This window comes from Hemicordylus capensis, chromosome 11, assembly GCF_027244095.1.
Source record: "Hemicordylus capensis ecotype Gifberg chromosome 11, rHemCap1.1.pri, whole genome shotgun sequence".
In the NCBI taxonomy this organism is placed as follows: domain Eukaryota; kingdom Metazoa; phylum Chordata; class Lepidosauria; order Squamata; family Cordylidae; genus Hemicordylus; species Hemicordylus capensis.
In genome coordinates this window covers 10363335-10434952 of record NC_069667.1, presented here as the reverse complement: position 1 = coordinate 10434952, position 71618 = coordinate 10363335, and the positions used below count along the sequence as shown (strand labels likewise).

The window sequence follows — 71618 nt, the reverse complement described above, 5'->3', positions numbered from 1 at the left end:
TTTTGTGCTGGTAGAGTGCTAGTCCCTGCCAACTAAGTTAAAAGATTTTTTAAAGCAGCGGCTTATTTATATTTAGGAGGAAGAGAGAAATAACAAACCCCTGCTAACCTCACAAAGAGGCACCTTTTAATGTAGTGATTCTCTTTATTTAGCAGGGGGAGAGTAACTGGCCTTCTCCACCCCCAGCACCGGACCTCCAGTGACTCCTTGCTGGTGTCTATCTTATGTTTCTTTTTAGATTGTGAGCCCTTCGAGGGTCCAACTTATTTATTTATTATTTCTCTGTGTAAACCACCCTGAGCCATTTTTGGAAGGGCGGTATAGAAATTGAATAAATAGATAATAAATAAATAACTATCCCTATTCAACTCTGCATCAGTAGGGGAGAGTGTGTGTGTGTGTGTGTGTTTGTGTGTTCCTTGTCCCAAAAGGGCTCACATTTTCTCAATTTTTGCTATGTAAACTGCTTTGAGAACTCAGGCACTTCATTAACAAGCTGTATATTCATTTTTTTTTTTAAACCCAATAGTCTTGATACCATTTATTTTCTTTCAGAATGATGAAATATTTTTAAAGCAGTATTTTAAAATAGTGACAGTCAAATTCACACTCTCATAACCTAAAGTTAATAATTACAGCACTGATAAGCAGGCAAGAGTCTTAGAACCAGACACTGGAGAAGTATTTTTATATCGCAGAATAGAGACCACTGTCAGGTATATGATGTAGGAGTGCAGTTTGGGAGCTTGTCAAGCCTATTGCTCCTGTAATTAAGGTGGCAGAGCCAGCAAAGTCTCCAATGCCTCTTGCTTCTCACTTGCCTTCGATATCTATCTTCTGCATCAAGTGAAGAACTAGTGTGCACCATCTAGACAATTTAGTCATGACTAAGCACCACTGGAATCAATGAGGCATGTTAAGTTAGACTAACTTAGCTCCCATTAATTTCAAAGGGACTTAGTCTGGATGCTGTCTGGTGAGTATCTGAAAAGCCATCAATTGATGTTGCAATTTTCTTTTACTAACATACACTCGTTACTCTTGAATAATACCCATCTTTGAGAGGATAATTACTACAATTTTTTGCCTACTTAAGAAGAAAGGGCAAGACAACAACTTTTAAATGTTTTCTTTAAGATTTGAAGAGAATGTTTCATAGAGAGATTCACATTTCAGAGGAAGCTACTGAAGATATTTGCCTATGAACAGGGTGGTCTTTTAGCATCACTGCAAGGACAGAAGTCTTTCTCCGATTAGGACACCTCTGTCCAAGGATCATGTAAGCCATCTTGCCAGCAACAAGCTTAGTAAGATTATCTCCAAAGCACCCTGCCCAGTCATTAGAGCTAACACAATCTGGCTTGAATGCCAAGCAAGAAAACTCTAAAGAGCAAAGCAAGAGATCAAGATGTCAAGACTCTTGGTTTAACACACAGACACTGCAAAACTCAAAATAGTTCTTGAGGCTGAACACAAGAGACGCTGACTCATGCAACATGCCCTTAACTTTACTAATGCTTTGGAGCACTGCCACCTGTGCCATAGATTTGGTCATTCTTCTCACAGGCTAAATGATAGAGTTCTGGCCCTCCATCTCATGTGCCCTTTGATGAGATACTGCTGCCCTTTCAATCAGCTCACGTACCTTGGTCAAGTCTACTGAGAAGGGTACGGCAGGCTGCCTCCGTCTCAGGACTGGGATGGTCCAACACCTGCCTACACCACTTCAGAGGTGATTCCTTTTCATCTGTAGATGACTTTCTTGGAGAGACATACAGCCTTAAGCAGAAGATGGAAAGTTTAAGATACCAATTCAGCAAATGAATATACAAACTATACCAGCTCACACAGTCTTACACAACAGGACAGATGCTTAACTACACACACACACACCACATATAGAAAACTACACTTTTTACATTGCAAGAAGAGGGCAATACTGTTTACTATGTCAGTTAAATCAAGTGTCTCACACCTTTCACACGCTATTTTTTCACATAGTAGCTTCCCTCCCCAGTTCGAGGGAAGCTACATTCAGGGTTTCCTCCCTCAAGCTGCTTGTGGTTAGAACATACATAATTACAATAATGGATATGCACTTCAGCAAGACAGAAATTCAAGGAGAATGTCCAAAAAGTTTTTTAAAAATAGTTCCAAATCAGGACTACTATAAAATTACTCATCAATAAGTCACAAGTATAGAGGAAAAATGAATCTACAATCAATAAGGAGGATGTGAAACATTAGTTACAGGAATTTGCAAATTTCAGTACGAGTTCTCTGAAAGTACCTTTTTAGTCAAAAAGATCATTTAGCAGAAGGGGAGGCAGGTTTGTTTGTTTGTTTGTTTTTAACTGAGGAAGTGTACAGTTTTGTTTCAGATAGGAAATAATTTCAGTATTACAATATTCTACAAGGTCATATTTTAAAGATGAGTGTTAATCAACATATATCCAAATACTATTTGTTTTTATATTCCAATCAATTGATATTCAACTTATCCTGTCAAATATTTACAGCCCATAAGAAAGCAGCTGTACCTCAATGTTCTAAGTCAGCTCAATGTTCTGGCTTCAAGTTCTGTTTTAATGCCAAAATGATCTCAGGCTTTCATTATTATTATTATTTATTATTTATGCAATTTCTATACCGCCCTTCCAAAATTGGCTCAGAGCGGTTTACACAGAGAAATAATAAATAAATAAGATGGATCCCTGTCCCCAAAGGGCTCACAATCTAAAAAGAAAGATAAGATAGACACCAGCAACAGTCACTGGAAGTACTGTGCTGGGGGTGGATAGGGCCAGTTACTCTCCCCCTGCTAAATAAAGAGAATCACCACGTTAAAAGGTGCCTCTTTGCCAAGTTAGCAAGGGATTTTAATAAAATCTTTTTTTTAAAAGGAACTACCAACACATGCTTCTTCTTGATAGCAAAACACATAATGAACATTAACAATAAAAGCATCCTAGCACTTATGTTCAAAATAAACATTTATTGTAGCAGGCGATGAGACATCCCTTCAACAGAGAATTAGCAGAACCCAAGACTATTTGAAAAACAAAATCCTGTCACAGATAACTATAACGCTGGTACCTGACCAATAACTACAAGCTACACCATGAACCACTTTCGCAAAAGTTTGTCACAGAGCTTTATATACACAAAGTTACCAGTTTCCACAAAATTCAAGGGTGTTTTTTTTAAAAAACAAGACTTATTTCACTATTCTAATTATAAAAGCACCTCTTAGCAGTAAGCATATTCCAAACAGGAAAAATAAAGCTACACACAATCAGGCACCCTCCCACCTCTCCACTGAAGACCTAGCTAGACCCCCATGATTTGTTCACACAAAAACATTAAAAATGCAAATCATGAGGAGCAGTGGCTTAAATATATTTCACAAATTATGTTGTATGTGTAAAATAAGTATAAAGAACACACCTGGCAATAAAAGGCCTGGTAGTACATCACCATCTTTGGCACTACCTACTTAAAAGTGCCAAGCAGTCTGCTCTCCTCCTTTAATACAAGTCATTCCAAGCTACAATACAGAACCTCCAGATACCTACCAGCTGTCCTCTTCATCGCTGCCATTCTCAAGCTCTAAGACTTCCACTTCATCCAGAGTTGTCTCGTTGAAGAGATCTTCTACATCAGTACTCCCTTCACTCATCCTCAGTGCCGGCTCAACACCTGTGGTTGTGAAGTCTTCTACCAGCACTGTGCTACCACAGTCCCAGTTAGAGAAGTCATTGGTATTACCATCGCTGCTCTGCATTTCTGTATTGCTTGCAAACTTTGTGTTTGGAGGCTTTTCCCCAGAAGCACTAGAACAGCTGTGTTGCACTGTGGCCTCCACATCCTTTTTCAAGAATTCACCACTCTCTTCTACTTCTGACCTCATTTTACTCAGTGCAGAGTGCAGGTCTGCCACTATCTGCAACTCCTGCTTATCCATCAGAGCGTTGATGCTATTATTCATTTCCATTCCATTGAGCCTGGTATTGCAATTATCCACTCCAGTGCCAGCTTGGCTCAGCACTTTTGCCTCCGGCACACTTCGAAGGCTTCTAGTTCTCAATTGCTGATTCTGGAGCTCAAGTCTCCTCACAAGTTCCTGCAGTTTCCGCACTTCCTCCAGCTCAGGTCCCACTTGGTCAGTCATTGGTTCTGCATCTGGCCCCATTGCGGAATTCTCTGTGGAGTCCCGGCCCAGTTCAGTTCCAAGACTGTGATCTGGCTGAATTATAGGGGCACTTCCAGGGACAACCATCTTCACAGAACCTCTGGGGAGTCTTCCTAGAAAAAAAGGCATTATAGAAGATTCATGTTAAAGATATAGGTAACATATTAAAGTAGACTATAGCAACACTTATAACAACTAAATTTATTTAGGACAATTGATGTTTACATTGACAATCCATACAGAAAAGAATTCATGAGTCTGAAGATACTTATTCGCAAGAATAGTGTACTTCAATTACACTGGATGCAGACAGAAGCTACATTAAGGAACAATCTTAAATCAGTGCTATGGGGAAAGGCAACTAATCTGTATCCAGTGCATAAGCAGCTGTCCATAATAAGTATTTACTGTATAAGTGGAATGCTCTTCGACCTACTGAGTCCACATCAAAGTGTCCACATGAAAGCGCCCACAAAGTGGTTTCAGGAAGGCAGCTTTAAGTTCTGCAAGGTCAATTTGAAAAGTATAAATCCAACACTGGTTTGCCAAACATTTCTGCATGGCAGCTCCAGTATCAAGATGGCAAACAAATAAAAGACCCCTAAAGCTATGTTTACCTAAGCCTATGCCAAACAAAAGATTCAGACACAACTACAAGTGAAACTGAGCTTTCAAGTATAACTTAAACAATTTCTATGAGCCAGTGACAAATGTGTAGCCACCCAAGCACTTAAAGACTTTTTGCTTTCCAGCTCTAGTGTATAATTAAAAATTCATGTCTCAGAGATGAAAAACCAACATATGTCTTGGAAATGATCTGAAACACAAGCATACTAGAGCAGTTATTAAACGTTATGCAATAGCTGTACATCACCACTACTTTACGTAGAAATTATATGAATTATCTTTCATTAACCAACAGCTTATATATGCACACGTGCACACAACGATTAGTTATGGAAGCCAGGAAATAGCCACCAAATTGTTAATCCGAGACCATAAAAATGCTGGAGGAAGAGTTTGTTTAAACAGCTTTTCCTCCACCAGTTCACACTGCAGTTTACCACAGCAAGCCACACAGCTATTTCCATCGGCTTTGGTAAGAAGCGATTCTAAAGTGAAACAAAACAAAAAACTAGCAGCACCTGCATTACAATGGGATACATGAAGTCAAGCAACAATTCACTATGTTTTTTCCTCCAGCAGCTGGAAAAAAATATTGAGAACCTGCCTGGTCACAAGCCAGTGAACCAATCATTTGGGCTGCAACTTACACAGTACATCATGTTTTTAGAAGACAAGGTATATATTGATTGATTAGGTGCTGTCAAGTCAGTGTCGACTCTTAGCGACCACATAGATAAGATACTCTCCAGGATGATCTGTCTTCAACTTGGCCTTTAAAGTCTCTCAGTGGTGCATTCATTGCTGTCGTCATCGAGTCCATCTACCTTGCTGCTGGTCGTCCTCTTCTTCTCTTTCCTTCAACTTTCCCCAGCATGATGGACTTCTCAAGGGAGCTAGATCTTCGCATCATGTGTCCAAAATATGATCGTTTGAGCCTGGCCATTTGTGCCTCGAGTGAAAATTCTGGATTGATTTGTTCCATGATCCATTTGTTTGTTTTTCTGGTTGTCCATGTTATCCTCAAAAGTCTTCTCTAGCACCAAAGTTCAAAAGTGTGAATGCTTTTTCTATTTTGCTTCCTCAAAGTCCAGCTTTCACATCCATAGAGTGTCATGGGGAAAACCATGGCCTGAACGATTCTAATCTTTGTAGGGGTAGATACGTCACAGCAGCTAAATATCCTTTCCAAGGCCTTCATTGCAACCCTACCAAGAGCTGGTCTGCCGCGTATTTCTTGATTGCTGGCTCCTTGACTTTTGATGGTCGACCCTAAAAGGCAGAAGCTATCCACCACTTCAACGTCTTCATTGTCAATTCTGAGGCTGGTTGCTGTGCCCGTTGTCATTTAGTCTTCTTTACATTCAGTCGTAGTCCCATTTTTTCCACTGTGCTCCTTGACATTCATTACTAGATCTTGCAGATCATCTGCATTCTCAGCTATCAGAATGGTGTCATCAGCACAGCGCAGGTTATTGATGTTTCTTCCTCCAACTCTAAAATCATGCTCATCTTCTTCCAATCCAGCTTCTCTCAGTATATGTTCAGCATATAAGTTGAATAAATGTGGAGAAAGTATACAGCCTTGTCTTACTCCTTTGCTGATCTGGAACCAGTCTAGTTTCACCATGTTCTGTCTGGACTGTGGCTTCCTGTTGTATAGGTTTCTCATGAGAACAATGAGGTGTTCTGGGATGCCCATTTTCCTAAGGATATTCCACAGCTTGACATGGTCAACACAATCAAAGGCTTTTCTGTAGTCAATAAAGCACATATTGACTTCTTTCTGGTATTCTCTGGCTCTCTCAATTACCCAGTGTGTATCAGCAATGATGTCTTGTTCCTCGGCCTTTTCTGAAACCAGCTTGGACATCCAGCATTTCCCTTTCCACATAGGGCTCTAATCTACATTGGATGATCCTGAGCATTATTTTGCTAGCATGTGAAAAGTATATATACACAGGCCTTTATCATCTGGTCTGGAGTTATGTGGTTATGTTGACAGAGGGAAGGGTGTGTATGGAACCACCTCTGTCAATTAGCTTTAAACAAAGTACATTACACATAAAAGCAGAGTGATGCCAAGCAGCAATATGTTCTAAATATTTCATTACTGCCATTCTCAATCATTACAGACTCTGTGCATCAAAAAAAGTCAAGGTGACAATTCAAGCATTTCTGGCTTCCATTATTAATGGAATTAATTGTAATTATCAATTGTAAATGGGTTTTACAAAATACCGCTATTGAATTAAGACTGTTGCTAGATCTTTACATGTTTCTCTACTCAAGTTTATGAATTTAGGGAAACAAAATGGATACTTGCATTCCTAAATCAACTTCATACAAAACCTCTGAATGCAATTCCAAGCTTCTTGTGTGAAAAGGGGAAGAGTATTTTCAACTTGAAATTCAACAATGCTATGCAAAGCTTATCAGAGTATTCCATTAAACACTTTTAAAGCAGCATAGTAAGAAGTGATATTGATGCAAATTCGGTTCAGGGGAGGGGGGAAAGAGCAGCACACTTACAGTTGAACATAAATAGCAACACACCCTTAAGAAAACAATTATTTTTAGAACAGCCTTTACAATCTCATACCCAGCCAGTCACTAAGGGACAGCCATCACAAGAGCCTTGCCTATTGCCAATGAGCTGGGAGATTATAGCAAAACTGCATCCAAACCAGTGTTCCCTCTAACAGGGATTCCAAGATGTTAACGACTACGACTCCCATAATCCAAGCAAAAGCCTGGGAATCCCTGGGAACACTGATCCAAACTAACCAGAAACAAGAAAGCCGAATCCATCCATAACAAAACCAAGAACAGATCCAAAAGGCACTATATAAAATTTACTTTTTAGTTCCCCTGACAGCTCAGATTATGTCCACTTTTGTCATTCCTTCATTCATTGTTAAGAACTGAACAAGGAAAATAATCTTGGAAAAGAGCTGTAAAGAGAGAGACATATTCTAAATATAAGACCAGTCTTCACTACCTTCTCTTGTTTTTGCACATAATGTAACTCAGAAGGGAGTCTTTAAAAAACAACACCTCACTTTCAAACCACCCTTTGCTATCAACTGCTTTTAAAAAAGTCTAGCAAAGTTTTTAAAATCTCAGTCCGAGACACCAGCTGAAGTATAACAGTCAACTTTTTCAAGCCGTTTCTAGCATACTTCAAACAGACTTTGCTACCAAATGAAACAGAAACTGGTAACGAGTTCCCCCCAAGATCAACCAAAATGCCCAACATTCATCTCCCTTTGCTCTTCAGGAAAAAAACCCTCACTGGTACGACAGCTTCCTACAGTCAAGTCTTACCAGCGCATCAGTCAGAGAAGAGTGCAGTAGCAGCAGCCACAGCCTGGTCCAGGCAGATGACCTCATGAGCCAACGGAGGAGTTGCCCAGAGCCCTGTGGATGAAAATGACACACAAGCATATGGGTGAGAGCAAGCGGCTGCCAGAAACAAGATCCAAGACAAACAGCTAATATAGGAGCAGGGCCCCTCCCCTGGGGGGAGAGAGGCAGGTGCTTTGCCCCTCCTCACAGCAGAAGGGGAAACCTCTTTCTAGGAGAAAGGTGGCAGCAGAGGAAAGTGGTCCCTTCCAATTTAAAAAAAAATTGGAATATGGGGCAGGAGGAAGAGAGGCAGATGCTCTGTCCTCTCCCCTCAGAAAAAGGGGCAGGGGTCCCTCCCAGAGGAGGAGGAGAGGGGCACAGTTTCTACCAGCCTCCCTGGGAGCAAAGGGGGTGGCCCTTCTCAACAAAAAAGATATGGGGAATTTTTTTTGGGGGGGACGACAGATGCCTCATCCCCTCCCCTCAGAAAAAGGGGGTGGAGGTTCCTCTCAGGGGGTGGGGAAGAGAGGGGCACAGTTTCTGCCAGCCTCCATGGAAACATGGGGGGGGTTGATGCCTTGCCCCCTCCCCTCACAAAAAGGGTTTCTGCCAGCCTCCATGCTGGAGGCCCAAAGCTGGGACACACACACCCCATAGGCAGCCAGTGGGCCTCACCTGCTCCACCCTGGCTGTGGGGCAGGGCAGGGAGAGGAAGGGGGGGGGACACACACCCCCAAGGCCAGCAGAAAAGAGCGAGGTCGGTGGGGGTGCGTGGGGCAAGCGGGGCCCGCGCAGCCGTTGCCTTCTTGCCGCCCCCTCCTCCTCAACCGCAGGCGCGCGCCTCATCTCGTACCTGCCACGCGCACGCGCGGTGGGGCCTCTCTTTCTTTTTTTTGGCCGCAGGCGAGCTGGCAGCGGCGCTACGGTTGGAGCCTCGTTTGCATATGAGGGGGAGGGAGGAGGCGAGCGTCCCAAGGAGAGCGAATAGCAAAAGAGGAGGAGGGAGGGGAGGTCAACTCTCTTCCGTAAGGCCACGCCCACCCCTGGCTGTGGGAGCCTCTCCTCCCGCTCCTCGCCTGCCTTCGCTCCTTTGTGCGCTTGCGCGGCGACGGCGGCGGCTGCGGTCAAACTTGAGAGCTGGAGAAATAAAGGTGTTAGGCTGCACCTGCTGGTGAGTGAGGAAGTGGGTTGGAGGGGAAGCGCTTGCGCAGGCGCGATGCATGCGACTACCGCAATTACCCGCATAGAATGAATTGAAGACGACCCGCTTTTTAAAAAATGCAGTCTATATAGCTGGATTTACCCCCAAAGGATTTCAAGGCGAAACCCACCCCCCAATTTTTAACATCAACGAACTTGGGTGTGTCTGTGGGGGGCGGATCTAGTCTTGGGTTCAGGCAAATACAGTAGACGATGCAAATAAAATGCAAATAGAGCTCGGCGCCCTTCTGGTGCAAAGAAGTGGACGGAGTCTGTGTTGCTGCTGCTGCCTCCTCGTCCATTTACAACGTGCAGTTAAACTGACCTATAGACACTGATTACATCAGAACAGCCCCGCTGGATCAGGCCCAAGGAGGCCCATCTAGTCCAGCATCCCGTTTTGCACAGTGGCCCACCAGATGCTGCTGGAAACCACAGGCAGGAGTTGAGGGCCTGCCCTCTCGCCTGCTGCTACTCCCCCGCAACTGGTACCCAGAGGCACCCCGCCCCCAAGGCTGGAGGTGGCCTAGAGCCCTCCGACTAGTAGCCATCAATAGACCTCTTCTCCATGAAATTATCCAAACCCCTCTTAAAGCCATCCAGGTTGTTGGCTGTCACCACATCTTGTGGCAGAGAATTCCACAAGTGGATTATGCGTTGTGTGAAAAAGTACTTCCGTTTGCTGGTCCTAGATTTCCTGGTAATCAGTTTCATGGGATGACCCCTGGTTCTAGTGTTATGGGAGAGGGAGAAGAATTTCTCTCTATCCACTTTCTCCACCCCATGCATGATTTTATAGACCTCTATCATGTCTCCCTGCAGTCGTCTTTTTTCTAAACTAAATAGCCCTAGGTGTTGTAGCCCAGCCTCATAATAAAGGTGCGCTAGGCCCTTGATCATCTTGGTTGCCCTCTTCTGCACCTTTTCCAGTTCTACAATGTCCTTTTTTAGATGTGGTGACTAGAATTGTACGCAGTACTCCCAAGTGTGGTCGCACCATAGTTTTGTATAAGGGCATTATAATAGTCGCAGTTTTATTTTCAATCCCCTTCCTAATGATCCCTAGCATGGAATTAGCCTTTTTAACAGCTGCCATACATTGAGTCGACACTTTCAACGAGCTGTCCACCACAACCCCAAGATCCCTCTCCTGGTCAGTCACCGACACCTCAGATCCCATCAGCATATACTTGAAGTTGGGGTTCTTCGTCCCAATGTGCATCACTTTACACTTGCCAACATTGAAGCGCATTTGCCATTTTGTCGCCCACTCCCCCAGTTTCGAGAGATCCTTTTGGAGCTGCTCACAATCCGTTTTGGATTTCACTACCCAGAAGAGTTTGGTATCACCTGCAAATTTGGCCACATCGCTGCTTACCCCTGCTTCTAGATCATTTATGAATAAATTAAAAAGCACCGGTCCCAGTACAGATCCCTGGGGGACCCCATTTCTTACTTCCCTCCATTGCGAAAACTCTCCATTTATACCTACCCTCTGTTTCCTGTCTTTCAACCAGTTAGCAATCCACACATGTACTTGTCCCCTTATCCCATGACTGCTAAGTTTCCTCAGGAGTCGTTGATGAGGAACTTTGTCAAAAGCTAAAATCTTTGTCAAAAGATTCTGGCTGCTTGGATCAGTGGAGGGAACTTGGGGTTTTTATTTTCATAATCCCAGTTAGATGCCAGCAGACGGACGGCTTTGCATTCCTTCTGGGCTGTGGTGTGTGCAGTGCTGACTCTGGGACTGGTCCTTGTGGCGCTGCAGCCAGAAGGAGCTCTGAGAGAATCCTCTTGCTCCTGGGCAAAGGCCTTTTTGCACAACCAGAGGTGTGTCTTCTTGCAGTCGCACATACAAGGCGGCGTAGCGAATGGGCCACTTTTTGCGGGAGGCGTTGGACACAACCCCTTCCATCTCCATCATGCCCCGAAGTGTTGCAGTGGTCAATGGCGAATTACCACAGAGGCAGTATAGGCAGCTGCCGTTGGCAGCAAATCTTGGTGGGGGGGGGGGCAGCATCTCGGAGGGAAACTTTATAATTTGTTTCCTTTTTTAACCTTTATGAATGCCACTGTGTAGCAGTGGAGGCTCTGCCTGCCTCCTAAACCATCACAGGAGGTGAGGTGGGGCATTGGAGGACGGTGGCAAAAGGGGTCCTCCCTCAAGCCCGGCTTCCTCGCAAATGAGACCGAGCACCGCCGCCCCCGGCCCAAGCGGGCAATTTCGGGCCTCTGCGCTCTGTCTCATTTGCGAGGAAGCCGGCCGTGAAGGAGGACCTCTTTTGCCACCATCCTCCAGTGCCCCACCTCACCTCCTGTGATGGTTTAGGAGGCGGGAAGAACCTCCGCCGCTACAGAGCGGCATTTTAAAAGGTAAAAGACAGAAATAAGTTCCCCTCCCCACTCCCAAGCTCCTTTACTCTTGCCCCTGGGGCTGCCCAAAGATTAATCCGCTCCTAGCCGTGGTTGGGGCGGGTCACAAAATGCGGCTTTGCCCATGGCCCCAGTGGGGCCCAGCCCCCCTTCAACTCTCAAAGCCCTCTGCAAGTTTTGAAAAGTGCACGGGAGGCAGGAAGGAGGGATGCTTGCCCACTGTCTCCTCTTCCTCTGGGCCGGCCGGAAGATTGCTGTTGCCCCGGGCAAAGCCTGGCTTTGGCTTTGGTGCCCCCTGCCTCCTTCGCCTGCAAGGTTGGGCGCCTCCCGTCATGGGAGTTGGGTGAGCTCTCCCTGTTGTATGAGCGGGCGGGCACTCCCTGTCGCCCTCCTGCCTGCACACTTGCCAGGAGTGTAGTTATAACTGAGCAGATGGGTTCAAAGAATCTGGGGGCCCTCCAGCGCCACCCTAGCGCAGTATCTCCCTCACTCCGAGGGGCCGCCGGAGAGAGGAGCGAACACGGGGCCCCTTTCCCCTAGCTCGGCCCCTGCCGCTTGCTGTCTTCATCTGCGGTGGCTGACAGCTTCTGGGCAGCCGGCCACGTGACATGGCAAGATCATAGTGTGCCGTGGCAGCTAGCGCAGTGGGCGGAGGCGGTGAGGAGGGCAAGCGGGCAGGATATGGAATGCCCACTTGGCTGCCCACTCGCACGCCTGGGGGGGGGCAGTCCACATGGGGAATGGGGGTGTGGGGTACAACAGCACATTCCACAGGTTCCTGCCCCAGGCGAGAGCCTAGGTCTACCTGGCTGGCCTGCTCTTGGGCACACAACAACACCAAATATATTTATCTATGGTATAATAGATACAATATATATTTTATAGATTTTCCTCTCCTCTCATCTTTATCGATACGGTCGTTTGACCAGCTATATACTTTTCAACAAAAGTTTCCAAAGTGGTTTACACAGAGAAATAATAAATAAATAAGATGGATCCCTGTCCCCAAAGGGCTCACAATCTAAAAAGAAACACAGGATAGACACCAGCAACAGTCAGTGGAGGTACTGTGCTAGGGGTGGATAGGGCCAGTTACTCTCCCCCTGCTAAATAAAGAGAATCACCATGTTAAAAGGTGCCTCTTTGCCCAGTTAGCAGGGGTAACCCACATAGCCCAGGCCGTCGGCGCCCCTCCCTGCTTGGCGCCCTACGTGGCCACCTAGTTTGCCTAGTAGATTGGCTGGCCCTGCTCCCCCTTCCGCCTCCTTCTTGCATGCTTTTGCTGGTCTTGTGGTAGCAAGCATGACTGTCCCCTTTGCTAAGCAGGGTCCACCCTGGTCTGCACTTGAATGGGAGACTACATGGGAGCATTGTGAGATGTTCCTCTTAGGGAAGGGGGCTGCTCTGGGAAGACCACTTGCCTGCTTGCATGCAGAAGGTTCCAAGTTCCTTCTCTGGCATCTCCAGATAGGACTGAGGCTCCTGCTTGCAACCTTGGAGAAGCTGCTGCCAGTCTGGGTAGACAATACTGAGCTAGATGGACCAGTAGTCTGACTCAGTATATGGCAACTTCCTAAGTTAAGACAGATGCTCCTTGCAAAGTTTGTCGGGGTCAGGCCAGGCCAGGCCAGGCCCAAAGAGCTGCTCTGGTGGCAACAGTGGGGGGAATATCTTGTCACAATGCTGGGACCCCAACCATCTGCTGCCTGAGACAATGGCCTCACCCACCCCTGCCATGGCCTACTGCTGGGATTTTGAATCCTGGGTCCCCAGGTGTCAGTGGACTACAACTCCCATCATCTCCTTGGTCATTGTGGCTGGGGACGATGGGAGTTGTCATCCAACACCCGAGGCCTCAAGATTCGGAGGCTGTTCTCATGATGATTAGTAGGGTAGGAGAGGCCCCTAGTCTGGAAGCCATGCATGATGCTGATTGGCCATTGGGGTGGGGGGATTCTTCAAGCAAGGCAGGAGGAGGGGGAAATGCTTGTCTACAAGCTGGGAATGGAGGTGGGCGGCAACAGTGAGCCCCAAACTTTTACCCAGCACCAGAGTGAGGGTGGAGGAAAAACCCTCACTCTGAATTGAATTGTCCCCTCCTGCCTCCGTACCCAGCTTGAAGACAATCATTTCCCCCTCCTTTCTTGACTGTAGAATCCTCATAATGGCAAATTGGGAGCGTGCATGGTTGAAGGCTTTTTTTTTACCCTAGTAATCATTGTGAAAACAGTTGGCTTTGTGGCAGCAAGCATGAATTGTCCCCTTTGCTAAGCAGGGTCATCCCTGGTTTGCATCTGAATGGGAGACTACATGTGTGAGCACTTTAAGATCTTCCCCTTTGGAGATGGAGCCACTCTGGGAAGAGCAGAAGGTTCCAGGTTCCCTCCCTGACATCTCCAAAATAGGGCTGAGAGATACGCCTGCCTGCAACCTTGGAGAAGCCGCTGCCAGTCTGGGCAGACAATACTGAGCTAGATGGACCAATGGTCTGGCTCAATATAAGACAGCTCCCTATTTTCCTATGTCCTAGTGTTATGAGGTGCCACCTAATGGCGCAACGGGGAAATGACTTGACTAGCAAGTCAGAAGTTGCCAGTTCGAATCTCCACTGCTATGTTATTCCCAGACTAGATGCCAGACTATGGGAAACGCCTATATTGGGCAGAGGCGATATAGGAAGATGCTGAAAGGCGTCATCTCATACCGGGCGGGAGATGGCAATGGTCAACCCCTCCTGTATTCTACCAAAGACAACCACAGGGCTCTGTAGTCACCAGGAGTCAACACCGACTAGATGGCACACTTTACCTTTAGTGTTATGAGAGAGGGGAGAACGTTGTCTCTCTCTCTCTCTCCACACCATGCATAATTTTATAAACCTCTATTATGTCCTGTCGCCCCAATAGTCTTTGTATTAAGCTACCATCTTTCCATAGTTCCTTGCCAACCTCAAGAATGAAAAATGCCCTCTCCTCGAACAGTGTGTTCCGTGGACTGTGCTTCAGTGACCAACTAGCTACGTACCTTTTAGACTTCTTGGCTTCCAAGCCACTCGGAAATGCGTCACACAGACCATTAAGTCAAGAATGCCAGTCAGCTTTTGAGCGTAACACCATAATGTTTATTAGAAGTAGAGGATTAAGCATGTGTTGCTAAGAAAATAAACCAGCAAACAGGTGCAATGAAGCAAACATCTACTATGACCTGGAGTTCCTTTCCCAAAGCAGCCTACAATGGCATGTGTAATGGAGGAAGACGAGTAATCTGTTAAGAAACATTTTTACTTGCTGCTCAGTATAATTACTGAAATTTTACACGCTGTTCAATAAAACATGCACTCTCATTTTAAAAACCTCTTTCGGAACCTGGGGAAATCCAGCACAAAAGAAACCCATCTGCAAAGTAAATGTTGACCAAGGGCTCTTATCACAAAACTTTGCTCAAGTTGCTAAACCAGGAAGTTTTTCACATGGGGCTTTTAAAGCCCTTTAACTCACATCTCCTCTGGAATGGAGGGGGGGTGTTCACATATTGGCCAGATTTACCCCCAAGTCCCTGCAAATTAACGGAAAGCAGTTCAGACACAAATCGGGGGCTTCACTGTGCATTAGAATGTAGCCTGATTTATATCTGGGGTTAAAAAACAACAACCCACTATTTGCATTAGTTTTTTGGAACCACTTTGAGTTCTCAGTAAAGCCTCCTAGTAAACTATGCGGTAAAGCCTGCTGGGTGTAAAAGTCCGAGGTAGTTTATTGAAGGGCGTTTTTCACACAGGGCTTTTAGTTCGCATCTCCTCCAGAATGGGAGGTGTGCGTTCACATTTTGGCCAGATTTACCCTGAAGTCGCTGCAAGCTATCGGGGAGCATTTCACACACGATATGGGTTTTTCATTGCAAGTTAGAGTGTAGCCCAATGTGTATCTGGAATAAAAAAAACCACCACTTTTTGCATCGGTTGGGGGGGGGCAACTTTGAACACACAGTAGAGCCTTGCAGTAAACTCGTGGTAAAGCCAGCTGTGTGAAAACCACCCAGGCTAGCTAATGTTCAGTCATTTCTCTCTAAGGAATGGGGCTCTCAGTGGTATCCCCAAGTAGAGCTGGGAAAGACTCTAGCCTGAAACCTTGGAGAGCTGCTGCCAGTTTGTGTAGTCAATGCTGAGCTAGATGGACCAATGGTCAGACTCGGTATAAGGCAGCTTCCTATATTCCTAACTGGATGCAAACCTTAAAGGATCTGAAAACTCCTGTCCCAGAGAAGATTCAAACCTAGTCCATTGCCTTGAAACTAAACATCATAAGGAGGAGAGCTGGTCGTGTGGTAGCAAGCATGACTTGTCCCCTTAGCTAAGCAGGGTCTGCCCTGGTTGCTTATGAATGGGAGACTTGATGTGTGAGCACTGTAAGAGATTCCCCTTAGGGGATGGAGCCGTTCTGAGAAGAGCATCTAGGTTCCAAGTTCCCTCCCTAGCAGCGTCTCCAAGATAGGGCTGAGAGAGATTCCTGCCTGCAACCTTGGAGAAGCCGCTGCCAGTCTGTGAAGACAATACTGAGCTAGATAGACCAATGGCCTGACTCAGTATATGGCAGCTTCCTATGTTCCTAGTAGCCAAATGGGGAGACGTGGGACTATTCACACATGCATGGACACCACTTGCTTACATTTGATTCTGCAGCATTTGATGGGTTGCAGTTGCATGTGTGAACAGACTCAGCTGAAAAGCATTCTGCTTGAGGTACCGTCAGGAGAGAGGAGTCATCCCAGTAGATGTCCATCATATTCGATCTGACGGCCCATCCATCCATGCAAGTCATTCTTGGTGCGGCAGTCATTTCGGGATAAACGTGACCACATGAATCAATTGGAGCCCTATTCAGACGTGAAGTGGTACCTGCGTTCAGGTGCCTGTACACATGGAGATGCTTTTGTGTCAGTGACTGTACCTGTGTTCACTGTGAAACACCTGGATATAGGCCCCCTGAAATGCAGGATGCAGATCAGAAGTGTAGTGCTGCACCAGCTTTCAGTGTCATATGGATTTTATTTATGCTGTATCCAGATGGCACAAGCATTGAACGTAACACATGAATAGGGCCTGGGAATAAGAGATGCAGCAAGCTGTAGTTGGAGTCAGCTTGGAGCATTTCTCGACTGCAGGCTTTGCTGTTAATTTGAATTTGCCCCCCAAAATCCAACACAAAAAGTGGATTTTTTTTAACCCCGGACATAAATTGGGCTAGACTCCAGTGTGCAATGAAGTGCTCCCCGATAGCTTGCAGGGACTTCGGGGTAAATCTGGCTGATATGTGAACACACACCCTCCATTCTAGAGGAGAGGAGAGCTGGTCTTGTGGTAGCAAGCATGACTTGTCCCCTTAAGCAGGGTCCACCCTGGTTGCATATGAATGGGAGACTTGATGTGAGAGCACTGCAAGATATTCCCCTTAAGGGAGGTGCTCTGGGAAGAGCATCTAGGTTCCACGTTCCTTCCCTGGCTTCTCCAAGATAGGACTGAGAGAGATTCCTGCCTGCAACCTCAGAGAAGCTGCTGCCAATACTGAGCTAGGTAGACCAATGGTCTGACTCAGTGAGCCAGCATGGTGTAGTGGTTAGAGTGCTAGACTAAGACCAGAGAGACCCGAGTTCAAATCCCTATTCAGCTATAATACTAGCTGGGTGACTCTGGGCCAGTCACTTTTCTCTCAGCCTAACCTACTTCACAGGGTTGTTGTGAGAAGAAACTTAGGTATGTAATACACCGCTCTGGGCTCCTTGGAGGAAGAGCGGGATATAAAATGTAAATAATAATAATTAATATATGGCAGCTTCCTATGTTCCTGTGAGCTAAAAGCCCCATCTGGAAATGCTCCTGCTCTGAAAATTGGAGAACAAAAGAAGTCCAAGGGAAGAGATTTTAATGTCTCTGCAACAGAATACAACAATTAGAGAGCCAAAAGTTCCTGCACTAAGTATAGCAATGCACTAGACAGGGTTTCTTAACCTTGGGCCCCCAGACAGGCTCAGACTGGGCAACAGGGCAGATTCCCGGTGCGCCCCACCCTTAATTACCTATTCTGCTCAAAATTCTGGTGCCCTCTCAGTGTCCCCAGTCCGGCCCTGCCCCCAGATGTTGTTGGATTACAATTCCCATCATCCTCAGACACAAAAGCCATGTCTGGGGATTCTGGGAGTTGTAGTCCAACATCTGTGGGCCCAAGGTTAAGAAACCCTGCACTAGAAGATTCCAAGGTCCCTTCCAGCTGTAAAGTTCCGAGAGTCTAGATATCAGGTCGATAGAGCTTTTCCTGCAAAGACAGAAAAAGTTCAAGAAGGTGATTTTGATCAGGAAATGAATGACTATCAGATTGTAACATTCCCATCTCTGCCTTTCTCGACCATGGCACTGATCAAATATTGAGCTTCCCGGGACCACAAAGTAAAAATATAACCTACTTTGGGTGTCTCCTATAACCACCAGCATTTCACAGATAAAAATAGGGACTGCCTCTTGTATAACCTCAATTCTCACATCAAGGAGTACACCCTGCTATTATGCAGGCTGCTGTATGTTGCATTCATGTATTCTGCTATGTCTGCAGTGATATCTGAAGCAGGTGTGTGTTAGCAAATAGACTCTAACCTTTCCCTCTCCTAAAGCTTAAGAATGACGAATCTCACAACGTAATGTTGCACTTGTTTCAGAATAAATACTCATAAAACTCAGATGCATTCAGGAACATTCCCTTCCTGGAAAAGCAGTAGCAAGGGAACCTAGTGAACTCTGCTGCACATGTGCACACTAGCCCTTAAAAAAAATATATATCCAAAGGCAAACCTGGGAGAGAGGCTTACCAGGAACAGGAACTGCAAAAGATAGACAGCTCCTGGTAAATATACAGCAAATTTGTGTTTCCCACATCTTGCCTAATTTGGATCTCCGATGAGTTTCTCAGAATTACTAAGCACCCACAAATCGCCCTGAAGGCCAATGAAGTGCTCAGCACCTTAGAATCTCAGGCCTCCTTTTCTTTGATCTTGTCAGGATCTCCCCTTAGCCAGTGGCTGGCAAAATCAACTAGAGATGTGAATTGCTTTCCCTGGGGGAAAGCAGCAAAAGAGGAGTAACTTGAGAGCAGAGGAAGAGGTATGCTGGCTGGTCAGAAGTGACTAGGATCATCCCAGTCTGCTTGGCTGCAAGTAGCAATTCTTCTATCCGGTTCTTTCAGCCCAGGAAATCCTAGGAGGAAAATTGGAGAGGTGCTTTTATTTTGTTATTCCATTTGTTTCTATCTATCTATCTATCTATCTATCTATTTGTTTATTATTAAATCCTGCACAGTCCCGACACTTTGCAGGAAAGGACCTACTCACCTAGAAGAGCTTTTCGTAGCATTTATCACAGTGGACAATATCTCGATGAATGAAGATCTTATCCAGCAGATCTCCCATTGGCTTGTGGCAAATCCCACACTGTGGCAGGAAAAGAGGTGACAGGCAGTTTAGGAAGGACTAATACACATGCATGGCTTAGTCTACCACTGATGGCTGTTGGAACAACTTGTCCCTCAGAGCTCTCCATGGTGCTGAAACCTGCTTTGCCTTGCCTTGCCTTCTAGACCTTGTGGGCTCTTGTCTACAGGACAGGACACAGGACAGGGCTTATGGATGTGGTCCCAGTTCCCCTTCCACCCACCATCCAACCATCTAGCCCCACACTACCTAGTTTGACTGGCAACACTCCAACAATTCAGAGAAAGCTTTTCCCGTCCTGCTACTCAAGATCCTTTCATGGACTGAGCCTGAGGCAATCAGCATCCAAAACACTGGTCTACAGCCGCTCCTGTGGGGCCAGGAAGCTACAGATGCTTTGCTACAAGGTTATGAGCTACAAAGCAAAGTCAGCATTTTTGTCCATTACCTGAATATTTTCACTGGGTTTTGTTTGTTTGTTTGATTGATCTTGGCAGATGCGACCAGTGTATGATCCTTAATTAGTGAGGGGAGAAATTTGCTGTCTGCACTCACTTTCAGAGATGGGGACATTCCAATATATAATGTAGGATGTCTTCTATTTTACATTCCCCACAGACACTGTGTAGTGATAGTCAGGCTTGAGGGAGGACCAGGCTTCAATCAGATTAACTGCTTGGGGGCAGGGGTGTAGCTATAATTGAGTTCAAAGAACCCGAGCCACCGCTCCCTACTTTCTTCATTATCTCCCTCCTCACTCCAAGGGGCCGTTAGAGAGAGGGGCAAACACAGGCCCCCTCTCTCCTAGCTACGTCCCTGCTTGGAGTGGGTGGGGGGGTAGGCTTCTCCAAATAAGGAAGAAAGCCCAGGAGAATCAAATCCCCATGGCCCAATCCAGAGTGAGGGGCAGAGTTTACTGGACAACAGCCTATAGAGGAGTCGGGGAGGGGTGTGTTCAGAGTGACGTCTGATCAGCAACTACTGCAAGGAAAAAGGGAGACTAACAGCCTTGGGCTGGGAATCAACTGGAAGTTCCTTTCCTGGAAGTAAGTAGGAAGGATAGGGACCAGTTTAGCTAGATGCATCAGGGAATTCATTTTTGTTTAAGTGCTTGGGTCTCACTGCATGGCTCTTGTAGCTTTTGGGGAAGGGTTTTATTTGAATTGAAGCAGCGGTTGTTGATGCCTCTGTAGTTTTCCTTATCATCCAGTTATTAATAAATCCTTGTTGTTGTTGAAGATTGCCACTCCTTATTGGGTCCTTCACTAGTCACATGCTTTTGAAGGCCCAAGACTGCTCAAGCCATTCTTGTGAGGGAGGGGTTTTCCATTTTACTCTCTCAGAATATTCCCTTGGATGGGTGAATCTGCGCATATAAAAAAGTGGATCATGGCAGCCTACCCTAGACTCCTCGCAGCTACAGGAAGGATTTTGTATCCCCCAGCTTTGATCGTTACACACTGCATAAGCAAGCCATGCAGTCTCTTTTTCAGTTTGGCAGCCAGTGACTTAAAATAACAAAAAATAATTAACGAAATAGCCATCAGACTAAATCATGAACACAATGCTTGACAGCTTTAAAGTCTCTATAGCAAGAACTATAGAGTACTTTATCCAATGAAGTTTACAGAGGCTGCACTCAGGTAGGGGTGTTGGTTTATTTCAAAAGGGAACTTCTCATGTCAACAGACCCAGGCCTTCTCTTGATCTCAGTTGTACAGATGGCATGCCTGCAGCTGCAGGAATACCTCATATGGTTTTCACATGTTTACTTTGGACAGAATCCAAATCGACTGAGCTAGAATGTAGCCACATGAAGGATGTTTGTCCTCGCTGCAATGGCTTTTGTTTGGGGATTCTGGGAGTTGTCGTCAACAACAGCTGGGAATCACTGTTAGCGGGAACACTGCTCTGTAATTCTAAACAAATGCGCTTTTGCAAAAGAGGCCTCTTACCCGGAAGCAGTATTCATGGCAGCAGATCTTGAGGTTCTCAATGGTTATCTTAGCACAATGGCGGATCTCCCGGCCACAGTAAGTGCAGATGTCTTCCGCAGGCCTGAAGAAAAGGAATTGGCCATGAGTCAAGGCACATTCTCCATCCTGGTCTCGGCTGTAAAGGTTCCCTCAATCCTGGCAATGCCGGAACTGCTCTTGATTTAAATTGCTTTAAAAGGGGATAAGAAAAATCTATGGAGAATGGTAGGTCTTTCAGCTTATGTTCGCCATGATGAAAGCATGAGAATAGGGTGTCACTATAACTGAGTGGATGGGTTCAAAGAACCTGGGCCCTCCAGCTCAGGGGTGGAGCCATCATTGAGCGAACGTGTTCAAAGAACCCAGGCCGCCAATGGAAAGGGCCACTGGAGCCCCCGTTGCACATGACGACACATGTAAAAGGGGCTTGGTCCAATTGCACAAAGGCCCACCCCAGTCCTCTCCCTCTAATTTCCAGCAGCACTTGCTGCCTGACAGTGTTTATTTCCTTTCCTTTCCTCCAGTGAGGGAGAGGACGGGAAATAAATGCTGTCAGGGAGCAAATGCTGCCTGAAATGGCACAGGGAGAACTTGCTCAGGACTCTCCAAAGCCCGAGCCTGTGCGCATGACGTCACGCTCATGGGGCATCACTGGCGGGGTCACCGGGCGGGGCCGAACACAAGCCACTATTCAGCTGGCTCCACTCCTCCTCCAGCTCCTGAGGGCCCCCCAACTCCACTCCTCCCTATTTTCTTCATTATCTTCCTCACTTCAAGGGGCCACCAGGGAGAGGGGCAAACACAGACCCCTAACTGCACCCTTGCATGGGAAATAGAACTCCTAGGTTCAGAGTCACTATGCCACTGAATACAGGTTGCCACATCCAGTGGCAAGGAATTCCATCCATCAGTGATCTGTTGTGTGGCAAAGTACTTGCTTTTGCTTGCCTTGGCTCTACTGCAGACAGTTTCATTAGGTGATCAAAAGCCCTTGTGTTATAGAAGAGGGAGAACGATTCTCTTTATCTACTTTCAACATGTGAATCTATGTGTCTAAAGTTGCTCAGCTCTCATTCACTCACTGACATGAAATTCCCAGACCAAACCAGGAAACATGACATTTGGCAGGTAAGGTTCCAGTCCTCACCCAGACTACCAGACAAATTAAAAAATAAAATAAAAACCATTAATTTCCCAGAAGATGCTGAAAAACTCCCATTAGAAAAGCATGGGAAATGATGCCTTCTGACAAACATTGGCAATTTTTCTTCAGGTCCGTTTACAGACAGGAAGTCCGGACTCGCACAGAAAAAAACAAGCTATATTGTTTCCGTTCACAGCTGAGGAATCAAACAAGCTATATTGTAAGAAACAAGCAAGCTATATTGTTTCACGGGATTTCTACCCGTGTTGTATTTCCATGAGACACGCTTAAGAAATTAAAATGAAAAATGAAAATGTTTGCACTAGGTATCTCTGTTGTGGGTTATTGCATTCACTCTCCTGGAATTTAAATTTGTCGTTTTAGGGGTTCTGGGCAGCAACACTATTGAGTGAGTGAGTGCCGTCAAGTCGGTGTTGACTCTAAGCAACCACATAGATAGATTCTCTCCAGGATGATCTGTCTTCAACTTGGCCTTTAAGGTCTCTCAGTGGTGCATTCATGGCTGTCGTCATCGAGTCCATCCACCTTGCTGCTAGTTGTCCTCTTCTTCTCTTTCCTTCTACTTTCCCCAGCATTATGGACTTCTCAAGGGAGCTGGGTCTTTGCATAATGTGTCCGAAATATGATAGTTTGAACCTGGTCATTTGTGCCTCGTGAGAATTCTGGATTAATTTGTTATATGATCAATTGTTTCTTCTCCTGGCTGTCCATGGTATCTTCAAAAGTCTTCTGCAGCACCAAAGTTCAAAAGCATCAATACTTTTTCTATCTTGCTTCTTCAGAGTCAAAGCTATTGCATGCCCCAAACAGCTCGTCTGGTCACCAGGTAGCAAGGAGTGAAGAGAGAGTGCATGATCATTTTGTGGTACAGGAGCAACGCTTGCAAGCTGCAAGCCCATTTTACTAGTAATTTTGTAAACCTTGTTATCCTAGTCCAGCATCCTACCTCACACAGTGGTCAGCCAGGTGCATTGGGGAAGCCCACAAGTGGGGAAATTCACCGTGGTTTCCACATAATACCATATCAGTGGCAGCTTTCCAGGGTGACCAATTGCCCTACCTTTTGGGGGGGCTGCTGTTCAGAGAGCTGACAGTGCTGTAGTTTGATCTCTCAAGTTCAGACAAATCAACCAGGCTGCGACTGGAGGAGGAAGATGGGAAGAAAACTTTGTTACTGCATACAGGAAGAGCAACTCAAACCCAGATATTACTTATCAGTTGTTGTGAGGAACATCATTAAGGGACACAGGCAGAGAGCAAGAGAGAGACAGGGTCGACCTGGATGTCTACTCCTCGGCCGTGGCGTCATTGCAAATCCAGAAGTGTGGGTGCTTTCCTTGACAGCCCCCATAGCCACACCCACCCCATAGTCATGCCCAATGGCCACACCCTCCACTTTTCAGCCAGACTTTTCAACCAGAGTTAATTTAAGGGGGACATACAGATGTGGAAGTATGGCAATGATCAGTTGTGCAGTTGCAAATCCAAAAGTGCAGGGGCTCCCCATCACAGCCCGCAACCATGCCCACTCCACCACACCCCCACAGCCATGTCCACCCCAATCCGCCCCCCCTCCTTTTATAGATGCAATAATTTAAGGGTTTCTATTGCAAGGATAGTTTCCTAATCCCACAGAGCTTGAACCTCATGTTGTTATTCACCCAGAAGTGTCCTCTGGATTCTCAACCCCAAATAGTAGAGGATACTCCATGCAACAGAAGACAGGAAGAATAGTGACAAAATCAATTGTTCCCTGATATTCAGTTACACAGCAAACCATAGGAATAGGAAGAGCAGCATATTTTTTGCAATGAGAAAGCAAAGGGCTCTGCGTCCCTGCTGAGATCCTGGAGGGGGGAAAGTACCGGGTCTGTATCCCTGACCATCTTTGATGAACCGCTATCACCACTGTTCCTAGGGATGTGTGAAGCAGCCCCAGGTCAGTTTAGGGGCTGCTTCAGTGCTTCATCCCCCGCCCCGCTGGCAGCTGGTTGTGTTGCAAAGGTGATCATGGACCCATCCATCCCTTCCACGTTTTGTCCCCTCACCTGTTGAAGCGTGGCGAGGAGGAGCGCTCAGTGCTGTTGACGGACTCCTTCACAAAGAGGAGGCCTCTGCTATGGGAAGGGTGGAAAGAGCAACATAAAAGTTTGTATCAGTGATGATCCATATATATAACCACCCAGAGACGAAAATTTGAGGCGGTATGCAAATTTGATAAATAAATAAATATATGGAGATAGATAGATAGACAGATAGACAGATACATAGATATTTAAAATTTTCCACTCGTCACAGACTAGTAGACTAGTGGATTTCTGCAGCCCTGTATGCGTGCGTGCGTGCGTATACATACACACACACGGCTGCAAAAATCCACTAGTCTACTAGTCTGTGACAAGTGAAAAATGATGCCTGATGAGTGAAACAAGTCCTGACAAGCAATGTTCCAACACAGCTTGATGAGTAAAATATTTTGTCTGGCTGATAAACTGAGCCAACATTTCTTCACCTGTGTGAAGAAATCACACACACACAAGGGTGGGAAGGAATTATTAAAGGAGATGCCAGAATATTGTTCAGAATCTAATAAAGGTATTGACCCGGTTCATAGAAAACACAGAACCACGGCTCCAATGGACTCTCAGCTCCGTCCCCGTCCCCCCACCTGCTCTCATGTCCATGTTCGGATGTGTTGGAGAGCTGCCTTGGTGCCGTCAGCGAGACTGCAGGGGATGGGACCTGGCTGTGCAGGCTTCCTTCTTGACAGAAGGACAGCCCACACAGCCAATCAGTTTGGAGTGATGGAGGGGCTTCCTCCTTTGGGCTCTGTGGGGCCCAAACTGCGTTGCCAGCATTCGTATGCAACACTGATACTGCAGAAATGGAGTTTGTGGTGGCGAAATTCCACTCTGACTGAAGGTTCAGAGTGGAGTTTGGCAAAGGAAATGGTGGGTTGCTTCTCCCCTGTCCCGTAAACTTCATGTCCCCGGGTTCAGACATTCAGGTTTGGAAACCGGAGGTGAAGGGACCTCCTGTGTTCCCGTTACGTCTGAACCAGGCCATTCAGTACAATCTTATGCTAGCAACAATATCTTTTAAAGTATCATAAAATCAGTATGTACTTCTTATGGTTAAAATTCGCTACAGTGAATACAACAATCTTATATCTCAATACAAGAAATATCCAAATCATATGAGAGAAAATTGAATCCCAATCAGTTCACGGTGTAGAATAATGGGAGAACAACTTATAACAGAGTCCAAATAACAGAGATCGCCACCAGTCCACTTAAGGAACAAATATAGTAACCAAGTTGTTTTCCAAGAGGTTGTTTGTAAAATGTCACTGTAGAAGCTCCTGTCTGAAGGGATAATGTAGACCAGGGGTTCTCAACGTTGGGTCTCCAGATGTTATTGGGCTTCAACTCCCATAATCCCCAGCAGCTTTTGGTTGGGGATTATGGGAGTTGAAGTCCAAGAACATCTGTGGATCCAACATTGAGAATCCCTGGTGTAGAGTGCCTGCTAACTGAACAGACACCTTTCAAAGTGGTGATACTCTTATATTTTTTAGCAGGAGGAGAGCAACTGGCCCTATCCATCCCCAGCACAGCATCCCTCCAGTGGCTGTTGCTGGTATCTGCCTTCTGTTTCCTTTTAGACTGTGAGCCCTTTCGGGGCAGGGGACCATCTTATTTATGTATTATTTATTTTTCTATGCAAACCACTTTGAGAACTGTGGTTGAAGAGCGGTTTATATTCATAGTTTTGACCCAGGTTGGGTCTTATGCAGTGGCACTGCTCCAAAGTCATAATTCCCATTACAAATTCTTCCTTGTAATAACAATGGTCTGTATCACGACTGGTTAATTCAGGGGTCCTCAAACTTGGGCCCCCCGGATACTGTTGGATTACAAATCCACAATGGCAGGGGATGATGGGATTTGTAGTCTAACGGCACCTGGGGACCCAGGTTTGAGCACTCCTGGGTGAATCATAGCATTCATTCCTAGGCAGAATGATAATTTGTGTGCTGGAAACTTGCAATGGTAACCTGAAGAAAGAGCCCTATGAAGAAGCTGCCGTGTACTAAGTCAGACCATTGGTCTGTCTAGCTCAGTATTGTCTACACACAGACTGGCAGCAGCTTCTCCAAGGTTGCAGGCAGGAATCTCTCTCAGCCCTATCTTGGAGATGCTGCCAGGGAGGGAACTTGGAGCCTAGATGCTCTTCCCAGAGTGGCTCCATTCCTTAAGGGGAATGTCTTACGGTGCTCACGCATGCAGTCTCCCTTCCCTCCCTCTCTTTCCAAATGTTTCCCTTGAAGCATCTTTGGGACTATTCATGACAGTTAACCCCTTCTGACTCAGCAGAGAGAGTGAGACCCCCTTTAAAGAGGCGGAACAAAGGAAGCTGCCTTATACCGAGTCTAGCTCAGCATTGTCTACACAGACTGGCAGCGGCTTCTCCAAGGCTGTAGGCAGGAGTCTCTCTCAGCCCTACCTGGAGATGCCAGGGGGGGACTTGGAACCTTCTGCATGCAAGCAGGCAGGTGCTCTTGCCAGAACAGCCACATCCCCTGAAGGGGATATCTTATAGTGCTCACACGTCTCCCATTCAGATGCAAACCAGAGTGGAATCTGCTTAGTAAAGGGGACAATTTATGCTTGATACCACAAGACCAGCTCTTATATTTAACAAGGGGAGAGCAACTGGCCCTATCCATCCCCGGCACAGCATCCCTCCAGTGGCTGTTGCTGGTGTCCACCTTGTGTTTCTTGTTTGTTTGTTTGTTTGTTTATTTCATCTATATACAGTTGAATAAAAATCTCTCGGTAGTTTATAAAGCAAGATTGTGAGCCCTTTGAGAACAGCCAGGGGACCATCTTATTTATTATTTATCTTGGGGGTTTTTGTTTTTCTGTTTAAACAGCTTTGAGAACCGCTTTAAGGATATTTATATACATTTGTAAACCACTTTGAGATATGGATTTGTTAAAATATATTTATATATCTTTTAAAACTGCTTTTGAGATTAGATAGATTTATAACCCACTTTTGAGAGTAAGTGCATTTGTAAACTGCTTTGAGAATACACACACACACACACACACACACACACACACACATATATAAACACCTCTTTGAGATATGTGTTTCTTACAAATATATTTTAATATCTATTGGTATACCACTTTTGAGTTTATATAGATTTGTAAACTGCTTTGATAAAATTTATATCCTTCTTTTTCAAAAGGGGTATATAAATATTCATAGTAGTACTAGTAGCAGTACTCTTTACTTTGGCGTGATGTGGTCCGAGTCGTATCCAGAGGCCGAGGGATTCCTAGGCTGAGAAAAAGCTGCTGCAGTGCTGGAAGGAAACAGAGCTTTCTCATCGGAGCTTGTCAGGTTTCTGCCAAGAGAAAGGAAAAGAGGTGCACAGAGCCATCCCTTCAGGAGTGGGTGCTGAAGAAGAGCAGACGGACTACCTGAGTGAGCCTATCCTGCAGTAGGCTGTATACCACATACCTGCAGACATTCAGGGCCTAGCACACACCTTCTAGAGAACAAAATCTGCAGAAAGCAAGAGCTGAACTCTGCATGCCACTCAATGATGGGACCTCTCAAGACTGGACCATTTCAGACTGGCATTTTAATGCTTCTTTATGCGACCAATTCCTTGCATGTAGAAAACTAGCACATCAGCAGTGTTCCCTGTAACGGGGGACCCTGACAGGCTCAGATGAGAGGTGAATAATCAAGAAGATGGCTCCCTGTTCCCAAAGGGCTTGTAATCTTGCTTTGTAAACCAGCTAAAGATTTTTCCCCCAGCAATGTAGAATTGTAATAAATAAGTAATTAAAAAAGAAACCGAAGGTAGACACCAGCAATGGCCACTGGAGGGATGCTGTGCTGGGGTTGGATAGGGCCAGTTGCTCATCCCTTGCTAAATATAAGATAATCGCCCCTTTAAATGGTACTCCCACTCTCCGTCTCTCCATGGTGTACATGGTTTAAAAATATAGTAAAAATAAAGATGACATAATATAAGCAATTCAACCTGTTCTATAAGGATTTTAACTAAAAGCCTGAGAAAACAGGTGCATCCTAAGAGGTGTTTTTTTTAAAGCCAGAGATGAAGGAGCTCTTATTGTGACAGGGATGGAGAAGCTCTTATTTTGTTCCAAAGCCCTGGGGCAGCTGTAGAGAAAGCCCCGTCCTGAGTTGCCACCAAATGAGCTGGTGGTGGCAACCATAAATGGACCTCCCCAAATGATCTCAGTAGGCAGCGGGGTTCATGACAGAGAAGGTGCTCTCTTCAATGCCCGGGACCCAAGCCATTAAGGGCTTTATCGATAACAACCTGGATTAGTGCCCAGATAGGGGACCACGTGGAATCTCTATAGGCAGGTTCACATATTAATAATAATAATAATAATAATAATAATAATAATAATAATAATAATTCAATTTCTATACCACCCTTCCAAAAATGGCTCAGGGTGGTTTACACAGAGAAATAATAGATAAATAAGATGGCTCCCTGTCCCCAAAGGGCTCACATTCTAAAAAGAAACCCACCAGATAGACACCAGTAACAATCACTGGAGCTACTATGATGGGGGTGGATAGGGCCAGTTACTCTCCCCCTGCTAAATAAAGAGAACCACCACGGTAAAAGGTGCCTCTTTGCCCAGTTAGCAGGGGATATTGCACCAGTCCTGAGGCTTGATGGAGTGCCTAGAGTGCTGAGAATGCATGTGCACCCTACTTCCGATCTCAGGAAGGATTCACCAAGACTGGTCGTATCGTACGAATCCACCTATCTTGCCGTATTGTGCCTTGGTGTATGGAAGCCGACATCTGTTCCTGGCTTCAGATCTTGGGTACAGATGTCAAGTTCTGTACCACAAATAGGGCAGAATATGCTGAGATTGGTGCCTTGTGACACGTCCAACCTCAGCATATCCTTCCTAAGACTGGAAGTTGGGTGCATGTATGCTCCCAGGGCTCTGGCCACTCCTGCCAAGCCACCTGAACCTGCCTGATGCATATAGATCACCTTGAATGCCACCATAGGAGAAAGGAATGATATACCGTATTTACTCGAATAGAAGACAACTCTGAAAATAAAACACCTGAACCCACCTGAGGCATATAGATCACCTTGAATGCCACCATAGGAGAAAGGAAGGATATACCGTATTTACTCGAATAGAAGACAACTCTGAATTTAAGACACACACCCCTTAAAAAGTAGAGGTTAAATACGGGTTATACCTGCATTTACTCAAAACAAAGAGGACTTTGAATTTAAGATGACCCTCCAATTTCCAATATTAAAAAAAAAATCCCCCCCAAAACACACCTAGTCTTGGATTCGGGAAAACAGAGTAAATGCAACATATAAAATTAAGCTAAACAATACCTTCCCCCACAAAGCCTATCAATAACCTCATCTTTACCTTCTGATCTCTGTCTCGCAGTTGTCTTTATAGAAAGGCACTCTGTGACTTCTTGGGGAGCTGGTAGCATAGTTGTCTCTGAAGGGGTAATAGGACTTGCTAGGGAGAACCAGATAGATTAGCAGCAGAGTTATTTATTTATTTAAAATATTTATCTCCCCCGCCCCCCATGATACAGCTTGGGGCAGAACAGATCAGACTAGTATCAGCAGGACCAGAAATATAAGAACAAATGAGAGGATACCCGTTATTGAAATAATAATGTCATATACTATCTATATATTTCTATGCTGCATTTCCACAAAGATGTTCCGACTGCAATGTGCATAGCAAAAGGAATTAGCAAATGCTTCATTTCCAAAAGGGTTCACCACCTTTTTTTAAAATGTCTCTTAAAAATACTTAAAGTGAGTTTTCAACGTTCAAAACACGTATAATTCGCTTTTGTGATTGTTTTCATACCATTAAAGATCCCCGCTCTGCGTGCAATGCCTTTGCTGTTGTTAACTCACGTGTAAGCAGAAATCCAGACATCTAACTTTTCAGGTAGCACATCTCTTGCACAAATCCTGCATTTTGCTAGCCTTCAACGTGTCATATTTTTAACTGGGGAAAGTGCATTCTTTCTCCAGGTAGCATCTGCATTGCTACTGTGGGTATGTTGTGTCATTGTGAGGGTATTGTGCATGCTGTATGTTCCTATTGGATAGTGCCTGTGATGTCACTAGTTAGGAAAATGGAGGCAGCTCCATTGAGCTCAATACAATAGGACTTATTTCTGAGTAAACTTGCAGAAGGTCAGGCTGAATATTTCCCTTTATACATTAGGCTCTCTTAGTTCCCATGCTGCACCATAAAAGAAGGAAGACACTTTCATTCCAGCCAGAATTTGGCCTGCTGGACATCTGAGTGGGTCTTTCACTATATATTCTGCTTTTGTTGTTTTATTATCTTCTGTCTTTTGACCTAGTTTTGGTTGCCTTTTGGTTTTTAATGGGCTGCATATCACTGAGAGACCTTAAAGGCCAAGTTGAAGACAGATCATCTTGGAGAGAATCCATCTATGTGGTTGCTAAGAGTCAATACCAACTTGATGGCCCTTAATCAATCAATCAGTCAATATTAGCCATCTTGGTTGCCTCTAAATTGAGGCAGAAGGGAAGGGTTGTAGAAGTGGTTTTAATAAGCTGCAAATGGAATGGGGTTGCTTGCCAGCAAAGACACCAGCCCACAGAAGCAGTCTCTCTAAACCAGCGATGGCCAATTTGAAATTCTCCAGCGGTTGTCGGACTACAACTCCTATTATCCACAGCCGTATCTCTGCTCCAAATGCAAGGATCCATCTACAACTCCCATTAAATCCCTGCTCTAAACGTTGCACTAGGCCCCAACTGACTTCTTTCCCCAGTGCAGACCAGAATTTACTTTGTCTGGGCTGGGTATGAGATTCTCACATCCAGTTTCCTACTGTTCTTTGCAGATTTCTCACTATGTATTGGCAAAAAAGAGGCACAAATTCTAAGTGCGAGCTTTCTCATCCTCCACACACTCCAGCAGGCTTCTGTCCTACTTCCCAACACAATCCCATGATCTGATGACACTGTATTCAGAGATGCAGAGCAGAGACCTCATGTGATATTCACAGCACCACCTGCTAGTCAGCTCTTGCTTTGCAACAACCACCTATATTTTCCCAATTTGCCAGAAAGGTAGTTATCAGTTTTTCTCGGAAAGTGGGAACTGGCCAGCAGGTGGCACTGCAACAATTGTGTGAGGCCCCTGCTCTGTATCTGAACATCACCAGCATCATCAGATTGTGAGATTGTGCTGGGAAGTAGGACAGAAGCCTGCAGGAGTGTGTGGAGGGTGAGTAAGCTTGCACTTAGAATTTACAAGGAAGATTCTCACATTCCACACCTTTTTGCCATCTGAAAGGCCCTGTTCACAACCTCTTTACCTTCCATTGCCGAATGGCTGATTGCTCAGGTACGACGTTATCCCATGACCCATCTCCATCATGCTGTTGTAACAATGTTTGCTCAGATATGATGGCCTCTCGTGAGTAGACTGTGATCTGGAGCGAGTTTGGGTTTGGAAATCCAGAGACGGTGACGTCCTGTGATCACTCGCTGACACACGGGGGTTGCAAACTGGATTGTCCAGGTAGGTTGGCATCCTATAACTGACCTCTGGCATGCCAGAAGCAACCCTCCTGGAGAGACTAAAAGAAACTTAATTGTTGCCATTTCCAAATCTCTCCGAGGTTGGACGGGCTGGCTGTTTTCCACAATTAACTACCAGGTGGTTAGTCCATAAACATGCAGATCTTCCATTTACCCATGTGATGTGGGAAATGAAATTCTGAAACATCAGGTTTGCTTGCAAGGAAAATCATGTTGCCAGTGTCCAAAGGTGAAGGAATACGGAGATGGTTTGCAAAGATGTCTTAAGAATGAAAAGGAAACCCACCACATCTTCCTAGGCTTAAAGAGATAAGGCCACATAGTTTGCAAAACCGCAAACTACTTTCATACTAAGGAGGGACCAAAATCAAAGAAATTCAAGCTTACTTACTTGGGAGTAAGTTGAATAGAAATCAACAAGGCTTGCATCCAAGGAAATGTGTTTAAGATGAGAATATATGGGAGGACAGAAAAAGTTTTTAACCAAACTATTTGAAAAATAGAAGTGCAGGTAAGAAAAGAAGGGTGCATTGCTAAGAATAAACTCCATCCAGCTAAGTCCCATTGAAACCAACAGAACAAGTTAGCTGCCCTTGACTCAGGTTCCGCTGCTTGATTGTAACAAATAGTTTTAACTAAATTTGGGGCCAGTGTTTCTAAAGGAGCAACAGAAGTCAATGGGGATAAAAAGGAATAGCCAAAATATTAAAATGAGTTACACCTCATGAAGCAGGTTCAGTGGTGGGGGTGGGGAGGCTTTTGACAAACAAGAGTGTCACTCAAAAATATTTGGCGATTTGAAATGGATTCAGAAAGAAAGAATATGCCCATGGATGCTGAAGGAACTAGTTGAAGAAATCAAAGATGCCACCAGCTTCCATCATGGAGAACTCAAAGGAATGTAGATGAAGCCACAGGAGAGTGGAGCAGAATGGAAACAGCGCACAATGGACACAATATATACAGTCCTAAAACACAATCCTTTTATAACAGTTTGAGAAGTTGGCTATTGAAATGCAGGTTAGGTTTTCTACCGAAAGGTGAGAGGGATACAGAATGCATTGACAAGTTACATTGGATTAGCCCTGGGGGGATGTTTGGAGGCCCCCCTGTGGCGGAGGACCGGACCTGAGCCCCGAGGTCCGGACCTAAGTGTGCCCCTGGTTATTATTTTCAACCTGCAAAGAAGTGATGTTCGTAAGGCTATACCCTTTTCTGCATTCTCATAAGGCATGCATGAAGGGATGCAAATCATGCTTGTTTAAATATCTAGTGACCCACAACTCAGAGAGACTGAAAACACTAGAAAGCATGGAGCAGAATCCGGAAATCAGTGGATGGGAAACCATAGCAGGAGAAAGGGAAACCCAACCCAATGGTAAAATTCAAAAGTTCAGAGTTACATGGTTGAGAAGCATCTAAATATGCCAGTGAAATAATCCTGTTGGTACAGAAAAATGATGTTTTAGCAGAAACATCACATCTAAGTCACTGGAGTACAGAGATAGATAGTGGTATGGTTCCACAAGATAAGTGAGTGACAGTTACAGTGCTGTGTTCAGTTTGTCACTCTAAGAGGGTTGTGAAGAAATGTAAATGGATTCACCAAAGGCAAAGAAGGAGATTAAGAGCTCAGAAGGAAAGAAGAAGCAAGGAAGGGTCAACGAAAAAAATATTGAGATCATTTACATATTCAAAAACTGTGTTCTACCTGGTTTGAGAGCTGTGCGTGCTCCCAGTTTTCGGTTGTGTGGAAGGAAGAGAAGAGGAAAAACCTGGGTATAAGTGATTGTGTGGAAGCAAGGTAGGAGGGAAACCTGGGTAGCTTTCCCTCCTACCTTGCTTCCACACAATCACTTCTATCCCGGTTTCTCCCCTACCTTGCTTCCACACATCCGAAAATTGGGAGCACACACAACTCCCAAAACTGAGTAGAACACAGTTTTTGATTGTGTGTGAATGACCTCGTTGAGTCTGAAGAAAAGAAGATTAACAATTCACAAAAGAAAATGCCAAGGAAGAAAAAGGAGAGCAACTATTACGTCTTGCCAATGAGGAAAGTACCAGAGGCAATGGGGTTTAAGTTATCAGGATAAGGATTTAGAACAGTGTCCTCACTCTGACCACATATGATCACTATGATCAGTAAAATGGCACAAGTTGGATGCTGTCCTCTGTTTTGGATATTAAAAAACAACATTCAGGAATGCTGAATCATGCCGTGAGCCTCGACTTGAAGACCTCTAGAGTTTTCATCCAGCGCTATGATTTTGTTTATCAAGAGCCGCAAGAACACCTACAATCTTGGATGATGGACAGGCTCTACATTGCAATGGTGAAGGAAGAACATTAAGATGGCAGGAAATATGAGAAACGTCAGTCACCAAATTGCCATACCTTGCCATGGTCCCTTACCTTGCTGTGTCGGAGTCTGATGCATGCTCTCCCTCCTGGCTTTCTGGAGTGACCACACCACTCTCCATGGACAGGGAGCTGGACCTGCAAAGGAAGGAGGAAGAATGTGGGCACGCCAGTGACAGTGATGGAAACCATAGGTTTCATAGGAAGCTGCCATATACTGAGTCAGACCCTTGGTCCACCTAGCTCAGCATTACCTACACAGACTGGCAGCGGCTTCTCCAAGGTTGCAGGCAGGAGTCTCAGCCCTATCTTGGAGATGCCAAGGAGGGAACTTGGAACCTTCTGCAGGCAAGCATGCATGTGCTTTTCCCAGAGCGGCCCCATCCCCTAAGGGGAATATCTTACAGTGCTCACACATGGAGTCTCCCATTCATATGCAACGAGGGTGGATCCTGCTTAGCAAAGAGGGCAATTCATGCTTGCTACCACAGGACCAGCTCTCCTCCCAGTTTCAGGCCTGTCCGAAGCATCCTGGCTCCCCTGCAAGGAATCTTGGGAATGCTTGAATACTTCTGCACCACTTCTCAACCAAGTCCTCTCATTACGCATACTAGAGCTAAATTTCATGTGGTGGCTTGTAGAACTTGGCAGGAAATGAACTCTAATGTTATGCAAATTTATGCGAGGTTTATAAAATTATGCATGGAGCAGAGAAAGTGGATAGAGCGAAATGTTTCTCCCTCTCTCATAACACTAGAATCAGGGGTCACCCCATGAAACTGATGGCCAGGAAATTTAGGACTGACAAAAGGAAGTTCTGTTTCACACAGTACATAATTAATCTATGGAATTCTCTAGATTGGATGGTTTTAAAAGGGGCTCAGACGAATTCATATAGGAAAGGTCTCTCTACTAATCTGAGGGCGATAGGCCACTTCTAGCCTCAGAGGCAAGATGCTGCTCAACACCAGTTGCAGGGGAGCAACAGCAGGAGAGAGGACATGCACACACCTCTTGCCCATGGGTTTTCAGAGGCATCTGGTGGGCCACTGTGGGAAACTGGATGCTGGACTGGATAGGCCATGGGCCTGATCCATTATTCATCTTAACTGATGACCATTATTGTAATTCTCAATTTAGTTCCCTAATTATATTAGTTTTAGGAATAGGATTAACTTCTGTCTTCCAAACTGTTCTAAATTGTTTTAAATTATATGTCTTACCATGTGCTATTTCTTTTTCTGGTCAATTACCGTAATAAAGGTTGATTGACTGATTGACAAAGTTCTCAAAGCAGTTTACATAAGAAAATAAAAATAAACAAATAAAGGTGGTTCCCTATCCTAAGAGGGCTGACAGTCGGATAAGAAACAAAAGATAGACACCAGCAACAGCCACTGGAGATGCTATGCTGGCGTTGGAGAGGACACACACACATTCAGAGGTGCACCTAGATATTTTTGGAGCCTGGACCTAAAGGCCTTTGTGGTGGGCCCTACAGCTCCTGCTGCTGCCAATGGATAAGCAGCAATGCATTATCTATTGGCATTTTTTTTACACCAGAACATACTCAGGGAAAGCTGGAAACTCCTTTTTCTTTGCTTTTCTTTGCTTTTCTTTTAAAAAAGATATTCTGAATAAGATACTTCCCACTGACTTGCAGAGATTTTGCATGGACAATCCTGCCACTTAAATTAGTGGACTACTCAGCATTGGGAGGCACCCCAGGCCTGCAGGGGACTGGACCTCTGCCCAGAAGTCCAGGCCAATGAGCCCCACTGCACACGTTCTTCTGCCTACAGCCATCCAAAGATATCAGCCAACACCAGAGAACACTTTACAGCCCACAGATCTTATGCCACAGTACTGGTCTCCAAGGGGCTTTCCAGAGCAGGAGATAGCCCCCTGGGATCACAAAAACACTGAAGCAACGAAGCTGCGTTATTCGGAGTCAGACCACAGGCCCAGCAAGCATCAGCAACAATCCACTGTGGCCCACTTTCCCCCAGCCTTGCGACCTGAGATCCATTGAACTGGAGACCCCAGGAACTGGACCCAGAACCTTCTACACCCAAGGCATGTGCTTATCAGCAAGGTATGGCCTCCCTTTCAGTGGCAAGGGCTGTTGTCGGACCCGGTACTCACCTGGCACTGTCTAGATCCGAGTCCTCCCTCTTGGCAGCTCTCAGGAGCTCACTCTGGGTCCTGGTGGTGCTCAGGCTGCTTTCACTAGACCACGAGCCGGACCTGACCAAGGGAAGATGGGAGAATGGGCAAATAGGGTCCATGGAGACTATAACTTATTTTCTGGGTTGTTCTTATTGCTCCATATTTTAAAAATTGTTCTGGCCATTCAGACGAATCCTGTCGTTATTATTGATTGTCAGATTGAGATGCTGCGGTTGCATACAATGTGCCCAAAGGTCCTCTGACTGCTAATAGGATGGATTCGGCATCTTAGGATATCTTCTACAGCCTCGTAACCTTTCTGTAGTTGTTGGATGTAATTTGTTATCCTTTGATGTTTTTCGATATTTTGATGTATCGTTTTGTCCCCCCCCCCTTTTTCTGGTCAGTGACCGAATAAAGAAAGTATTATGTTGTATCACATCATATTGTATAGCTTTGTAGGTTATAGCATACAACCTACAAGGTTGAGAGTATAAGAATTTTTGTACCTCACCTAGTACAGGATAGGCATTTTATTAAAACATAATATTCATTCATTCATTCAATTTTTACACCACCCTTCCAAAAATGGCTCAAGGTGGTTTATACAGAGAAATAATAAATAAGAAGATGGATCCCTGTCCCCAAAGGGCTCCCAATTTAAAAAGAAACATAAGATAGACACCAGCGACAGTCACTGGAGGTCCTGTGCTGGGGGTGGATGGGGCCCCCATCTAAATAAACAGAATCACCACATTAAGAGCTGCCTCTTTGCCAAGTTAGCAGGCTTGTTCACACAATTATTAGGGTAGTACAAGTGACGTAACTTAGTACGAACATAAGAACAGCCCTGCTGGATCAGGCCCAAGAAGGCCCATCTAATCCAGCATCCTGCTTCACACAGTGGCCCACCAGATGCCGCTGGAAGCCCCAGGCAGGAGATGAGGGCGTGCCCTCTCTCCTGCTGTTACACCCCTGCAACTAGTATTTGGATATTTGGGAGCTGTGCATGCTCTCATTTTGTGATCATGCTTGATGCAGGGGTAGAACTATAACAGAGCAAAGAACCATAACAGAGCAAAGAACCCAAGGCACCCTGCTTCCAGGAGCCTCCGAGCTCTCAACCCCATCCAGCTGGCCAGGCCCCTGCGTGATGTCTCCCTTGGGGGTTGTGGAGGAGGATTCCTCAGATGAAGACCCAGAGCAGGGGGAGCAGGCTGAGACTCCGGTCGGCTCAGCAGAGCCAGAGCTGACAGGCTCCTCTGCCTCCTTCCCTCCCTCCTCTGCTGATGAAGCCTCCGAGGCCGCTGGTGCCTGCTCCAGATCCCCGACAGCAATGTTTGGCTAGAGTACATGCTCAGAGGGAGGAACACTGTAGCTCGGAGAGGTTGGCCAGAAAGAACAGGGGTCCCAGCTCTGACCCGGCTGCATCCCCCTGACAAGGCCCAGCTGCAGTGATCGGTGGGACTCTCAGCACGCGGCCTATTTAGGGCGTTTAACGCCCAAACATTTGTTTTTAACATGGAACATAGGAACATAGGAAACTGCCATATACTGAGTCAGACCATTGCTCTATCTAGCTCAGTATTGTCTTCACAGACTGTCAGCGGCTTCTCCAAGGTTGCAGGCAGGAATCTCTCTCAGCCCTATCTTGGAGAAGCCAGGGAGGGAACTTGGAACCTAGATGCTCTTCCCAGAGCGGCTCCATCCTCTAAGGGAAATATCTCCCAGTGCTCACACATGCAGTCTCCCATTCAGATGCAACCAGGGCAGACCCTGCTTAGCTATGGGGACAAGTCATGCTTGCTACCACAAGACCAGCTCTCCTGTTGCTTTTAGCAACATTTTAAACAACGTTTTTACAAGGTATTATCTGTTTTCATGCAATAAAGTTGAAGGACTTAAAGGAGAACTTGGGCTAAGGAAGCCAAGCCCAGTCTTGGCTGATCCTAAGAACCACCGGGATCGGTGGCAAACCTGCCAAAAAGGCCAGCCTCTTAAGGGAGTGCTCAGCTCCATTTTTTTAAAAAATTGCCAGCAACGACTGGTTGCAGCCGGGGATGGAAGCCTGCAAGGTTCCCGCCCATCACCAGGGGATACCCAGAATGCACCATGCACTGTGGTGAATTATGGGATTTCCAGGGGCTGGGATGACACGTCCTGGCCACCAGCCTTCCATGCTGCCTGGGGCAGTGGAGGACCATCTGGGTTCATGATCTGCACACCCAGCTCCTTCAACAGATCATCTGCGGCGAAGGGGAAGTTCATGAACCTCCCTCCCTGCCCACCCACCAAGCTCTTCTCACTGCTCGTGAAAAAGGGCTCCCTGTCTGAGATCTTGCACAAACTAAATAAGCAGCCAATCAGGTCCATTCTCCTGCCCTCTTACTTGGCCAGATGAGCTTCCACCTTTTTGAATTCCGTATCACTTGGACTCTCATACGCCGCCTCTCGTGCGGACGTCCTTTCGAAAGCCGAGAAAGATCTGCAAGAAGTAAACAGACTGATTCAATCCCCGGGAGTGACCATCCTGCTTTTATAAACCAATAACGTTGCTTGTGGATCGAATGAGGAGGCTGAAAGAGGGTGCTGATTCACCCAGAGAAGCACAATTGCATACTTTAGACCACTGAATCTAATTTATTAAGACAGTGTACATAAAGGTAGCTGGTGAGTCTTCCAGAACTAGATAGACAAGTGATAGAAGCCGGGACCATCTGGAGATATTGAGGCGGGTCTCACGATCCGTTTTGCCAGCTCCATGACGGAGCCGGCGGGGGCTGGGGAGTTCGGGGACTGCACGCAAGGCATACTGGAGAGACCCCCAGAGCCGGAAGGTGGCTTTTCGCCTCCCCTCCGGGGATCTACTTGTGAGTAGTCTACTCGTGAGTAGCTATGCACGATTTTGAAAACCGGGTTTGCAGAGCGCTCACTCGGCAAACCCGGTTTAAGGGGAGGGGTACTTAGGTGGGTTAACTGCCTGGGTGCCACCGTGCTCACCTGCGAGCCCAGTGGCTCCCACGATCAGCCGAAATCGGGCTAGGCTCCTCTAGCCCGATTTCAGCTGATCGTCAGAATAGCCTCATTATCATGTCTCCCTGAATAGAAGACAACTCTGGATTTAAGATGGCCTCCTGAAAAAGTTGAGGATAAATACAGGTTATACCTGAAAGGGAGAGGACTCCCAATTTAAGATGACACCCACCCACCCCAATTTCTAACATCAAAGAACCTGAGCAGGGAAGGGGCTAGAGCCTTCTTACAACCCATAAGAAGGGGAGGAAGCCACAAAAAGCTCACCCCCACCGCAAATTATCTCCATTGCTTTGCTGGGACGGCAGATCACCTGCCCAGATGATTGCAAGCTGCTGAAAGCAAAAGAGAGGTTTGGGGGCTGGGAGGCCCCCAGAACTCCCATAATTGACCGCGCAAGTGCGGAGATTCCCCCGACGTTAGCTGGGGCTGGCAGACAATTTTAAAAAATGGGGCAAGTGGAAAGCTTGCTCCCTTAACTGCCTATTCAAGGCAGGCTCTGCCACACGGCTCCTGGAGGTTCTGATGATCAGCCGAGACCGGGCTTGGCTTTCTTAGCCTGGTTTTGGCTGATCGTTAGGACAGCCTCCTTGACTTGGATTTAGGCAAATACGGCAGCTGATCCTTGTGGCATCTTCATCAGACAGTGATCGACTCAAAGCCTAACATACTTATCAGACTGCCTACTGCATACTTATCAGACAGCCTAACATACTTATCATACTTATCAGAAAGCCTAACATACTTATACAAAGACAGGTCACACAACCATAGGAGATAAGTCCTTTCCCGTTTCGGGAGTTGGGCGCACTCCCATTTTGCGATTGTTTGTTTGAGAAAAACAAGGAGGCTGTTCTTATGATTAGCCGAAACTCGGCTAGTAAAGCCAAGCCCAGTCTTTGGTGATCGTAAGAACCGCTGGGAGCGGCGTGGCTCCCAGCAGCAGCGCGGCAGCAAACCCCACAAAAGGGCCAGCCTCTTAAATGTGTCTAAGAGAGCTAGCGCTCTCTCTTATCCCATTTTTTAAATCACCTGCCAACCCTGGCTGCTTGTGAGCCACTCAACACCACCAGGGAGGTCGTCTGCAGGGGAGGTGAGCATTTCGAGGCTTCTTCCCCTCGCCCCTTTTGAGCCCTTTCTCCGATCGTGAGAAAGGGCTCAAGGTAGGAGGTGGGGAGCTTGAGCGTGAGTTCAGTCCCAGTTGGGGAGGATGAGCATTCCCTCCCCAGATTCTGTCCCCAGATCCTGAATGAGGTAGGCAGGAAAATCATCCTTCCCAGCTGGGGCTTTGCTCACAATCAAGCTCCCCACGTGCTGTCTTGTTTTTATTGAACACGCAATCGCAGAACAGGAGAGAGTCCAGCTCCTGGAGTAGGACTCGTCTCCTACCCCGTTTATCGTCATGTGACCAGCCCTAATGCCTTTCATGCTGGAAAGGCCAATATCCATTGAGTCATTTCTCCTTCTCTAACAGCAGCAATTAACCAATCATATTTGGAAGGGAGCTTTCATGACCCATCTCTTAATTTGGGCAGATTTCAGATCTTATAGCTCCACCAAATATGGGGGGGAAACACATCCCCAGATGCCACAATGACTGTGAAACCCTTATCGAGGGAACTTCTGCTTGAGGTCATTGCAAGTTTCTCTGAGATGATGTGATCCCTAGTAATGGAACCATTTTGCCATGTCTGGTAGCACGTATCAGTTATCACTGGCTCTGCATAGCTAAGAAGCATGTCTGCTATGCTGTTCCACCTCTGAGAAGGTGGCGTCTTTTATAAAATGGCTCCTTTCACAAAACTACTGAAGCATGGTTCAGGCCTTCTGGCAGGCCAACTGAGAATGATGGAATCTCCAGTGTCCAGCTCCTCCATACCTTTTCGGGCCAATGTCCTCCTCATCATTGAGGTGGATAGGCACATTGTATTTCGCTCCAGAGAGAGCATTCATGCTGTCCCTAGCAAAAAAAGAAAGGCCTATTAGAGACACAGAAACAGTTTGTTTATTTATTTATTTAATACATTTATATACCGCCCAAAACATAAGTTCTCTGGGCAGTTTACAGGACAATAAAAGATCAAAACATTTCAACAATTAAAATTAAAAAGTTAAAATTATTAAAACACAATTAAAACACAATTAAAACAGTATCTAATTAAAAGCCTGGATGAACAAATGCATCTTGACTGCCCTTTTGAAAGTTGTAAGAGATGGGGAGGCTCTTACAACTTTCAATGGTGGATGATCATTTCGGTCATCCCAAATGGTCATCCATTGAACTTACCGATGACCATCCATTGAACTTACAAGTTCAATGGTGGATGACCATTTGGGGCTATTTACGGGCACACACACAACATTTGGGGCTATTTATGGGCACGCACACACCATTTGGGGCTATTTATGGGCACACACACACAAAATATGAGAACCATACTTCTACTCACTGGCCTGGCCTAGGTTACGGATGTGCACAAGCTGTTCATGCACTCCTTTGCAGGGTGGGGTGGGGTACGTTTAACATACAGGTAAGGAGCTCCTTACCTGCTCGCCCCCATCTTGCCACTCCCCACCCCCAGTTCTTGTTTTAGGAACACCTGTGTGGGGCTGCCGGAAACCCCGGAGAGCCACTGCCAGTGAATGTAGACCAGGGGTTCCCAACCTATGGTACTCCAAGTGTTGCTGAACTACAACTCCCATCATCCTCAGTCACAATAAATTGTAGCTGGGGGTGATGGGAGTTGTAGTTCAGCAACATCTGGAGGACCACCAGTTGGGAACCCCTGGTGTAGACAATACTGAGGTACTTGGACCAATGGTCTGATACTGGATCAACGGTCTCCATATGAAAAGTGGGTTCATGTTTAGGTCCAGAAATGGAGAGAGTAAGACTTTGAGCATTAGATTCCATCAGGTGCTTATTTAGTGAATGTGGAACCCCTAGCAAAACTGGTCTTCAGTATGTTTGTCTGGCCACATATAATGCAACACAGCTTAGGAATAAGAACATAAGAACAGCCCTGCTAGATCAGGCCCAAGGAAGCCCATCTAGTCCAGCATCCTGTTTCACATAGTGGCCCACCAGATGCTGCTGGAAGCCTACAGGCAGGAGCTGAAGGCATGCCCACCCTCCTGCTGTTACTCCATTGCAACTGGTATTCAGAAGCATCCTGCCTCTGAGGCTGGAAGTGGCCTATAGCCCTCCAACTGGTAGCCATTGATTAGACCTCTCCTCCATGAAATTATCCAAACCTCTCTTAAAGCCATCCAGGTTGTTGGCTGTCACTACATCTTGTGGTGGAGAATTTCACAAGTTGATTATGCGTTGTGTGGAAAAGTACTTCCATTTGTTGGCCCTAGATTTCCTGGCAATCAATTTTATGGGATAACTCCTGGTTCTAGTGTTATGTGAGAGGGAGAAGAATTTCTCTCTATCCACTTTGGTTTTAGGAATAAAACTAATTGATTTCCCTAGATGTCTACCATGTACACACAGAGTCATTATCAGAGTACATGTCATCCATATACATTACGTTACCTTGCTGTCACTGGCTGATGCTTAGCAAATTCTGCAACTCTTGCATTTGGGCTCTCAAATCTGACTTCTCTGGAGGAGTTTCCTCCTGTGTGATCCAGGGCAGATCTGTCAAGAAAGAAAAAAAACACCTGAAGCCACTTTTTGATACATGAACTATCATGCATCTCCCTTCTGGGAGTTATATGCCGGTGTTATGTATGGTTTTTCTGTTGTCCATCAGACTTTCTACATATTCTCCAAAAGCATTTAGAAAATCTTAGTTGTGGAGGCTACAAATTCAAATGGATCAGCTCAGGAAAGGTTCTGATTAAAACAGATCACAGCAAAGTTGCTTGAGATAAATGACCTCAGAACAGTAGTACATCTGCTGGTCACCTCCAGACTTGACTACTGCAATGCGCTCTATGTGGGGCTGCCTTTGAACATAGTCTGGAAACTGCAGTTGGTCCAGAATGTGGCAGTCAGGTTGGGTCTCTGGGTCATCTTAGAGAGACCATATTACTCCTGTGTTGAAAGAGCTACACTGGCTGCTGATAAGTTTCTGGGCAAAATACAAGGTCTTGGTTATAACCTATAAAGCCATAAACAGCTTGAGCCCTGAGTATTTAAGAGAACGTCTCCTTCGCTATGAACCACTCCGCCCATTGAGATCATCTGGAGAGGTTCGTCTGCAGTTGCCACCGGCTCATGTGGTGGCTACTCGGGGACGGGGCCTTCTCCATTGCTGCCTCGAGGCTTTGGAATGTGCTGTCTGCTGAAATAAGGGCCTCTCCATCTCTTACAACTTTTAAAAAGGCAGTCCAGACACATTTGTTCACCCAGGCTTTTAATTAGATACTGTTTTAATAGTTTGATGGTTTTGAATAGTTTTAACATCGTTTTAAATTTTAAATTGTTGTAATGTTTCAACCTTTTTATTTGTTGTTTTTATTGTTTTGTTGTAAACCGCTCAGAGACTTGCATTTTGGGCAGTATACAAAAATGTTAAATAAATAAATAAATAAATAAATAAATAAATAAATACACATCACTCTCTCCCTGTGGGTCATTTTCCCATGAAAAATGGCCTCCCTAAAAGGAAAGCAAAAAAGCAGCTGGTGAAAAGATCTTAAGCAATAAAATGGCAGAAAGGAAAGGGAAAAGATCACCCCCTCTGCCCCCCTTTTTAGTCTATGCAAAAAAAAAAAAAAAAGGACAAATGCCATGTTACCGAAAATAAAATTATATGTAAGCACACATGTAAGCCATAGTCTGATCCCAGACCTCCAGTTTCTCCTGAGTCCATTTACCTTGCTGAATCAGCAGCTACGTCACTTGGGTATTCTCCGAGCTTGGACCGATGGTGCGTCTCGACTGTGGTGTCAACAATTCGGGTTCGATAATGGCTGCTGGGTCTGCTGATGAGAGGACAGCAGGTCCTGTGAGAACTTTAGCCAGCTCCACTGCTGTGGTTACAGTCTGATACAACCCATGGTCGTAAGTGCACCGGAATGCTCTGTAGCCCCCATTTAAAACTCACAATCTATTAATACCTCTTTGGGCTTGCCTCTGGGGAGATGGTGATGTGAGGAGCCGGAGGCATTTGGTTCACCAATGCACTTCTGGGGTTTCTTGCTTCCCAGCTGTGGATGGCAGCAGAATATCTGATCAATAAAAGACCTACAACTTCTTTTCTTTTTCCATCCAGTTTTCTATTATCTCAAGAATGGTTTTGTTCTGCAAATCTGGCCTTTCTGGGGATTTCACACCAATTTATCTTCCTGAAATTCTAATCCATTCAAACAAGGCGACTCTAGAGTAAGGGCAGTAGCCTTCTAGTATTCTGTGAGTGTGTGTGTGATAAACTGGAAATGCACATTGCAGGAAAAAATATTTAAAATGCATTCTGTTGCTGCTTTGTTCACCAAAGAAATGTCAGTTTTCCTAATTCAATTTTCCCCCAGCATGCCCAACTATGGATGCCACTGGTTTGAGGGAGGGGGGGGGGAAGTGTACTATGTCTAAACATTCTGATTCCATTACCAACATATTTTGCACATTTCAGGCACAATCTATAATATTTAAAGGGTGGTTTTTTGGGGTTTTTTTTTGGTAAAAATGGCCTTATAGTAGATGTTCTCTTGCCTGTGTGTGTGTGTGTGTGTGTGTGTGTGTGTGTGTGTGTGTGGGTGTGTATACACACACACACACCCCAACTGGAAAATTTGCTTATGGCTACAGTAATTGAAAAAGTGGTAGCATGGCTGATTCCGTTACCCTTGGAATTGCCCTGCACCTGAGCAGCAGCTATAGAAACTAACAGTCTGCTCCAAGCATCTGCTGGAGCACCATCCATCTTATATTGTTGTGCTCAGTTTTGTTTTAGTTTTGCTTGGAGCTATCCAAGGTCCTGAACTCTTTTCTCTTGGAGCTGTCCAGGGTCTATATCCCTCTCAGATTCCTGCCTCAACAGTGGCTGTGGCTCGGCCTGGAGCAGAATATTGAAGGAGGGCTATCCAAAGAGTATTACCTGTCCTCCAAAAGAATGGCACCTTGTCTTTCAACACCTGGTGTGGACTGAAAGTTTCCTTCATCTTTCTCCCTGTGGAAATGAAAGCAAGAAAAGTTGGATAAAAGTGTTTCTTCTGCTCCTTGCAACTCAACAAGCCTGTTACAGCACCATCTATTTAGCTACAAGTGTTTTGTGAGTAAGCTTTTTTCAATGGACTTTACCATCTGTTTGAAGAAGAAGCAGTGATCTTTGGGGCACAGTCATCCCAGGAAGTCAATTCACTCTTCTCCTGATCTGAATTATTCCTGGGGGAGGGAAACAAAAACAAGGCATGACCTTTGCAGTCAGGTGTGGGGCATAGAGTAAGAAAAAGGCTGCCATAGGGAAAAGAGGACACATCTCCTATATCTTTAAGAGATGCACAGAAGAGGTAATTTCAGCAGGTGCAGATTTTCTTCCTCCTCCATGACCAGCTGCAACTGCTGAAATGCTTGCTTCTGTTCTTCTCTTAAAGTTATAGAAGATGCCTCCTTCTTTCCATATCGCAAGTATGAAAAATGCAATTAATTCAGCACCTGGAGAAGACCCCCATCAACCTGTTTTTACAGATTTATGTGGGTAAATTGGTGTTCGTTTTTGATGGACAATCCAATTGGAAGACCAAGGCAGGAGGAAAGGAACAAGCAAAAAACCAGCAACAACAATGAAAACCAAACCCATACACCCTGGAATCTTTGACTTTGATGCTAAACAGGTAAGCCGAATTTAGCTATGCTGGGCCCAACATTTGGGCCACAGTGCAGAATGTCAACTTTTTAAAATCCAGCACAGAATATACAACAACTCTGGAGACAAGGGATACACAGACTAGAGCAGGGATTCTCAATGTTGGGTCCGCAGATGTTATTGGATGACAATTCCCATAATCCCCAGCCAAAGGCCACTGCAGCTGGGGATTATGGGAGTTGTCGTCCAGTAACATCTGGGGACCCAACGTTGAGAATCCCTGAACTAGAGTATGATGACTCACAACTGGTTTAGACACAATGCACTGTCTGAACTGGGGGCCCAGACTTGCAAATTGGAGAGAGATTACCTCCCCCAGCTATAGACCAGCCAAGGCATGTTGCTATAAGAACATAAGAACATAAGAACAGCCCTGCTGGATCAGGCCCAAGGCCCATCTAGTCCAGCATCCTGTTTCGCACAGTGGCCCACCAGATGCCATTGGGAGCCTACAGTCAGGAGTTGAGGGCATGCCCTCTCACCTGCCATTACTCCCCTGCAACTGGTACTCAGAGGCACCCTGCCCTTGAGGCAGGAGGTGGCCTACAGCCCTCCGACTAATAGCCATTGATAGACCTCTGCTCCATGAAGTCATCCAAACCCCTCTTAAAGCCATCCAGGTTGTTGGCTGTCACCACATCCTGTGGCAGAGAGTTCCACAAGTGGATCACGCGTTGTGTGAAAAAGTACTTCCGTTTGTTGGTCCTAGACCTTCTGGCAATCAATTTCATGGAGTGACCCCTGGTTCTAGTGTTGTGTGAGAGGGAAAAGAATCTCTCTCTCTCCACTTTCTCCACACCATGCATGATTTTATAGACCTCTATCATGTCTCCCCGCAGTCATCTTTTTTCTAAACTAAAAAGCCCCAGGTGTTGTAGTCTTGCCTCATAGGAAAGGTGCTCTAGTCCCCTGATCATCTTGGTTGCCCTTTTTGTACCTTCTCCAGTTCAACAATGTCCTTTTTAAGATGTGGTGACCAGAACTGTACGCAGTACTCCAAGTGTGGTCGCACCATAGTTTTGTATAAGGGCATTATAATGTTAGCTGTTTTATTTTCAATCCCCTTCCTAATGATCCCTAGCATGGAATTTGCCTTTTTCACAGCTGCCGCACATTGAGTCGACACTTTCAACGAGCTGTCAACCACAACCCCAAGATCCCTCTCCTGGTCCGTCACCGACAGCTCAGATCCCATCAGCATATACTTGAAGTTGGAGAGTTGAATCTCTCTCCCAACCGTATTGCTTCTCTCTTGTCCAGTCTATTTTACTGGCAGTGACTCTAGAGCAGGGATTCTCAACGTTGGGTCCCCAGATGTTATTGGACTTCAACTCCCATAATCACCAGCCCCAGTGCCCTTTGGTTGGGGATTATGGGAGTCTTAAGTCCAATAACATCTGGGGACCCAACACTGAGAATCCCTGCTCTAGAGCTTCCAGAAGTCCCAGATGAATGCAACGTACCTGCTCTCCAGGGAACTGAAGTGGTTGTACATGGGTGAGGAGTTGGAATAGGATTCGGGGGCTTGACTCCTGAGCCCTGTGTCAATGCTACAAGAGAGAAGCAAAGAAGAAAGAGGTTTCTCTGGCTGCTGCCAGTCAAAGTAGGCAGTACTGAGCTAGATGGACGAAGAGTCTGACCCGGCATAAGACTCTCCCTATGTTCCATTGTTGTTTTGCACATCATATGAGTTACTGTAACATAGGATGGGGTAGAAGCCCAAATTGTACTAACCTGGTGGCAGAGGCAGCACTGGCCATTCTTGATTCACTCCAGGGAGACCCAGACATGCCCCTTCTTTCCCCATCGGTGCTGCTGGTAACCAGAGAGCCAGAAAGTGAATCTGGAGAAATGCTATTTTCAAAAGGATCTGGCAGTTGATGGCAACCTACTGTAGTCTGAAGTCATTCACACAATCAAAAACTGTGTTCTACCTGGGTTTGGGAGCTGTGTGTGCTCCCAGTTTTTAGTTATGTGGATGCAAGGTCCGAGAAAAACATAAGTAGAAGTGATTGTGTGCAGGGGCAGAGGGAGACCAGCAATGGCCCGGGTTCAGCCCGCCGCTGCAGCCCTAGCCCCACCTCCTGCGTCAGATGCATCTGATGCCGACACAGGGTGTGTAGCTTAGCTTGCAAACGGGCGTAGCTTAGCCTGCAAATGGGGCCACGCAGCCCCATTTGTGAGCAAAGTTGGGTCAGCACCACATTCGCAAAAAGGCAAGGAGAGCCACTCTGGCCATGCTGCGAATGCCAGATTTTGCTCGTCAATGGGGCCACACGGCCCATTTGCAATTGAAATAACACCCCTGCATCTGACATCAGATGCAGGGGCATGGCTGGGGTGTGGCGCATGGCCCCTGAGGGTGGGCGGCCCGGGTTTTTCGAACCTGTTCGCATAATAGTGGCTCCACCCCTGATTGTGTAGAAGCAAGGTAGGAGGAGAAGCTACCCAGGTTTCCCTCCGACCTTGCTTCCACACAACCAAAAATTGGGAGCATACACCGCTCCCAAACCCAGGTAGAACACTGCTTTTGATTGTGTGAATGACCTCACTGTGTTTGGCTCCATCATGAATATCAGGACTTAGACCACTAACTCTCATGACTATACCCATCAATAGACCTATCCTCCATAAATTGTAGATCATTCACTTTTCACTTGACACTTTAACAACATTTCACTACAGAGTGCTCCAAGGGGGCCCTCTCTCCTACATGCATACTCGGCCAGTAAGGACGGTGCCTCATCAGCTAAACTGGACTCAGTGCATCAATTTATTCTATTTTAAATTAGTATGGCTGCATTCACACAACCCCCGTTGTAAAGAGTAAGCCCGGACTGCTGAGCCCTGCAGAGCCGATTCTGAGAACCCAGAATTCCCAGGCAATCCTGGTCAAACCACTGTGGTTCAACAAGAATAGATCACCAGGATCAGCTCCTGGTTTGAAGATGATTTCACCATCGAGGTTTTACCAAATTGCCTGGAAGTTCTGCGTTCTCACATCCAGTTCTTTAACCGTGAACTGTGACACCTGATTTTTAATCAATTAATTTGATTAGTAACAGCATTCCCATATCCAGTAATGGCATACACTCCATTCCTGCCTGTCCACACACACCCCTTCCCTCTAATCTAATCCTAATAAAAGGATCTTACCTTTTCCCACGACTGCTGGACCATGCTGATGCAGGGACAGTCTGACTTCTGGAACGGGGGCCTATATCATCTTCAAAGCCAACCCTTTCAGGAAGAGAGAAAGTCCACATATGAATGGCATCACCCTATCTGCTACTCCACTTATTTTTAGGGTGGGAGTTGTAGTTTTTTCAGAGGTGCACCTAGGTAATTTTGGAGCCTGGACCTAAAGCCCTTTGGAGACCCCCTACTCTGCTGCAAGTTACTGAGAATCCTGCCTGCAACCTTGGAGAAGCTGCTGCCAGTCTGTGTAGACAATGCTAAGCTAGGTGGACCAAGGGTCTGACTCGGTATAAGGCAGCTTCCTCTGTGGAGGCTGTTAAGGATTGCATTTGGTTTCAGAAAGGTTTCTCATACACCTTGATTTGAGCTGAAGCCATAGCTCAGTTGTAGAGCATCTGCTCTGCACACAGAAGGTCCCAGGTTCACTCCCTGGCAACCTTTCCAGGTAGGGCCGGGAGAGACATTTGACCTGGAGAAACACTGCCAGTCAGTGTAGACAGTATTGGGCTAGACGGATCAATGGTCTGACTCAGTATAAGGCAGCTTCCTATTTTACTATGTACCTATTGGCTAGTGATTATGATGTTACTGGTGATGAACGATGCACTCCTTTCTCCTCCCCTATGCTTATATCGTTTTGTAGAGGGATAGGGCTGTAGTCCAGTGGAAGAGCTTCTGCTTGGCATGCAGAAGGTCCTAGGTTCAGTCTGTGGTTCAGTCTGTGGCATTTCCAGGTATGGCTGGGAAAGATTCCTGCCTGAAACCTTGGATAACCATTGCCCGTCAATACTGAGACAATACTGAGCTAGATGGCCTTTGATCTGACTTGGTACAAAGCAGTTTCATAGGATCTCTCTCTCTCTCTCTCTCTCTCTCTCACACACACACACACACCAAGGAATCCTGGGAACTGCAGTCTTCCATAGCAATCATACAATAATCTTGTTACAATAATAACATTAAATGTGTGAATGTTCAAGGAGATCAATCTACCTGTTGATGTTTAATGATTTTTTTTTAAAGTGTTTTAAAAATTCATTAATAATCAATGAGTGGACTGATCTCCTCAAACACCCACACATTTAATGTTATAATGTAGGAACGCAGTGTGAAATCTCAGTGCTTTCTGCCCAGCCATTCCAGAGGTATTAATATTTTTGAGTTTCCCACAGATCTCTATGGGGAAATTATCCAGTGGAGCTCATGTTCATTTCTTACACAGAGGCCTCTTCAGGTTGAACCTATCTTAACACACCTTATCCCTTGCCTTGTCTCCAAATCAATTCAATGGCCACTACGGACTTATAGCATGATTTCAAGGGCACCAGAACTGGAGACCCTCTTACCTCTTGGCCTCAAAGGGAGGTGCTTCTTGTATGGGGCTCCTGCAAAGGAGACACAAATATTCAAGGAGGTATGTAGAACAAGTTCCAATCACAACTCATTGCAAAAGCTCAGCCTTTCTCATGGGTTTGTTTTTAAGGTACAGTCGTCCTTCACCAACCTCAAGGGTTCCGTTCCTGGAAACTCTCGCGGTTGGTGAATTTGCGGTTGACAAGGTATTGAAATGAATGGGAAACAGGGAGTTAGGGGAATCGTGATTGGGAAAGTACTTAAAAAATAAAGAGAAAATAGAAAAAAATCCCCCAACCCATAAAATGACTCCCTGATTGCTGGAAATGATCCCCTGAACCCCTGAAATGACCCTCTGACCCCCAGAAATGACCCCCTGAATTCCCCCAAATCACCCCTGACCTCCAGAAATGAGCTCCTGACTCCCAGAATTACCCCCGGCCCTAGGAATGACCCCCCTGGCCCCAGAAAGTCCCCCCAAAAGCCCCCCCTTTTTTTTAAAAAAAAGGTGCCAAACCAGGGATACTTGGGTCGCTGTTGGTGAGGGTGGTGACAATTTCCCAATCGTGGATACTCAAATCCGTGATTGGGAAACCTGCGATTGGCAAGGGATGACTGTATTCCTTTGTGAATAACACTTGCAGATAGGAATACAATAATCGCTTTCTCATTTACCCCCAGTAAATTATCTTGATTAGTGCTTGGGAAATGCCATAACTTTTGGGGAAGGATGTAGCCAAGTGGCAGAGCCTCTGCTTTGAACACAGAATATCCCAGGTGCCATCTCCAGGTCGGGCTGGGAGAGACCCCTGCCTGAAACCCTGGAAAGTCACTGCCAGTCGGGATAGACCAGGCTCGCACAATGTTGGCCCTCCTGAACACGTTGGACTACAACTGCCATCATCCCCGACTATTGGCCACTGTGGCTGGGGATGATGGGAGTTGTAGTCCAACAGCAGCTGGAGGGCTGTTGTGCAGCCTGGTATAGACAACACGGAGCAAGATGGACCCACTAGGAGGCAGTTTCCTATGCAGCCTTAATCCTGCACACATAGATGGTTCAATATACATATTATAAAAGGAAGTAGCATACAATGGATGCCCCATAAATAATACTTGGGCTTAGTTGTCCTTGTTACTCCTACTTTCCTCCCCTCAAACTCACCCATTGCTTTTCTTTGCAGCGGAAAGGACATAGGAACGTTCCCTGCTGGCCGTCCGCCTCAGCACACTGCTTGCAGCTTCAGTCCTGCAAAGGAAAGGGAGAAGGTACATTCCCAGGACGGAATCAGAGGGTCTCTGGCTTCTGAAAAGACCAGTTTCGACATCCATCCTCCCATCCATCCATCTACCCATCACAATTACATACCGCCCCATATAAAATCTCTGGGCCATTTGCAAATTAAAATACAGCCACAATTAAAACCTTAAACCACATACAACAAATTAAAACAACCATCAATAAATCTCTAAAACCTCATAGACTAAAAGCCTGGTATTTAAAATAGGAGCCATTTCAAGAAGCGTTTGCACAGAGATGATTTCATTTGGGAGCATGTTCCAGAGCCACGAGGAAGTTCTAAAAACTTTTTAAGAAGTGTATTAAAAATCAACGAGTAGCCTGATCTCCTTAAATATCCACACATTTAATGTTATTATCATGTAGGGATCTTGTTATTTTCATTTGAAATTTCAGGGCTTTTTGCCCAGCCATTCCAGTAGTATTTTTTAGTTTCCCATCTATTCCCATGGAGAAATCAGGATTTAAATTGGAAATTGGAGTGAAGCTCCCCCTAGTGGCAGCTTGTATTCATGGCACACATTTGCTCAGTTGTAAATCTGTCCGGGACTCAGTTCTAGTCTTCGGAAACAAAATCCTCATACATGCAGTTCTGAAGGGAAAGCAGGTGTATGAGCCATATCTGTTAGACAGAGCTGATGGGGCAAGCTCTGCTCAGACATGTTCAAGAAGTAATAGGCAAGATCAGGTACCTCTTTTTTTGCTCGTCTGGGGAGACAGAAGACCCCACTTCATTCGGAGCCGAGGATTCTCGCTTGACATTGTAGGGTGCTCTGATTAACAGACAGGGAAAGAGAGGTGGGTCAAAGGCTGGGCCCCTCTTACCAGCCACAGGAAGACATTTGCTTTTCTTAGTCTCTGCTCCAGTCCCAGACAGGCACTAAGGACAGGACATGCCATGAAAGAGGTTCTTATCAGGAGCCAGAAGCTCTGCTAGACCCTGGGGGAACAGCCATGGATGTGCATGTTTCCTGTGAGGAGAGCTAGTCTAACAGGAGGAGATCTGGTCTTGTGGTAGCAAGCATGAATTGTCCCCTTTGCTAAGGGGATGGGGCCACTGTGAGACAATACTGAGCTAGATGGACCAATGGTCTGACTCGGTAGAAGGCAGCTTCCGATGTTCCTATGGGTTGTATTTCTCACGATCCCGCTTTGATGAGCGGTAAAGTATTCTGTTGCCTACGAGCAGCCCATGGGGCTGTTCTCACGACCTCAAATAGGGCCAGAGGCTCATCCATCCTCTAACAGGGATTCCCAGATGTTGACTACAAATCCCAGAATCCCCAAGCAAAGGCTACTGCAGCTAGGGATGCTGGGAGTTGTAGTCAACAACACCAGGGAATCCCTGTTAGAGGGGTCACTGCCAGCCAAGACACTATCTGGGGCACTTGCCCTCTGTTCTGTTGCCTCCTAGTGGTGGGGGTCAGGATTTCAAACATGGGAAATCCAAAATTACCGAAACACACAGGCCTACATATGAGCATCACGGGCATTCCACATGTGCCTGTCCCAAGTCGGGCTGATCAAGAACTGCTTGGAGTTTCTCAGACAGGACGAATTGTGAGATACTTACAGCCTCTTATACTCCTCGGTTGACATCTTGTACCCTTGAGAGAAACGGGGCAGGCTGGCACTCTTGGCACTGAAAGCAAAACACACCCAGAGGCCATCAGAAAGTCTGGGCAAACCAAAAGTGTTGCTTCTGCAGCATTATGTTCCTTGTGTCATGTGAAGGGGTTACCATTTTGAGGGACTGAGGTTTGGATCCAGGAGGCTTCTACATGGGGGATATTCTATCTCTCAATTTTATATCAAGGGGATTAATGGTGGGCAACCAACTATGAAACCTGCCACCTAATGGCGCAGTGGGGAAGTAACTTGCCTAGGGAGCAAGAGGTTGCTGGTTCGAATCCCCGCTGGTGTGTTTTCCAGACTATGGGAAACACTTATATCGGGCAGCAGTGATATAGAAGATGCTGAAAGGCATCATCTCAAACTGCATGGGGGGGAGGCAATGGTCAACCCCTCCTGTAGTCTACCAAAGACAGCCATAGGGCTCTGTGGACGCCAGGAGTCAACACCGACTCGATGGCACAACTTTAATTACTTAGATAAGCTGACAGTAGCAAAACACTACAGAGCCTTCACACTAACACGCTCTGGCATTTTACCTTCTGCTGTGTTTGAAGGCAGGATTTTAAAAGTCCCTTATGCTTAGCATTTATGTGCTTGCAAGTCAGAAGCTATCGAGACATTATCCCATGTGTTGTTATACTATAGTTTCTACTGGGACATTCATTATGAATTAATAGTGCCCATCCTAGGAATTTACCCTGGCCGCCCAGATGAATTCTATGCTAACTGTCTTTTATCTGATAGTGATGACAGAATTACTTCTGCAGTCACTAAGTTTTGTTTTGTTGACATTAGAATTCGAAGGAAGCGTATATCTGCATAGTTATATTTTATAAGGTTTACAAATACCTGGATTCGTTTATTGTTACTGTTTGAGCTGTATGTATATTTTTTTTCTGGCCAGCAATTTTAAATAAACAGAATGGAACCATCTCTCCCCCATCCTGGATGGTGAAGCTGGAATATCCCCATATGGCAGGCCTGCTCAACTTAGGCCCCCCCAACTGTTTTTGAACTATGACTCCCATAATCCCCAATCACAGTGGCCAATAGGCAGGGATTATGGGAATTGTAGGCCAACATCTGCAGGAGGGCCGGAGTTGAGCAGCCCTACCTTATGGTTTCATTTTTAAAAAGCAGATGTTGTTAGACTACAGCTCCCATCATACCTTCCAGTCCTTGTGGCAGGGAGTGATGGAAGTTGTAGTCTAACCACATCTGGGGGCCTAAGTTTAAGAACACCTGGCTTATACAAAGCCATGCCCCAGCCTCAGCTTATGTTTCTTTTTAAATTGTGAGCCCTTTGGGGACAGGGATCCTTCTTATTTATGTATTATTTCTCTGTGTAAACTGCCCTGAGTCATTTTTGGAAGGGTGGTATAGAAATCAAATTAATAATAATAATAATAATAAATAATTATAACAATAACAACTCCAGGATGCAAGTAGACTCACCTTTTCTGTGAGCCATTTGACGCTGTGTTTGGAGGAGATGCTGCCTTATCAATTGTTTTGGTGAAAACCCCCCTACATGAAAAAGAGAATAAATAAGAAGCTGTGTCTCATTTCACATCGAGTGAAATGCTATCCCTCCCTTTCTTGTCAATATACACACCTGATAAGGTAACCAGAAGGTGATGTGGTGCTGCTGGGAGACCTATGTGGAAAACAGAAATACATGGTTTCCAAAAGGAAAAAACAACAACAAGAAGTTCTGGTAAGATCTAATCTACCTATTTCTTGTCGCTATCATCTAAATTGCAGAAATGCACCTAGGTAATTTTGTAGCCTGGACCTAAAGGCCATTGGAGGTCCCACTCCCCTGCAAATTAAGCATCATCATGCTCGGTTGGGTGACCACACCACCCAGGACAGACTAAAAAAGGATTGGGGGGCCTCTGGGGCTGTGGAGGCCCTGGACTTCGGCCCGGAAGTCCAGGGATAAGAGCACCTCTGCTTAATTGGCAATTGCCATCTTCACAAGTTAGCCCACTTCTGCCTCAAATGTCCATGTGTCCGCCATCTTGAATTGGTTTCAAACTCACAACTGCCTTCATTGTGTGTGCGATGGAATTGCACAGCCAAGCGGGGGCTCTGATGTCTGTCCAGACCAGGTTAGGAGCTCCCCCACCCCCCGCCAACCACCCTGATATGATCATGAGAATGGCTTCCATGTGTGAGTTAAAAACAAGGTTGGAGGTGCCAACAGTGATCGTGTGCTAAGCAGCAGCTGGGTCAAAGGACTCCCTCCTACGGAAAAGCCCTACACCCCTGTTACTGCTTAGCACACAATCACGGGTGGCACCTCGATCTCGATCACAGGCACCTGGTTGTGCGCACAGCTCCTGAATTAAGGTTAAAGGCTGCCCCTACTCCAATTGCAATAATGTGAACTGCCCTAGTAAGTCCAGACGCAATCAGAACTGCACAGCACGCAAAGCCAAACAATATTTTTAGATCTAGGTAATATTTTCTCCGAAACAAAAACCAAAAAAAAGAGGGGGGGGTTACATTTCTTGCCGGAAAAGGGACACACTCACTTTCTGGGAGGACTTTTTGCTGAAGGAGACTGGGGTTCAGCTTGTGAAGGAGGCTCTGAAAATGTTATACTGGGAGAACAGGAGGGAAATAGAATCAGAAGAAGAAAACCAAAGAAAACAGCTGGACAAAGCACCCTATGTCCATGGTGGAATGGGAATGGTCAAAGGGAGAGATGACACCCCAGTGAAATAGACTGATGTTCATTTAAGAGACTTAGGTGGGTTGTTGAACCAATGAGCACATGGGAGAGGCAAGGCAGGCCCTGCTGAAGGGTGGCCAGTTTTGTAAATGGGTTGGGGGAATTGTGCTTCTTTCTTTTAAAAGACATCCAAAGCACTAACATCTGGCTATAGAAAAGCCTAGAGATCTGTCCAACATTTTCTTGCATTCCCATTAAAACAGCAAACATTCCAATCTGGGGGGATTTTTCAGAGTAGGGGTTCTCCACCATGGGTCTGCAGTTGTTGCTGGACCACAACCCCTACCATCCCCTGCCACTGTGGCAGGGGATGGTGGGCACTCTGGGCTACCCTGGTGCCTCCCATACGGAGTTATGGGGCTGCTGAAATCCCCATTATTCCCTATGGGGAAAAGCTTAAAGACATGCAAACTTCAAAAAAAAAAAATCACCCCTTTGCCCAATTTCTTTGAAATTTAGGTGGTAGCTTCCACCCATTGGGCATTACCACCCATCCCACTCTTTCCCCCAGAACCTCTTTTTTGCCCCAAATTGATTCAGATTCAGATTTGGATTGATTCAGATCCAAATCGAATCTGGGGTGATGGGGGGGGGGGCAGATTTGGACCCAAAACAAATTGAGGATGATACAATTCAGATAAAAATTGAATGGAAAAAATTGATCTGTGCACATCCCTAGTTGGAAGGGAGCCCCAATGAGCAGATCCTATCTGATCACTAAGGAGGTGAGATGAACGAGTGATTCTCACAGGTACCTGCGATTTGGCGACAAAGTTCCAGGTGAGACAGGAAATCTCCCATCTGCACCTCTGCTTCTCAGTGTTGAATGCCTGTCAGGAAGGTAGAGGAAGAGAAACACCATGGTAAGGACATCAGTCAAACATGATTTCATCTGGCTTTTGGGGTCAAGGTGCACCTAAGGAGTACTGAGACCAGCTACTCCCATCTCACAGGTGTTACGACTTACTCTAGCTTAGGGGTTCCCAACCTGTGGTCCTCCAGATGTTGCTGAACTACAACTCCCATCATCCCCAGCTACAATTTATTGTGGCTGGGGATGATGGGAGCTGTAGTTCAGCAACATCTGGAGAACTACAGGTTGGCATCCTCTGCCTAACTTACGACTTACAGGGGCTACTACTCACTCTAGCTTAGGCCTGCTCAACTTCAGCCCTCCCACAGATGTTGGCCTACAACTCCCATAATCCCTGGCTATTGGCCACTGTGGCTGGGGATTATGGGAGTTGTAGTCCAAAAACAGCTGGGCCTAAGTTGAGCAGGCCTGGTCTAGCTACTACTTTGTCTCACAGGTGCTATCCTCCAGGGCAGGCCTGCTCTTTTCCACCCCCCAGCTGTTTTAGGCCTACAACTCTCATAATCCCCAGACACAGTGACCAAGAGCCAGGGATTATGGGAGTTGTAGGCCAACATCTGCAGGGGGGCCAAAGCTGAGTTGCTCTAGGGCCAGGATACCCTCAGTCTCAGAACACTTGCTTAAACTGGAGTAAGTCACCTTGCAGGACACACATTGGGTATTTCCTACTAGCAGCTGCCTGATACAGAGTCAGACCATTGGTCCATTTTGCTCAGTATTGTCGACACTGACTGGCAGCTGCTCTCCAGGGTTTCAGATGGGTCTCTCCTAGGCCTACTTGGAGATGCTGCCAGGATTGAACCTGGGGCCTTCTGCATGCAAGACAGGTGCTCTTCCACTGAGCTATGGCCCTTCTTTTAAAGGGAAATGAAATTGCAGCTCTTCGTTGAATTTTCAGTGGGGTGCTGCTGTTCCCCCGTTGCTGCCACAGTCACTGGCTGCTCTGGTCAGCAGCTTCTTTCCTTAGTCAGTGTGGATCTTCATATCCATGGCACCACACACACTGGAACATAGGCACATAGGAATCTGACATAGGAAGCTGCCATATACTTAGTCAGACCCTTGGTCCATCTAGCTCAGTATTGTCTACAGACTGGCAGCGGCTTGTCCAAGATTGCAGGCAGGAGTCTGTCCCTGTCCTATCTAGAGATGTCAGAGAGGGAATCTGGAAGCTTCTGCATGCAAGCTTGCAGGTGCTCTTCCCAGAGCGGCCCCATCCCCTCAGGGGAATATCTTCCAGTGCTCACACATGGAGTCTCCCATTCAAATGCAAATGCAGAGTGGACCCTGCTTAACAAAGGGGACAGTTGATACCACAAGATCAGTTCTTCCTTCCCACTGCTTGGAGAAAAGAGCCTGAGGACTTTTCTCTGGGATGCAGGGTGATCATGGAGGTGTTATCGTTGGACTGGGCAGATTATGGCAGTGAAGCCAAGTAGGTAGAGAGGGCAGATGGTTATCTCTGCTTACAATGGGCTGTCATTCTGCTCCTCCTCAGAATTGGATCTCTTCTGTATCCAGCTGTTGTCTCCTTTCAGTGTCGTTCGCACTTTCATCTGGGTGATGATCCTCTTCCGGTCTTCCTCACTGGGTAGAATGACGCCATCTAAAAGAGGAGTCTTGTTATTGTTCTGCCAGATGATGTAATGCAAATAAAATCTATCTACACACTCAGTCTAAAAAGCCAACTATCAAGAAGTTTGGACAGCCAGGGACAGAGGATCCAACAATCTGCTGGTCGAACTTCCACCCCAACTCCTTGTGTGTCCTTGAGCAAATGACTCAGTGGGCTGGTTCATGTGGAATTGTGGTTCAACCGGATTCTGAATGACATCCCCAAACCCCAGGTATGCATGCTCCTCCCTTCCATACCCACATAAGATCTGTTTCTGGTTTACGATAGAATGAAACCAAGATCAGTTATGGCATCTGAACGGTTCAATCTTGGTTTATTCTAACTTACTTCCTTGAAATAAACCATCATATGTAAACAGGGTTCAATGCAAGTTAAAGATCTGGGTTGATTTTAGAAAAGTAGGTTAGAATAAACTGAGATCAGTCAGTTCAGATGTCACAGCTGATCTTGGTTTCATTCTAACTTAGATCAGGACATTTTCACAGGGAGGAGAGGCAGCATTGTGAGCTCCCAAACCTTGGGGGCATCATGTGGAACCACTTAACCGTAATTCCAGATGATGTCCAAATTGACCAATCTTGATTTATTCTAGCTTACTTCCTTGAAGTAAACCATGGTGTGCAAACAAGGTTCAAAGTGAGATATGGATCAGGATGTATTTCCGAAAAGTAGGTTGAATAAACTGAGATCAGCCGGTCTGGATGCCATGACCAATCTTGGCTTTGTTTTAATCTAGATCATTCTAACTTAGCTCTAGCACTGTATTGTCTATACTGACTGGCAGCGGCTTTCCAAGGGTTCAGGTAGGAGTCTCTCCCATCCTTACCTGAATATCCTGCCAGAGAGTGAACCTAGGACATTCTGCATGCAAAGCAGATGCTCTACTGAGCTAGGGTTCAATCCCCTAAGAGCAATAGCTTGCAACAGACAAGGCTAACATGTAGTCACCCATCCAAATGCAAACCAGGGCAGCCCCTGCTTGGCAACAGGGACCATTCATGCACACTGCTGCAGGTCCAGTTCTAGAACCCCTGGCCTGTACTGTTGGCAGTCATGACCGCTGCTACCTTTCCTTAAGGTGCACTTTCCTTCCATCCCAACCTTTGATCCCACAATGTTTTGCCGACGTATCTGGAATCAAAGCAGATGTGACAAAGTAAAGGTAACCTGCTAACTGGGCAAAGAGGCACCTTTTAAAGTGGTGATTCTCTTTATTTAGCAAGGGGAGAGTAACTGGCCCTATCCACCCCCCGCACAGTACTTCCAGTGACTGTTGCTGGTGTCTCTTTTTAGAATGTGAGCCCTTTGGGGACAGGGTTCCATCTTATTTGTTGGTTATTTCTCTGTGTAAACTGCCCTGAGCCATTTTTGGAAGGGTGGTATAGAAATCAAATTATTTATTTCTTGTTTACACAGTCAGACAGGTGTTATTGACTGGTATTTTTTTTAAATTATTATTATTATTATTATTATTATTAATGAGGTGCCGTTGAGTTGGTGTCGACTCCTGGCGCCCCCAGAGCCCTGTGGTTTTCTTTGGTAGAATACAGGAGGGTTGACCATTGCCTCCTCCTGCACAGTATGAGATGATGCCTTTCAGCATCTTCCTATATTGCTGCTGCCTGATATAGGAGTTTCCCATAGTCTGGGAAACATACCAGTGGGGATTTGAACCGGTAACCTCTTGCTTGCTAAGCAAGTTACTTCCCCACTGAGCCATTAGGGGACAAAGGCAGCCCAAATCTCCAGTGATCCTTCATTGAAGGAAACTGCACCCTTTAGTACTATCCCTAGATGAAGGGAATAGTTGGCCACCTTCATTACCTTTCACAGCGCCAAGAGACAGCATGGCTTGACTTCCCAGGGGCTCCCTCCTGCTATCGTTTCAAGAGTTTGCAGCAGGTGATTCAGCTGGAGAGGAGAGAACACAGCAGAGTTAATGAAAGTAGCTATGAACAACTCCTGAGGGACCGGACACTGCCCAGGCATTCACATTCCCAAGCCTCTTTGGCCCCCAGCTGCTTTTGGAATACAACTCCCATCATCCCCAGCCACAGTGGCCAGTAGCTGGGGATTATGGGAGTTGTAAGCCAACAGCAGCAAGGTGGGTGGACTCAATTACAACAGCAATTAATGTGCCACTGAGAGACCTAAAAGGCCAAGTGGAAGACAGATCATCCTGGAGAGAATCTATCTATATGGTTGCAAAGAGTCACTTGATGGCACTTAATCAATCAATCAATCAATCAATCAATCATTCAATCAACTTAATTACGGTCAGAGACCAGCATAGGTAATAATACAGCCAAATAGATAAATGAGCCATATTGAAAGTTGCTACATATATGCATACAACTCTCAATGTGTATAAAAATGTCTAACAAGTATAAAATAGGCTATAAAATATACTAAAGGGTAAAAGAGAGAGATGGCTAAAAAATAAACGGAGGCAGCTAACTGATAAGTAATAAAACTGATAAGATAACTAACTAATATAAGCAATCTAGAGAAAAATACAACTCTAATAGGATGAGTAGTAAACTGTTAAAAGTTAACGATCTATGAGTAAAATGCATCTAAGAAAATAGAAGTATATAAAAAGACATATTAGGATATACTATAAAATATGCATGCAGTAGATGCTCTACCACTGAGCTATGACCCCATACTTTTCTTTTCTTTTTTAAAAGTATTTTAAGTTTCCCATCTCATTTTGCTATCCACGGCCAGTAGGAGCTCATCTACCATGTTCTCAGAAACATTGAACTGGTCACAAAAGGAGAATCTATTTAGTCCTATTCAGATCCCTCCTACAGATCCATCATTGTGCAGACACCAGATTCTGAGCCTTGGAAGTACATATTGCTTAAGCCCCCATCAAAGCAGGTCTAAATCTCTGTGAGATGCCTCTTTAAATCTCAGAAAGCCTCCGGATGAGAAAGGCCATATGAGTGCACCGAGGCAACAGTTTCGGCTTTGCGGCACAGGAACATAGGAAGCTGCCTTATACTGAGTCAGACCCTTGGTCCATCTAGCTCAGTACTGTCTACACTGACTGGCAGCATCTCTCCAAGGTTTTAGGCAGGAGTCTTCCCCAGCCCTACCTGGAGATGCTGCCAGCCAGGGATTGAACCGGGGACCTTCTGCATGCTAAACACATGTCCCACCACTGAGCTACAATCCCATTCCAGATTGGGGTTTTAAGATCTCTTTAAGGACCTGAACAGTCCTAGGTTCAGATGAGTTAGGTGCTAGAGACAGTTGTCAGAGAAATGACGCTTGGGTTTTGTTTGTCTTCACCAAGCAGGCTCTTCCAGTGAGTTGTTCGCGATACACAAGCCGGTTATTAGGGCGGCTGGGTGCTGCTGTTCTCACATTGGCAACAACCGCCGCCCTCTTTGCCTTCCTGGCCCGCTTCAACTTGAAATTGCTCATCCCAGACACTCAGGCTGCGCTGGAATTTCTGGCTTTGCAAACGCGTGCAAAGCTGAGCATGTTGCAGACATCGCTTTGGGGAACAGCAGGCAGGGCTCCCCACTGCTTGTTTTACCAGCCGAGAGTCATGTAGAGACAACCTCAGTCCCTGCCCTTTCCTGACGGTTTCCTGATACAACTACCCTGTTCAAAAACAGGGAAGGCTCTTCAGAACACAGGAGCCATAAGAACATCAGAACAGCCCTGCTGGATCAGGCCCAAGGCCTATCTAGTCCAGCATCCTGTTTTGCACAGTGGCCCACCAGATGCCCTCTGGAAAGCCCACAGGCAAGAGGCGAGGGTGTGCCGTCTCTCCCGCTGTTGCTCCCCGGCAACTGGTATTTAGTAGAAAGGCGCATGAAACGAATTTCTCGAGTCATTTCTAATTTGAATCAAATTCCAAAAATTCAGTTCAAATTCGAATCAAATTCAAATCAATCTGGCTGTGTTTTGGCATCTTTTTAACTTATCAAGGGGCCTAAAAGGTGTCAAACAACTCTCAAATTGAATTTGAATCAAATTTTGAAAAAAAATCGAATTCAAATCAAATTGCCCTTTTAAGGGGTGTTTCAATTTGAATTAGAATCACCTGGATCACCCAGATTACAGTCGAATTGATTCCAATTCAATTTGATTTGCACATTCCTAGTATTGAGAGGCATCTTGCCTCTGAAGCTGGAGGTGGCCTATAGCCCTAGTCTTAGTAGCCATTGATAGAAATGTCCTCCATGGATTTGCCTAAGCCCCTCTTAAAGCCATCCAAGCTGGTGGCTGTCACCACATCTTGTGGCAGAGAATTAAATAGGTTAATCATGCATTGTGTATGAAAAAGCACTTCCTTTAGTCAGTCTAAATCCCCCAGCCTTCATTTTCATGGGATGACCCCTAGTCCTAGTGTTAGTCCACAGTGGCCAGTGGCCAGGGATGATGGGAGTTGTAGTCCAACAGCAGCGGGAGTCCCAAAGTTCAGCAGCTCCATTCTAAATAGCCAGAAGCTAATTAGGATGACCAGCTGGCCCGATCCGTGAAAACGACTCTGATATATATGGCACAGAACTACGACTCCCATTATTTTATTATTTATTTTATTTTGAACATTTCGTATCCCGCTTTTCCTCCAAGGAGCCCAGAGCGGTGTACTACACACTGAAGTTCCTCCTCACAACAACCCTGTGAAGGAGGTTAGGCTGAGAGAGAAGTGACTGGCCCAGAGTCACCCAGCAAGTCTCATGGCTGAATGGGGATTTGAACTCGGGTCTCCCTGGCCCTAGTCCAGCACTCTAACCACTACACCACGCTGGCTCTCATTATCCCCCATGGTCATTGTGGCTGGGAATGAGAGAAATTGTAATCCAACACCTGGAGACCCATGAACTCCTGCCATAGAGCAAAAGAACCCAAGGCCTATCTACTCCTGATCCTGTTTCACACAGTGGCCCACCAGACGCCTCCGGGAATCCTCAAGCAGGAAACAAAGGCATGTCCCCTCTCCTGCCATTGCTCCCCTTCAGCTGGGATTTGGGGGCATCCTGGAGGTAGCCTCTAGCCATCAAGACTACTAGCCATGGATAGACTTGTCCTCCATGAGTGCGTCCAACCTATGACTAAGTTAGTCTGGATCCAGCCCAATAGAAATCTTACAATGACAGGACAGGAATAGATGAGAAAGTCCCAGCTGTAGGTGCTTAAAAACTATATTATGCACCAGGAGGAGCTGGACTTGGCGGCACCCATATATAGTAACCATATATTATATAGACACTACACAAACTGGGGATATTTTTAGACCTGTGCCTGTTTTCCAGAACTGATTCCACCTCCTAGTTCTGGGCAGGGACACAGTTAGGCATGACGGTGCAGTCCTTGAACCCTGAACCCTGGACTTCTAAGATTTCACCCAGCACTTCCCACACAATCTCACAATCTTGTCAGAGAAGCGCATCCAAGTTACTAAATGCATTCGGATTTGACATACATTTGTTTGTAGCATGCATGACCCAGGCCACGCAGAGGCTCATTGCAGAGAAATGGCGGCCTCCAAAATGGAACAGCTGAATGGGACCATTTTTGAAGGTGGGAAGGCCGATGGCGGGAGAGGGAACCTCTGCAGAACCCCACTCTCCGCTACTTCAGAGAACCCTCTGGAGGCTGTACGTTTTTTTAACTTACCAAAACCCGGACCGGACTGAACTGGGGGGGAGGGGTTTCAAGGGGGTGCCGGACCGAACTGGCCCAGTCTGGCTCGGGTCCGGTTCGGACTCGAATTGGACTGGACCAGCTGGTTCTCTGCATACCCCTAGTGGAGGTATACTTGGATTCGCTGATCACCTGTGGTAGGAAAGTTACATAAGCACAGCCCTGCTGAATCAGGCTCAAGGCCCATCTAGTCCAGCATCTTGTTTCACACAGTGGCCCACCAGATGCCTCTCGGAAGGCCACAGGCAAGTGCTGAGTGCATGCCCTCTCTCCTCCTCTTACTCTCCGGCTTCTGGTACTCAGGGGCATCCTGCCTCAGAATCCAGAGGTGGCTATAGCCATCAAGACTAGTCACCATTGATAGACCTCTCCTCCATGAATTTGTCTAAGCCCCCTTTAAAACCATCCAGCCGTCATCACATCCCATGGCAGAGAATTCCATAGACTCACGGTGTGAAAAAGTGCTTCCGTTTGCCAGTCGTAAAATTTCCTGGCAATCAGTTTCACGGGATGACCCCGATTCTAGTGTTGTGGGAGAGGGAGAAAAAATGTCTATGTACAGTCCACTCTCTCTCTCTCCACTCCATGCATAATTTTAAAAACTTCCATCATTTCTCCACGACATGTAGTCTCCTCTTCGCCAAACTAAAAAGCCCCAAATGCTGTAGCCTTTGCCTCATAAGGAATGTGCTCCCTAATCACCTTGGTTGACCTCCTCTGCACCTTTTCCAGTTCCACAATGTCCTTTTGAGATAGGGTGACTCAAAACAGTACATAGTAGTCCAGAAGTGGCCACACATATTCTAAATCTATCGTTAACCAAAAAGGAAGAGAGGCACCTTTTAAAAGTGGTGATCCTCTTTATTGAGCTGGGGGAGAGCAACTGGCCCTATCCAGCCCCAGCACAGCATCCCTCCAGTGGCTGTTGCTGGTGTCTATTTTGTGTTTCTTTTTAGATTGTGATGTGAGCCCTTTGCGGACATAGAAACATAGGAAACTGTATATTGCTGCAAGCAAGCATGCCAATGCGCTTTCCCAGAACAGCTCCAGAGTCCATCCCCTGAGGGGAATATCTTACAGCGCTCACATTTCTAGTCTCCCATTCATATGCAACTAGGGTGGCCCCTGCTTAGCTAAGGGGACAAGTCATTCTTGCTACCACAAAGCCAGCTCTCCTCCCTTGGAGAGCACCACCTTCCTCCCTCCCCCCTCCCTCCCTCCCTCTCTCACATGGTAGCAAGCATGACTTGTCTCCTTTGCTAAGCTGGGTCTGCCCTGGTTTGCCTTTGAATGGGAGACATGGGCGAACACTGCAAGATCTTCCCCTTAGGTGATGGGGCTGCTCTGGGAAGAGCAGAAGGTTCCAAGTTCCCTCCCTGGCAGCATCTCCAAGATAGGGCTGAGAGAGACTCCTGCCTGCAACCTTGGAAAATGACTGTGTAGTCAGTACTAAGCTAGATGGACTAATGGTCTGACTTGGTATATGGCAGCTTCCTGTGTTCCTATGTTCCTCTCTCGCTTTGGGAACTTTTGTTGAAAAGCAGGATGTAAACATTCTCTGTAGTCAGGGGCACACCAAGATGATTTGGGTGCCCAGACCACCCGGATCCCTCAGCCGCGAGCCCCCCTGCATGTGAGGGCCCCCAAAACAACCTTTGAGGGCCCCCGAAACCCCCTGGACATTTGGAGCCCCCCTCAGACCTTGGAGGACTGGACTGGGTCCCCAAGGTCCAGGGGTTAGTGTGCCTCTGTCTGTAGTAATGGTGTCCTCTGCTTTCCAGTCAGTGTACTGGAGCAGCCCCTTTATGGGGCAAGGGTGAGGTGGTCACCTCAGGTAGTGGATGGTTGGGGCCCCAGCAGGGAGGCAAGAGGACACCCCCTACACTGCCATAACTGCAGCTGCTCTTTGGGACGGATCTGACCCTCGCGGGCTTTGCAAGAAGTACGAGGAGGCAGCTGCTGGCGACTGTCCCTCTTCCCCCACTGCTCTAGGCTGCTTCCAAAGCTTGAAAGGCTCCATTTTGAAGGGAGGCTGGCCCCCGTCAGGGGCAGGGGGCAAGGCATCATTTGGAGTCTCACCTTGAGCCACCCCGTCAATGTACAGTGTGTTACAGGAACACAGGAAGCTGCTTTCTGCCGAGTCAGACCATTGCTCCATCCAGCTTAGTATTGTCTGCACAGACCGGCAGCGGCTTCTCCAAGGTTGCAGGCAGGAGTGTCTCAGCCCTATCTTGGAGATGCTGTCATGGAGAGAACTTGGAAGCTTCTCCATGCAAGCAGGCAGGTGCTCTTCCCAGAGCGGCCCCTTCCCCTAAGAGGAATACCTTCCCATGCTCACACATGTAGTCTCCCATCCAAATGCAAACCAGGGCAGACCCTGCTTAGCTAAGGGGACAAGTCATGCTTGCTACCACAAGACCAGCTCTCCTCCCATTACTGCACCATCAGCCAACCCAAAAGTACAGCGGGCAGAGCAGAATCTTCTGCAGCCCATAATGTCCCTATACTCAGTTCCGGGTGTTTAGTGTTGGCGTTGCTATGGAAATGAGCATGTTTTGAGAGGTGGGGATCCCAGGCATGCAGAGCTGGTGCCCTTGCTAGAGCAAACAACTTGGGACCAAGCAAGTGGATTCTGTCCAAAGAGAACCTTCTCCTTCCTCTTTTCTCCATCTGTGGGCAGTTGATCTTGGCAGCTAGGCTGACACACTGGGTGCAAAAGAGGGCGTGGCAGCAGGGAAAGAAGCCAGCCCAGAAACAGGTCGGGCAAAGCTGCTTTGCCAAGAGGTGGCAGAAGTGGAAAGCAACCCTGTGATGATTCTCTCAAAAATCCACCTCCTCCTCGCACTTTCCCACAGCTGATGTTGCATTTCCAAAGACCAGGTGCCAACGGAGCCCTTTTTACGAGCCCAGGTGTGATGCCTTCAAAGCCACTAGACATCCACCCGAGGCCCAACTTCTGTTTATTTGAATATCTCTGAATGCTGGGGTTCTCAATGCTGGCGTTCTCCGGTGTCGTCAGACTACATCCCAGCCCGCATGGCAGGAGACGATGGGGGCTGTACTCCAGCAACATGTGGAGACCCCAAGTTTGAAAACTCCTGTGTTGTTACCATCACATAAGGAAGTGCTAAATAAGAACTTTTTAAAAAATCATAGGTGTTGTATCTACTTATAGTGACCACCTAAGAACTTTCTTAACAACAACAACAACAAATATTTATATACCACTTTTCAATGTGTTTCCAAATCGGTTTACATAGAGAAACGATAGATAGATAGATAGATAGATAGATAGATAGATAGATAGATAGATAGATAGATAGATAGATAGATAGGGGCATTTGCCCATATGAATCTACCAGGGCCCTCTGCTCATCACCACAGGCCCTGGTTGCTTATGAATGGGAGACTACATGTGTGAGCACTGTAAGAAATTCCCCTCAGGGGATGGAGCCACTCTGGGAAGAGCATCTAGGTTCCAAGTTCCCTCCCTGGAAGCATCTCCAGATAGGACTGAGAAAGACTCCTGCCTGTAACTTTGGAGAAGCCTCTGCCAGTCTGGGCAGACAATACCAGGCTAGATGGACCAAGGGTCTGACTTGGTATTTATCTATTTATTTAACATATTTCTATACAGCCCAAAACTTGCGTCTCTGGGCGGTATGCAATTAAAATCATTTAAACCTTTAAATCATTAACATTAAAATCAGTTAAAACCCAACATTAAAAATATTAAAACTATAAATCTAATTAAAAGCCTGGGTGAATAAATGTCTCCAGGGCCTTTTTACAAATTGCCAGAGATGGGGAGACTTTTATTTCAACAGGGAGCACATTCCAAAGCCCAGGAGCAGCAATGGAGAAGGCCCATCCTCGAGTAGCCACCAGACGAGCTGGTGGCAACCGCAGATGAACCTCTCCAGACGATCTCAATGGGCGGTGGGGCTCACGGTGAAGAAGACATTCCCTTAAATACCCAGGGTATAAGCTGTTTAGGGCTTTATAGGTAATAGCCAACACCTTGCATTTTGTCTGGAAACGTATCGGCAGCCAGTGTAGCTCTTTCAACACAGGAGTAATATGCTATCTCCTACATAACCCAGAGACCAACCTGGCTGCCACATTCTGGACCAACTGCAGTTTCCAGACTACGTACAAAGGCAGCCCCACAGAGAGCGCATTGCAGTAGTCCAGACTGGAGGTTACCAGCATATGTACCAACATTCTGGGGTCGTTCATCTCAAGAAACGGACGCAGTATTAACATTTTATTTCCCAAGCGCTCCCTTTGCTGTTTTTCTAAGGGCAACATCACATGATTGCCAGCACTCTGGTAAGTCAGTAACATATAGGTAAAATCTCAGGAATCAGGAACCCACTCTCCCATTGGATCATGTCATGAGATCCTATTGGAGCTGTACTTGGGTGAGTTCAGATGTCACATGATCCATGTCATGTGATCCATCATGGATTAAAAATAAATAATAAATACCAAGCAAGATGCTGCATCCAGGAGCTAACAAACAAAAGAAACTAGAAACTTCAAAGTAGGAACACAGCAAACGGCCTTATTTTGGCTGCATTCCCACATAATATGAAACCAGCGGTGAAGGGATGTCCAGTTTCAAAAACTGTACATCCAAATGCGGGCAACTGCAGTTTTGTCAAAAGTTGGACCTGTGGTCCCGTCCCCCCGTCCCCGGCAGACTGTGATTTGAACCTTTGGTTTTGTAGTGAGGTCGGTCCGCTGCCTGGATCTCTGGTTCTGCGGTGCCAGTGTTACATCCGAACACTGGCACCACAGTCTGGTTGCTCTGCAACCAGAGTTGAGAGAGCAAGCACCTCCCTCACTCCAGCTGCTATTGGCTGCTGGGGCTGTCCTTCAGTCATGGGGGAAGCCAAGGCAGCCAATTTCCCCTCCTCTCTGTATTCAGCAAGTCTGCAGAGAGGGAGCTCTTCTGAACGTCCAAATTCGGATGGGAGAGCGGGAGGAGGGGTGAGTGCAAAATCTGAAGGGGTGTTCCCTCTACCAGGGATCCCCAGATGTTGTTGACTACAACTCCCATAATCCCCAAGCAAAAGCCATTGCAGTTGGGAGTGGTAGTCAACAACATCTGGGAATCTCTCTTAGAGCAGGGATTCTCAATGTTGGGTCCCCATGTTCTTGGACTTCAACTCCCATAATCCCCAACCAAAGGGCACTGGGGCTAGGGATTATGGGTGCTGAAGTCCAAGAACATCTGGGGGCCCAATGCTGAGAATCCCTGTCTTAGAGGGAACACTGGTCTGAAGGTGGCCATGAAGACAGACCCTTGGTCTATCTAGCTCAGTGTTGTCTACACTGACTGGCAGCGGCTGTCTAAGGTTGCAGGCAGGAGTCTTTCCTTGCCCAACCAGGAGATGCTGCCAGGCAGTGAACCTGGGACCTTTTGCAGGTAAAACAGATGCTCTTCCACTGAGCTAAAGGACCATCCCAACCTTCAAACAACTCAGTTTTAGAAAAATAGCGAGGAAAGATGTTACTATTGGAAAGATGTTACCACCAGCCTGGATTATGAATGTGCTCACAGCTGCTAATCAGCTTAGCTTCAAACTGCAGACAATGTTGAAGTCCCACCAGCCTCAGACGGCATTAACAGAATCTGGATCCAAGCACTACTTTCAAAACTGACCTAATAATTTCACACCGGCTGGGGCCCACACACATTTATTGAGAAACAGATCATCAGAATGTGTTTGCAATGAGATTTCAATATGTTTGCCCATATGTCCTTCCCCTCCACCACCCGATAATTTTAAATTATAATTTTAATTAAAATGAAATATTAGTTTGATTTCATGTATTAATTAAACAAAGAGTGAGGGGTGGGAACTCTTTCCTGGACAGAGGCAGGAAGGCTGCAAGAATCTATTTAAACTGAGAGATACTTGCAGTTCCATATGCAAGCAGAAATTATAAAGTTTTTGCAGGACTTCTAAAGCAGAATTTCCACCTCTTTCTTACCCCTGAAAAAGACACTGTGTGCCTCTGACAAGTTTATGACCAGCCGGCAATCCTGGTGTTGTTATTGAATCTTCTGAGGTGCTCCACCCTGCCACAACTATGTATTGTTTACACAGAATTAATTCCTAATGATTATCCAACAGATTTCTCTACTTAACAAGGAAGGCGACTTTGTGACGGACACAGCCATTGCAAAAGACGAAGCAGTAACCTCAGTGGTTAAGAAAGTGTTTCCTACTAAGAGAGAGAGAGAGAGAGAAATGATGCTGGAGTCCGTTCTTATTTCCTTATTTGACCCAGAGGCTGCATTCTCACAGTCACAAGAATCCTGGTTAAAAGGTTAATCAGGATCAGTGATGTGTGCAGAGCTGATCATGAGAATGCAGCATTTCAGTTAACCAGCATTTAGCTGGGATAGATAACTAGGATTCAGTGGCCTCATTCACACAGTCATTCAAATCTAAGTTTAATATAGGTTACTGACATTGTCATGATTGTGCGAACCCACATCAAGGCGGTTTATGGTCCAAGATAAACCTGAGATTCCCACCTTGGCCTGGGTTCACATAACCATGCTAACGCTGGTAATTCACATTAAACCTAGATTTGAACGGTTGTGTGAACCAGGCCAATCCTAATTATCTATGCTGGTTAAATGCTGGTTAGCTGAAGCTGATTGACCAGGATTTCCCAGAAATGCTCGCTGACCCTGATTAACATTTTTAGCCAGGATCCAGGTGACTGTGAGAACACAGCCAGAGACAAAGAGCAGCATGAACAAATTGAAGGAGGAGCTAGGTTTTCAGTCCACGGCACCCAAAA

At 46.1% G+C, this 71618-nt stretch overlaps 2 protein-coding genes across 6 annotated transcripts in view; both read right to left on the bottom strand.

Annotated features, from left to right (window-relative positions):
* The window catches only part of LOC128335653 (SLAIN motif-containing protein-like), a 21887-nt gene extending 12730 nt beyond the window's left edge, over positions 1-9157 (bottom strand). For 3 of the 5 annotated variants that reach the window (XM_053274268.1, XM_053274271.1, XM_053274272.1), the window contains exons 1-4: positions 8840-9010; positions 8144-8236; positions 3576-4305; positions 1646-1779 (exon numbers count right to left, since the gene is read on the bottom strand). In XM_053274268.1, coding sequence (XP_053130243.1) covers positions 1646-1779; positions 3576-4279 — 838 coding nt within the window. In that variant the 5' untranslated portion in view covers positions 4280-4305; positions 8144-8236; positions 8840-9010. The other 2 variants (XM_053274269.1, XM_053274270.1) reach the window with 2 other exon arrangements.
* An 8481-nt stretch (positions 9158-17638) lies between these two features.
* ZNF185 (zinc finger protein 185 with LIM domain) lies at positions 17639-59049 on the bottom strand. Its single transcript, XM_053274138.1, has 28 exons — positions 58958-59049; positions 57369-57443; positions 56414-56482; positions 55489-55530; positions 55329-55400; positions 53812-53880; positions 52931-53011; positions 52104-52187; positions 50932-50970; positions 49544-49627; positions 48122-48202; positions 47851-47937; positions 45823-45906; positions 45620-45691; positions 44643-44732; positions 44400-44507; positions 43111-43215; positions 41449-41529; positions 38926-39021; positions 36513-36614; positions 34422-34505; positions 29824-29922; positions 27657-27770; positions 24400-24468; positions 23412-23492; positions 21166-21268; positions 19112-19210; positions 17639-18977 (listed from the first exon to the last, which is right to left on the bottom strand). Exons 1-27 carry the CDS (start codon positions 59041-59043, stop codon positions 19112-19114), a joined length of 2256 nt encoding a protein of 751 aa, XP_053130113.1. The 5' UTR covers positions 59044-59049; the 3' UTR covers positions 17639-18977.
* Positions 59050-71618: the final 12569 nt, after the last annotated feature.

What these genes read in the sequence shown, in the direction of transcription:
- ZNF185 (XM_053274138.1), bottom strand. Translation starts at nt 59,043, where the DNA reads ATGAAAGTGCGAACGACACTGAAAGGAGACAACAGCTGGATACAGAAG. An exon ending in GCAAAAAGTCCTCCCAGAAA is followed by an intron (nt 55,531 to 56,413) that starts GTGAGTGTGTCC and finishes TTTTCCACATAG; the next exon opens with GTCTCCCAGCAGCACCACAT. An exon ending in GCTGCAAAGAAAAGCAATGG is followed by an intron (nt 50,971 to 52,103) that starts GTGAGTTTGAGG and finishes TCTCCTTTGCAG; the next exon opens with GAGCCCCATACAAGAAGCAC.